Source organism: Psammomys obesus, unplaced genomic scaffold (genome assembly GCF_907164565.1).
Source record: "Psammomys obesus unplaced genomic scaffold, mPsaObe1.curated_primary_1811, whole genome shotgun sequence".
NCBI classification, from domain to species: Eukaryota; Metazoa; Chordata; class Mammalia; order Rodentia; family Muridae; genus Psammomys; species Psammomys obesus.
The window spans coordinates 12,928,504-12,998,516 of NW_026596240.1; the positions used below are offsets into that span (position 1 = coordinate 12,928,504).

General features: G+C 47.7%; 4 protein-coding genes across 6 annotated transcripts in view; 2 read left to right on the forward strand and 2 right to left on the reverse strand.

The window, feature by feature from the left end:
- Positions 1-1,883: 1,883 nt before the first annotated feature.
- Positions 1,884-9,676, forward strand: Ankrd53 (ankyrin repeat domain 53). Its single transcript, XM_055596385.1, has 6 exons — positions 1,884-1,907; positions 3,712-4,086; positions 4,360-4,559; positions 6,569-6,733; positions 7,099-7,219; positions 8,968-9,676. The coding sequence occupies exons 1-6, from the start codon at positions 1,884-1,886 to the stop codon at positions 9,661-9,663; spliced, it is 1,581 nt and encodes a 526-aa protein (XP_055452360.1). The 3' UTR covers positions 9,664-9,676.
- Positions 9,677-11,730: 2,054 nt separating this feature from the next.
- Tex261 (testis expressed 261) lies at positions 11,731-18,076 on the reverse strand. The gene is made up of 6 exons (XM_055596377.1): positions 17,933-18,076; positions 17,299-17,378; positions 16,006-16,159; positions 13,407-13,474; positions 12,777-12,879; positions 11,731-12,636 (listed from the first exon to the last, which is right to left on the reverse strand). The coding sequence occupies exons 1-6, from the start codon at positions 18,000-18,002 to the stop codon at positions 12,521-12,523; spliced, it is 591 nt and encodes a 196-aa protein (XP_055452352.1). The 5' UTR covers positions 18,003-18,076; the 3' UTR covers positions 11,731-12,520.
- Positions 18,077-32,210: 14,134 nt separating this feature from the next.
- On the forward strand, positions 32,211-39,762 carry Nagk (N-acetylglucosamine kinase). Of its 2 annotated transcripts, none has more exons than XM_055596353.1 (10): positions 32,211-32,324; positions 33,783-33,867; positions 34,019-34,117; positions 34,791-34,932; positions 35,658-35,768; positions 36,404-36,516; positions 37,363-37,459; positions 38,231-38,328; positions 38,622-38,700; positions 39,457-39,762. In XM_055596353.1, the coding sequence occupies exons 1-10, from the start codon at positions 32,296-32,298 to the stop codon at positions 39,642-39,644; spliced, it is 1,041 nt and encodes a 346-aa protein (XP_055452328.1). In that variant the 5' UTR covers positions 32,211-32,295; the 3' UTR covers positions 39,645-39,762. The 2 variants fall into 2 exon arrangements, with proteins under 2 accessions (XP_055452328.1, XP_055452329.1); XM_055596354.1 differs by having other exon boundaries at positions 32,213-32,324; positions 37,363-37,450.
- A 5,769-nt stretch (positions 39,763-45,531) lies between these two features.
- Paip2b (poly(A) binding protein interacting protein 2B) overlaps positions 45,532-70,013 on the reverse strand; it is a 29,557-nt gene continuing 5,075 nt past the window's right edge. Inside the window, exons 2-5 of one of the 2 annotated variants that reach the window (XM_055596355.1) lie at positions 68,529-68,647; positions 51,734-51,881; positions 47,049-47,225; positions 45,532-45,759 (exon numbers count right to left, since the gene is read on the reverse strand). In XM_055596355.1, coding sequence (XP_055452330.1) covers positions 45,703-45,759; positions 47,049-47,225; positions 51,734-51,881; positions 68,529-68,566 — 420 coding nt within the window. In that variant the 5' untranslated portion in view covers positions 68,567-68,647 and the 3' untranslated portion in view covers positions 45,532-45,702. The remainder of the gene's footprint in view (positions 45,760-47,048; positions 47,226-51,733; positions 51,882-68,528; positions 68,648-70,013) is intronic. The other variant, XM_055596356.1, reaches the window with a different exon arrangement.

Sequence of the window (70,013 nt, forward strand, 5' to 3'; positions counted from 1 at the left end):
CTGAGGAGAGGACGCCCCATTTTCCCAGCGGCACACACCCATTTTGGAGCTTCTGCAGTTGCGCTGACATAGGGGTGAGGCTCGGAATGGGACATGGCTCAGAGCCCTTCTGTTTTACTAACATTTCAATTTTTGTGACTGTGTCCTCATTTCTCTACGGCTTAGCGCAGTGCTTTCTGTTTTCTTTTTTGTTTGTTTTTAACTTTTAGTTTTGCGGGATTTTCACTGTGTAGCTTTGGAACTCACTGGATAGGTCAGGCTGTCATTCTGCTCTGCCCCTGGAATGGTGAAATGGAGGGACTCCAAGCATGCACTGCCGTGCCTGGCTCATCCACTATAATTTTCATGTGTTATGGCTGTTTCTGAGGATGGTGTCTTCAGCTCCTGCACCTCCACTTCAGAAGTGAGGGCGAGAACAGAGATTTGATCTATGCTTACTCTGCACATTGGGCACCTAGAACACGTCGGAATCAGTCGTGTGTGTGTGTGTGTGTGTGTGTGTGTGTTTGAATGTATGTATGTGTAGGAGTGTGTGTACCAGTGTGTGTATGTAGATCAGTGTGTGTATACGTGTGTGTGTGTGGTGTGTATAAGTGTGTGTGGTGGGGTATGAGGCATACACACAGGCATCCTCCTGTCTCCACCTTCTTGGTGCTCAGTTGCGGGCGTGTCGCCATGCCCGACTTTTCATATGGGTTCTGGTGACCTGAACTCAGATCCTCACGTTAGGGTGGTAAGCACTTTACTGAGCCATCTCCCCAGGCCCTGCAGCATCTCACGCTTGCTCATCTTAGCCTCCTGCCATCACTGTGGGCCGTTGCGGTACTTAGAGGATGGTTGATAAGCTAGCTCCTGGATCGGCCAGCCACAAGGGACTGGCCTATCAGTAAACACCAGCAGAGGGGACTAGATCTCTGCTCATCAGGCCTCTCCTCCCGCGCCTTGGGCGCTGCGCTGAGGCTCCTGTGAAGGAACTGCTCAGATGTGGTAATGGAGTGCTGGGGGGGGGCACCTGGGAGGAGGCCGCAGAGCTTTGTGGGACATGTGCTTTCTGCAGTGTTCAGCCCTGGGCTTCCAGCACCCCAAACAGCTGTCTTCCTCCAGTGTGATGCCATGGGTGGATGTTCCCTGCCCTACCTGCTAGGACTTGGCCGTTCAAATTCCGCTTCTCTCCCAAATGCAGACGCCCTCTCCAAGACAAGATTAGCTCTCCTGGCACCCAGGATGCTCACCTGGAAGCCCTATTTCCTACCCAGTGCCAGCACAGCCAGATCCCAGGCCCCAAGAGAGCACACTGACTGCTGGGAGCCAACTCAGTCCCTGCTTCTGCTCTGATATCATCCCTATAATATCCCTATAAAAGCACAGGGTGAAAATGAGGGCTAATGCCCAGGCCTAGCCCCATGCGGATATGTCCCTACTCAGACAAGACAGCCTTCAGTCCAAGGGCGATTCCTTACTCTAATTTACTTGCTGGTCCCCAACCGTGCAAAGATGGCTCTCGATGTCCCTTGGGTGTCACAGAGGCCTAGCCCACACAGCTCATTCCAAGGAACATCACACCAATCCTAATCATTGTACCCCATGGAGGATTTAGCTTTAGAGCTTTCTACTAATTAGGCTTTCCTGAAAGTGACAGAAATCCATTCCAAACTAGCTTAGGTTTCAGATGGACCTTGAGATTATAGGATGGTGGGAGACAGCAAGCCTTGAATTCCGGGGACAGTACCTGTGCCCTTTCCAAGAACTGCTTCCTCACCCAGCCTTCTGTTTCCCTTGCCAATCACTCTGGGGCCAAGCTATTACCATTACTCTCCAAGAAGAATTCTGATATTTCGCTTGGTCAACTGTCTGTTGTTTTTCCAGGACCTCTGTCCGCATGCATGGATCTGGCTAAAGGGTCCTCGGTAAGAGCACACATCTCTTTTGAGGCTTCTGCCCAGCTTCCCTATCTTCTTGCCAAATTCTGCTGGCCCTCCGTCCTCAGGAGTCCTCTTTCCACCTCCAAGAATATGAAGGCACTACCTGAAAGTAGTTCCTAACCCTGGGTGCGTGGGAGAATCACGGAAAGGATTTTGCCAAATACCCATGACTGGGACCCCACCACACCAATTACTCTGAACCTGTTGCTCTAAGTATCTTGTATGGTCTCCTCACCTCAGGATGATTATGACAAGGCATGAAGACTATAAAATGTGAGGTAGAAGCAGTGGGGTCTGGAGCCCTGGTTACAAAGCAAGTTCAAGGCAAGCATGGCCTATATAAGACCCCACTAAAAAAAAAAAAGCCAAATAAAAAATTAAGTAAAAAGAGGCCTGTAAAATATCCCAGGTGCCTGATGATAGTGTCAGCAGGCGGCACCCCAGAAGCAGCAGGTGCCCCAGACTGGCCCCAGTCACCAGGAAACCTCAGCATTTGACCTTATTTTATTCTAATGTAAAGTCAGTTGCTCAACCCCACCTGCAACAGCAGAAGCTGGGATTTGCTAGTTTTAAAGGTGCCTGGCAGGAGTACAAATTCGTGCTCTTTATAATCCAGAAAAATGGGGCTTAATAGCCATACTTTCCGTTTCCAGCATGAAAGTTTATTCAGTATACAGCAAACAAAAGCAAAAGAACTAGCAAATGGCAGACAGACAAAAAGAGAAACATCCATCCAGTCAGGCATTCCAAACATGGAGTAGCCTCAGACACCAGGCAGAAGCTGTGGAGATGCTCAGCTGGAGTTCCTGGATGAGCTTCCCCTGGCTGACATTTTTTTACACCGTGGGATAGAAACATCTGTTGGAAATGGTTCACCTCCTAGCTGGGACACACCGTTTTACTCACCGTGCAGCGTCTCCAGCCCTGACTCAGAGTTATGGGCTCATACTGCTCCAAGAAAAGCTGTCTTGGAGAACATTTTATTTTATTATTAGTTTTTAGATTTAAATAAAATCATGTTGGGTTCTGGCAACCGAACCTTAGTCCCCTCTGAAAGATCAGCAAGTGCTCTTAACTCCTGAACCATCCCTCCAGGCCCTAAATAAAATCTTTATTTTGTACCTCTGCAGATCTTAGGACACCCTTCTTCCTTTAGGTTTCCCAGGGCACAAATCCTCCAAAAGCACACACCGCGGACCCACTTCCCCAGCTGGGCCTTGCCTCCTAGTAATGCTAGCTCTGTAATGCAGAATTACAGGCTTCCATCATCACTCCTGGCACCTTTTGTCTGTGTTTCTGTTTTTGAGACAGTATCTGAGTAGCTGAGGCTATTCTGGAACTCTCTCTCTGCGTCCTCCCGTTTCCCAGGAAAAGAAGCGAGGTCGAGTTGTTCTGCCTTGGGCAGCCCGCCCGAGTGACGCAGCAGTTGTCCATTATGCTGCTGTTCTGAGGAGGACGTCATAATTTAATATATGGAAGAGCGGAGGGTGTGCACGTGGCCCACGGCCCGGCCTTCTCTGGGCAGAGCTGGAGACACTCCTTTTCCCAACTGCACCTTCTATTTCATCGCTATGTAACTCCTGTAGAGGCTAAGTGTCTAGGGAGCCCGGAGTGCAGTTTCCACGGTCGCAGACTCCGTTCCTCCCGAAGTCCTGGCTGGTGCCAAGGGCGGTGGAGGCCCCGCCCGGGAAGCGGGGGAGGGGGCGGGGGTGAAGGAGGGGGCGAGTCGCACGTTGTTCTCCTCGTGGCACCCCCGTAGTGCCAATGCCGGAGCGCCCTCCCCCCGTAGTGCCAAAGCCGGAGCGTCCTCCGTGAGCCTCACCCCCGGGAAGCGCAGATCTGGACGGGACCTGGGCAAAAAAGGGTTGCCCCGCCCCGTTGCACCGGGCTGCAAGCTGCAGGCGGAACACAAGTGGCTGAAGGCTCCCGACGGCGAGCCGCGGCCGCCCAGGTGGGCGGGAGCCCGGCTGGGGGCGGTGTGGAAGCGGGGGAGGCGCCCAGCCCCGTGCTCACCCGGCTCCGCCACAGCAGCCCGGAGTCTTGGAACTACAACGTGGTCTCAAAGGGGTCGGAGATGTTCGCAGCCTCGGTGGGCAATGTGGACTGGCTTCGGTTCTGTCTGAATCGGGGGCGGGAGCGCAAGGAGATCGCAGTCGACAGCAAGGTAAAGCTTGCAGCGCGGAGGCGAGACTGAAATCTCCCCAAACCCGACCCCGCGCTCCAGGTAGAGAGGCCACCTCGGGACTGCCGCTGGGGAGCTCCGAGGTGACCGTTTCTATGCTGCGGTCCTATTTATCCACTCGTAGAAGGCCCGCTTGGAAGCAGGAGGTAGGGGGTAAAAGACACCGGGAACAAGGAGAGTAACCCCAAGACGGAGGCAGGGTTGTGGGCTTCGCCCCCATCCTGCTGTGCCTTTCCTGTGCTCTCCACGCCTCAGGGCTTCTCAGCCATCCACTTTGCAGCCCAGCGAAACAAGCTTCCCAGCCTCCAAGTCTTGGTAGATGAGTACAAGTTTCCCGTGGATCAGCCCACCAACAGCGGCCAGACGGCCCTGCACCTAGTCATCCAGAAAAACAAAAGGTCGGACATCCTCCCCTGCGTTGACTACCTGCTCAGGAAAGGGGCAGACATCAACCTGTGAGTCCAGCCTGCTGTGGGAGGGGCCCTTGGCACTCTGTATCCCTAGGCAGGTGGAGCCTGGCAGGACCCGATGCTGGGCTGTGGGAGGGACCAGGATTCCCGCCTGGAGAAAGCAGTTCGGGAGTCCACTTAATGTCCTGGTTCTTAAGAGACTGGGCACACAGAGACGGCAGACCCAATTCACAGGATCTTAGCTCGGGCAAACTCTGAGTCCGTGGGCAAGTCCCTCAACCTCTGAGCCTCAGCGGTTGGTTCCCACACTCAGGCGCCCACAGTGGGGCCTCACGGATAACACTGTGGGCTTTGGAAGGTTGACAGTCTCCAGGTGTTTCTAGATTGAGGCTAAGTTTAGGGTTCGGCTGTCTTCCATTTGAGGTTGGGAAGATGAATGTGCCTGTCCAATACGTGATAAAAAAAAAGTTGGAGTTGGGGCAGTTGTGCGCTAGGAGCCAAATCTCAGGTCCTCTGCGAGATCCCTACATTCTCTTAACTGCTGAGCCATCTTTGCAGCCCTACTTTTGTGAAAAGGAAAAAGCATGGCATGCTAGAGACTGCCCTGTTCACCCAGAATCCTTCACCCTACACAAGCTAGGAGCACAGCAACAACCACAGGGAACCCACCCCTGCCCTCACAGAGCTGACTCTCCAGTGACTAGACAGTTTGCTAGTTGCAAATATATGAATGAATGAATGAATGAATGAATGAATGAATGAATGATCAGAATTCTGTGAGCTTGGTTATGAAGAGAACAATGGGGTTATGGGATGGACGCACTGGAGAAGGATATATTTAAAAGAATCAATGATCTCTAAGAGGATGGCTTTTCCTTCTTCATTATTTTTTGAAGTGTCTCATGTAATCCAGGCTACCCTCAAACTGGCTATGATAGCCAAAGAGGATCTTGAACTTCTGATTCTCACACCTCCGACTGCCAATTGGTCCAAGTGCTAGGATCACAGGTCTGCATCACCACACCACACCACACCACACCACACCACACCACACCTCACCACAACACAACACTGTGCTAGGGATTGAACCCAGGGCTTCAAGGATGGTAGGCAAGCACTCTATCAAATTAAGTGTATCCCCAGCCCCAGGAGGTGACATTTAATTGCAAGCTATAGGGACTGGGGAGATAGCTCAGTGGGTAAAGCCCACATCGTGCAAGTGTGAGGACCTGAGTTCATATCCTCGGCATCCATGCAAATGCCAGTTGGGTATGGCGACCCTCCTGAAATCCCAGCCCACGGGAAGCAAAGATAGGAAATCCCCAAGGAAGATGGCTAGTAGACTACCTGGTTTGGGGTGCTCTGGGCTCAAGTGAAATACCCTGCCTCTACTAAGAGGTGGAGGATGGTGGAGGACGACACTGCCAACCTCTGACCTCCACACGGTTGCATATATATTTATATCCACTTGTACGCAAGTGTGCATGCACACGCACTCGCGAGCGCGTGCACACGCATGTGCGCGCGCACACACACACACACACACACACACACACGAGGACATGACTACATACATATGCACAAGACACATGAACATAACTTCACCCTGAGGACCAAGTGAGCTAAAGAGCTAACCTTGCCGAGCCAAGGAGGGGCCAGGCTTGGTAGTACCTGTCTCTCTGTACACTCAGCACTCGGGAGATGGACACATGGAGATCACAAGTTCAAGATCATCTTCAGAGCAAATTCAAGATCAGCCTGTACTACACGAGCCCTTGTCTCAAAATCAGACATAGGTCGATGAGATTGGTGGCTCTGAAGCCGCTCAGGGCACTGAACAGTTCCTAGCTATCGGACTCAAACATATCCTCTACTTAGGTTGGTGCTGCTCAGATAGCCCACCCCTCCTAGAGAAGAGAAACATGAGGCCTGAAGAGGAGCAGGGCTATGGGCAGGGCCCCCGTGATGGTGGCAGGGTGGGCCCTGGAAGCCTGCTTGCCCGCCTGAGGCTAACGCCCTTACCCCTCCCTCTGCCCTCTTCCCTTGTCTCACAGGCAGGCAGACCATGGCTGCACTCCCCTGCACCTGGCTGCCCAAAATGGCCAGCTGGGATGCATGAAGACTCTGGTCAAGAGTGGGGCTAATGTGCATGCCCAAGATGCCTTGGGCTACAAGCCCATCGACTACTGCAAGCTATGGAACCACCGTGATTGTGCCCGGTGAGTCGGTGGCAACTAGACCAGTGGCTGCTTCTTCTGGCAAGGCCCTTCTCTGGGCTGAGCTTCTAAGGGGAGGGTTGAGGAAGCCAGGTGGCAGTTAGGTAAGTCTGGGAAGGAGTCCCCAAGCAGGATATTGTCCACATGAGTTTTGCCTGACCTCACCCCTTCAGACTGGACACTGCCTTACTTTACTTTTTCCCTCCTCAGCTCTTCAGTAAGGATACAAAGGGCCCCTAGGCAGTGGGACTGGGGTGCCTTGCTCTTCTCTGCTCTGGCAATTCACCCATCCGCCTTGGCCCTCAGTGCCCCACCCACTGAGAAAAGCCCAGTTACTGTAATATGACACAGCCTCACCTTGGTGCCAGGTTCTTGAAGGATGCCATGTGGAAACAGGATAAGAAGAACTTTGCCCAAGAGATGGGGAAACTAAAGACCCTGAAGAGGAAGCTGGCCATTTTGGAGCGCCGATACCTGATTGAATTTCAAGTAAGGGGGGGGTTTCCCCAGGGCTGAGCCCTGCTGGGGAACTCAGGCAGAGACCTTCTTGCCATGGTGAAAGGAGCAGCTGGAACACTCCCTCTCAGAAGGAATCCCTTTCTCCCTGCCCACCCCCCCAAGTCCTCCCTTATAAGCCACTCCTTTTGGCCAAAGGTCTTGTCCTGTGACAGAAAGCAAACGCAGCCTGAATTAGCAGGCATTCAGAGTCCTCGATAGGCACTGACCCTTGACACTTCCTAACACTGGAATGCCACTCTTAAAACCCCTCCCCTCAGCTGATGTCCTACCTTCACTGTACGCTAGGCCCTGTTAGGCTCTGCAGGTCCCAAAGGCAAAGCAAGATGTGGTCCCCATTCAAGGAGCTTAGGTGCTAGCAAGAGATATGTTTTCCTCCTGGGTGCTGGGGCCAGGAGGGTGCCTGAAGAGATGGCGAGGAGGGAGGTATCTTTGAAGATGGACAGGCATCTATCCATATGGAGTAAGGGAGGACTGACCCGCAGACAGAATCACTGTGTGGAATACATGGGGCACATGGGAGCATTATGGAGGCAGAAAACAGCCAGTTTTGGGATCGGGGATGAGTTGGGTGGACTAGAGGTTTGGCAAGGGTCCAGACCAGTGAAGCACTGGGGTTGGTGAAAGCGGCAGAGGAAGTGTTCAAGCAGATATAAACACAGAGCATAAAACACTAAAACAACGGGAAACTCAGAGCTTGGATCCTGTTTGTTTTTGAGTTTTTGAGACAGGGTTTCTCTGTGTAGCCCTGGCTGTCCTCAAACTCAGAGATCCACCTACTTCAGCCTCCCAAGTGCTGGCAGCATGCACCACCACAGCCCAGCTCAGGCGCTTGGATGCTTAAGTGACTCCTACAATGGCTCAGGGCCCTGCTGCTGTTGAACTCTTCAGCTGTCTCAGCTGGGCCTCTCTCCATGGAGCCACCCTTGTGTATGTCACCAAGCCCTTACAGCTATGGGGTTTTCTGTTGACCCTAACCTTATTCAGCAACCCCCTGCAGACCTCCACTGAGGATCCTCTTGTTGGCCTCATGGGTTCATATGACCACTGCTCTTCCAATGGCTGGAACACAAAGCAAGCCAGATGCCGCCTGACTTAGGACTGGGCAAGGCTGAAGGAATTAGGACGACTGGCTTAGCCTAATCAGAGCCAGCCCCTGGAGCTGGGTCAATCTCCAAAGCGCCTGATGACTTAGCAACCTTGTGGGAGTGAGACATAGAGAGAATAGGGGCGGGGCCATTACCACAAACGTGGGCGGTTCAGTGCCAGTGGCGGCAAAGACAGAGCCATGGCTGAGTCCCTCTCCACCACCAAGTCTGGCAGCCAGCAACTCCGTCCTCCATGTCAGTTTCCCAGAAGCCTGTCCAACTTCATTACTTTCCTCCAATGCCAGACTTCCCAGCCCTTCCTCCTTTCTCTTTCTGGAGTCAAACCAGAGCCATCTGAGGGCAGGATTGTGTCATGGAGGCTGGGGCTACCTCTGGAGGAAACCTGAACTCCCTAGACAGGGATTATGTGTTTGTCCTCAAGCTGGAGGTTTCCCATGAAAGTCTGTCTTCTGCACAGCCTGGGACCTCCGTCAGAACAAGGGATGCCTCCTCCATCAGAACAAGGCCCACATAAGGCAGCATCTGACCAACTAGACCTGAGGTTCCCCAGGGCACTAGCCACAGGGTCTTCTGCCCAGAAGTGCCACTGCTCTGTGCCCTTCATTGTTGCAGAAAAAACAACGAAATCTGAGAGATGCTCATTTCAGAACATGGCTCCAAGGCAAGCTGCCGGCCCAGACCCCGGCCTCTGTTGGCCCCAAGCAAGCGGGTGGTATCCGGCCTTGGTCAGCATTCATCTTCAAGACTCTGGGACCCCAGCTGAGCAAAACTTTGTATGCGTACCCTTCAGTGGAGGTTCAGCTGCAAAGTCTGCCCTCACCCGCGGCGTCCCCCAAGCCCGTCTACAAGCAGACCACTGTCCGTCGGCCCAAGGTGTGGGATCTCAGTACTAACCCTGACATGCCCCCAGCCACAAAGATTGGCCACCCACAGGGCATACGCCTAGGTGTGCACCCAGACCCCTGTAAGGAGCATGACTTCTGCAGGTTCCTGAAGGTGTCTCCCAATTCCCTCGGGGGTGCCTGCCTGCGTACAGTGGATGATCATGAGGTGACGCCTGTACCCCACCTGCCTTTTGAGGTGATGGTCCAAACACTGTACCCAGGGCTTAAATCCTACAGGATGAAAGTGCCCCAGGGCTTTTGCCCAGTTGATATCCTCAGAGTGCCCCAGAAACGGCATTTGGGAGACACCTGTACCCGAGAAATGGCCATGAGCCTTCGTGAGACATTTGATGAACCCTTCCTGGCTACCTTGGAAGCTTGCCGGACTCCAGTGGTCCCACTCGCCAAGGAATTTCTCAGATAAAGTAATTTTGGAAATCTCCTAGTTGAAGGCTTCCGTGTTAAGACTGTGGTAGGAAGGACTGGGGGTGGGGTGGGGGAGTACCTATGAGGTTCCCATTCCCAAGCCCAAGGATAGGAGCCACCCCTAACTATTCCTCCTCCCGCAAACACACAAACTAGGCCTCCCTTTTCTCTATAGATAAATTGCCTGGCTCCCTGGGATGCAGACATGTGGAACACAGCACAAGGTTCTGAGTAGAGGGGCAGTTATGTCGTGTAAAAGTAACCAACCCTCTGGTCCTCACTGCTCTACCTTGGGCAGCACACCAGGAACAAGGCTTCTAGGCCAGGGTATCCCTAGGAATTGTGCTACCTTTCCTTCCTGTCTGCTGAAGACCCTGACTGGGAATGGGGAGCAGCTATCGGGACACCCAGCACAGGCCTCTCTGCCCCGTGCTCCCGGCCGCCCTGAGGCGTGTAAAGCTGTAGTTCCAGGAGGCTGGGCGGCACCTTCTGCCAAGAGAGGGAGTGCTGCAGCTTTGATTAGAGACCTGTCCAGGAAGCTGCCCCGGACCCCGATGTCTGTCCATCACACACTGCAGCTCGCTCTTTAAACAAAACATTTATTGAGTGCTTTGCATGGGCCAGGCACCAAAATCAGGTAGTTGATAATACAAAAATCCAAGGGCTTTCCCTGCCCTCAAGGAGCTTCCAGTCTAGTGGAGAGGCAGACCACACCACAGGCCAGTGAGCCTAGAGGGATCTGTGTGGCAGCTGGGGCTAGGGGAGGCACGGAGACACTCAAGGCTCCTTGGAGGAAATAAAATCTAAGTGGAAAAGCGTCAAACTACCAAAGTGAGAAGGAAGGGTATCAAAGCAGCAAGAGAAAGAGAGCCTGGTCTCTACATGCAGGAGGCTGGGACCCCGAGCACAAGTCAGGGACCAGGACACCAGGAGCCTCACACACTATGCCAAAAAGTCTGGTCTTTATCCCGAGGGCAGGGGGGAGCTAGGCAAAGTTTGGGGTCAAAAAAGACTTGGCCAGCTGTATTTTAGAACACAAAGCAAAACTCCAGCTGGCCATAGGCTAAAGAAACACAGAAAACTGCCAAAGCAAAAGAGGTAAAAGAGACGACAGTAGGAGTGGCTCAAACAGATGCTAAGAATAGATTGGATGTGGGACAGAAAGAGAAAGCAATGTCCTGCCTGGCTCCTGAGCCACCGTAAGACCAGGGCAAGCACTAGAAAGAGCAGGTGAACAGAGCAGAGATTTCAGCTCAAATTGTCTGTGCCCACAAGGCAGCAGAACTGTGGCTAAGTTTGGAAGAAGCTAGGGCTGAAGGTTGGCCCTGGCTTCCTCCACAGCGTCCCGAAGCCACCAGCATAGCTGGGCTTCCTCAGGCAATCTACAATACAGCCAAAGAGCCCCTGGTGTAAACAGATCAAGAAAGAAGTCTATATAGAAACTGAAAGGACAGGGAGGTAAACAGCCAGCCACACAAGGGCCAGGAAAGAGTGAATCAAGGAGCAGGCCATCAACTCTGTCAAGCTACCCCAAGACCCAGGAAGTGATGACTCCAGAGGGGTAGCCTGGGAAAGGCCCTGTCCAAGCACTGACCAGCAGGCAGGATGAACAAAGACAAAGTAGACAGCAAGGCAAGTAGGGTCAGCCTCAGCCCGCTGGTGACAGCAGCCTCATGCCCTATACCTTCGCCCACCCAACTGGCAGAAATAGGTCTGGTGATCTTATCTGTAGCTGCAAAACAAAGTTCATGGAACGGCAGGCTAGGACTCAATAGAAATGCAAGAGTCAATGCCGGGTCCATGTGTGCACCTGGCAGACTCACTGTGAGGGAAGGGATTCGGCCAGCGGGGCCTTCATGCCATGTACTGTTGAGCCCTTGCAAGGCACTGTGGTTGGAGTGCAAGGCCAACAGACGCTGGTCTGTGCCCGGGGTGGGGCCCACCTTCTTAGAAGGCAGAGCTAGCATCCCTCCAGGGGCCGGAAGTGCGTGAGTGCGAGGCCTGTGTGCTCTGCGTGGCAGCCTTCCCCAACCCCGTTTCTCAAGAAAGAGGCCACAGCCTAGGCTGCCTAGAAGCCAGTGTTTATTTATTATTTTGTTGTTGAGCCTGAGAGAATTCATCAAGAAACCTCTCCTTTTTCTCAAAGGAAGGCATAAATAGGATATTGGAGACTGTCTTCTGCAGCTCTAGCCCAGCCATAAACTGTTTGTTTCCCCCATCTGGACTATCAAAGTCTGGGGAAGGAAGACATGGAAAGAGGGAGGAGCCTCACAAAAACTACCTTTGCCCACTCCTCCTCACCTCTGTCCCCTCCCACTTAGGGTCACAAGAATCCTTTCAGAAGGGCAAGTGCCAGAAGAGGAATCCCTAGAGCAGGCTAGCCCAGTCTAGGCAGAAGGTTAGAGGGCAGAGAAGAACTCCGTGGGTGTTAAGGCAAACCGTGCCACCTAGCATCTTTATTCAAAGGGGAATCAGCACTGGACAAAACCCGCAGTTTGACAGCAAAATGCACTTTGTTGCAAGTGCCAACCCTCGCTCTTCCCTATGGTCACTTGCCTGAGAACCTGCTGTCTGTCCCAGCTTCATAGACCCTCCCTGTCTGCCCCATCTGACCAGACCCAACTCTGGGGAGGAGGGCTGGAGACACAGCCTCCTGGCACAGCAGGCTCTGCTACCCTCTCTGGTGTCCCTGGCAGATTCAAGCTCCCTGAGGAGGGGGGGATGGTGCTTCAGAACAAAGGGGAGGGAGACCCGGGATGGCAGAAGACACCCTCCAGGCTCCCAGGCACTAGTAGCCTAGAATCCCAGGGACCTGGCTCTACGGGTCTTGCCCCCCACATGCCCTCCCCAAAGAGTCAGTATATCTTCTGCCGACTGGGTAGGATGGCCTCTTTGATGAAGGAGAAGACAACCAGGATGCCTAAGCGCTTGCCTCGCTTGCCTTTGGTGAAGTAATTGGAGACCACGTCATCTGTGGAGACACAGGCAGGGAGATGAGTGTGCGTGTGCATGCATGTGTGTGTGTGTGCAGCTCTCATCACCCAGAGCCCCGAAGCGTTCTCTGAGGGCTGGCGCCGGTCCCCCCACTTGATGTAAGAAGTCCTTCCTCACCGCCTGGCTGCATGGTAGAGGGCAGGACATTCTCCCCAGCCGAAAGCGACACGAAGAAAGCGAACGGGATTATCCACAGGCAGAATGTGAAGTAGGCCAGGACCTGGTGACAGGAGAGACTGAGGAGGGAGAGCCCCAGGGGTGCCCGCAAAGACCCACCCTACCCCTGCAGGAGCTGGCACCCAGGAAGCAGAAACCGACACTGAGACCGTTGGGGGAGGGGAAGTACAGCTGTGACTGAGTGACACTGTTCTTCTGTGGGGCTTCAAGTGGGAGGAACCCTGGGCAGGTGCTGATGGAGCTAGGGCTAGGAGGTTGCTACCCAATCCTGCCTTGTGAAGACTGGGTCACACAGGCCAGCCTGGTGGCCCTTCTGGACTTGAGGATGAGCCTACTGGGGCGCCCAAAGGACTCAATGAGGGAGAGCAGTGTCCTCCCAACCCAGCCACAGGGAGCCCTTCTGTTCCTCAGATACCCTGCCTTCCAAACCATCATTACATCTTTTCTTTATGAAGAACATGGTTCCTGAACGGAGCCAGTTTGGGATCACAGCTACACTCACAAAATAGATCCTCTCAGTCCCTTTCCTCGCCCGTTCCCGCTACTACAAATATGTGCTAGACATCTTACCTCAGAGAAGGGATAATATTCTTCCGCAAAAAACTGAAATGCCAGGTAATGGTTCACCACCACTAGCCCTGTGGGGATGGAGAGTCTGGTCACTGTGTGCTTGCCAAACCCAGAAGGCCCCAAAACTGGAGCCCCAGGTCTCAGTCTTGACCCTACACCAACTCAAAGCACAGCTCTGGGCCAAGTGCACTGTCTAAAACTCAGTCCCTACCTGTTAAGATCAGGTGCTCAGCCCCAACCTTCCAACTGCGGAAGGCAGCAGGGATAGAATCAGAAGGTAGACTGGAACACTTTTATAACTGGCATGTTATGAAAGCAGGTTTGTGTCAGTGTGCGTGTATGTGTTACATAATTCATGATCACACCACTGCTCTCCCAGGGCAGCAGATGAGGAAAGGTCATGGGCAGGCAGAACACACAGCCCAGCAGACTCCGCTCCACACTGCACAGCAGGCCAGAGTTGTCTTCTAGCTCCCCCTTCTTTCATAAGATCTCTGCACTCTGCCCAAAGTTTGGCTATAAGTCTCAGCATCTGCTTTGATACCCTGCTGGGTAAAGTCTTACAGAGGGCCTCTGGGGTAGGCTCCTGTTCTGCTCCTCGTTTTCTCTCTCTTCCAATCAATGTCTGTCCCGTTTGCGTTTCTGAGTGAGGATTGATCATCTTACCCAGTGTCGTCGTCCTTGCTTAACTTCTTTAGGTGTACAGATTTTAGTATGCTTATCCTGTATTATATGTCTAACATCCACTTATAAGTGAGTATATATCGTGTATGTCTCTCTGCTTCTGGGATACCTCACTCAGGATGATCTTTTCTAGATCCCACCATTTGCCTGCAAATTTCATGATTTCCTTGTTTTTAATTGCTGAGTAGTATTCCACTGTGTAAATGTACTACAATTTCTGTATCCATTCCTCCACTGAGGGACATCTGGGTTGTTTCCAGATTCTGGCTATTAAGAATAAAGCTTCTACAAACACAGTTGAGCAAATGCCCTTGTTGTATATTTGGAGATAGAAAGACCTGGAAGAGACAGGAGCTCCACAAGGAGAGCAACAGAACCAAAAAATCTGGGCCCAGGGGTCTTTTCTGAGACTGATACTCCAAAGGACCATTCATGGAGATAACCTAGAACCCCTGCACAGATGTAGCCCATGGCAGCTCAGTGTCCAGATGGGCTCCCTAGTAGGGGAACAGGGACTGTCTCTGACATGAACTCAGTGGCTGGCTGTTTGATCACCTCCCCCTGGGGTTGGGGGGGCAGCCTTACCAGGCCACAGAGGAAGAAATGCTGCCAGTCCTGATGACAGCTGATAAACTAGGGTCAGGTGGAAGGGGAGGAGGACCGCCCCTATCAGTGGACTGGGCAAGGGGCATGGGAGGAGAAGAGGGAGGAGGGGCTACAGTTGGGATACAAAGTGAATAAATTGTAATAAATTAAAAAAATAATAAAGTTTTCCTCAGAGAGGGGGTACTGTCAGGGTTTACTGGAAATCTAGAACGGGGCAAGACACAACAACCTATACTGATATGCTCTGGCTCCGTGCACTCCTAGTGTGCACACGGTCATGGGAAAGCAAACATAAGGGGATAGCTACTGGGAGGCACAAACTCTACCTGCTTCCACGGCACGGTGAAAGGCAGGCACCAGAAAGACCACGTCCCCCACAGCTACAACTACATGTCTCGTTTCTGCCCTTTACCATGAAGACAGCACTGTGCTTTACCACACAGCGAAGCTAAGGGACACTAAGGCATAGGAGGCACCTTGTGCTCACAAGGTCCCTCAGAAAACTCTCCCAGGAATCCAAAGGGCAGGCCAAGGGAGTGACATAAGGAGTCAGAGGAGCCTTCTGGGGGCCAGAGCTGCTCTCTGGGAGACACACAAGGAGCCTGGTGCTGAACAAACTCTGCTGAACAAATTCTGAGATACAAATCACACCTAGCATTGAGAGAAGATGCCTCAGCTCTAACAATCTGCCCTTCTATGGATAATACTGAGCTCCCCAGACACAGAAACCTAACTCTAAAGCCTACTCCACACCACACGCCATCTTGCTCTAGGAGAAACAGCAGTGCCTGTGACCAAGCACTTTCTAGAACCTTTCTCATGAACATTTGTGCACAGCCGTGACCACTGCATAAACCAACTGGGTCTAGCAGAGTAGCTCACGGATGGAAAATTACTTTCCAGGGACAGGAAGTAGTAATGAGGCCAAGGCATGAAGGCAGGACCCAAGCATGAGGCAGTGCAAACTTCCATGGATGTCAGCTCCAAGTTGTTGTCTCTGTGACTTTGGGAGAGGAGATGTCTACCTGCCAAGTTGGTCCCATGCTTTTCAAAGAGACCAAGTGGTTCTTAAAGGTGAGAATCACTCAGCCTTGGAATGTGCCTTCTTTCTTTCCCAAGTCCTCCTCCTAACTTGTCTCTTTGGCAAGGTCCTCCTAGCTGGAGCCCCTCCCCTGATGAGGGCTGAGACAGGCCCTGGCGTCATGAGGAATGAGAAGTCATTTTCCCCGAGCAGCCTGGGTCCCTGTCAGTGCCTGGAACAGAGTGCCCACATCCATCACATAAAGTCCTCCCTGCTGTCCCCTCTCACCGCATGACAGGATGAAGTTAGGTGATGTCAGCATGATGAAAGGGAAGGTCTGGAGAAGGCCAAAGTAGACGAGGTTGGTGAAAAGGCCCACGCCAATCATGCTGGTGGGGAAGTGCTCAAAGACGTAGAGGCCGATCAGCACAGCTGTGGAGAACTGAAATAGGCACAGGCGCTGGATGCAGGGAACCTTCAGGCCACCTACTCTGCCCGCCCCTGCCTGCCCTGGCCAGTGCTACAAATACGCTTTGGGTTTCTTGGTTCACAGTCACCTCCGTGGCCACACTCAGCTCTCAAAGGTGGCATCTTTGAAGGTCACCTCTAAGATTTTTGGCAGTGATACAAAGTAAGAAAAAACATTTTACACAGTATCCCACCAAACACACATCCACATGGTGACGGAGCTCACTCTCAACTGCTCTGTTCTAGCCTTCACCGTTGTTACGGTTCTTAGAGCTGGGGAGCTAACCAAAGACCACATGCATGCCCACTCCCTCCACCCCGTTCCCTATTTTCCTTGAGTGCTAAGCATGATCTCCTGAATCAATTTCATAACTCAGTAATGAATCAAGACGGCAGTCTGAGAAAGGCTTGAGTTGTCAGTGACGAAAGGACTAACTGCCATACCAGCCACACCCCAGACTGGGCCAATGCCTTGCCTTCACCACAAACTGCAACCCCAGGCTATGCTCGCAATGAAAGTTGCTGCAGACAGCAGGTGAGTGAAAGGTAAACTTTCCTATCCAAAGACTTGCCATAGCAACCTCAGCCTTCCTCACAGCTGCCAGAGAAAACCTTTTCACAGCCTCGCTAGCAGCGGCAGGGCAGGGACCAAGTCTTCCCTTGAGGCAAGAGAAAGGACCAGGCATGCTCCCTTAGGACAAATCATGCTGATTAGAAAGAGCAACAAATAAGTACTAAAAACTGTCCTTAATGTCCCTCTAAGTTCTAAGCCTGAACTGGGGTTGGGGATCTGGGGCTGGAGACAGTGAACACAGTGGGAGATAACCACATGGAAAGCAAAGCCATGAGTACCTGTCACTGAAATATTTCACTGTCACCTTAAGGAATGGCAATAGCTTGGGAAACATGAGGCTGGAGTGCCAGGAGTGATCTGGACACAGGAGTGCAGAGAGCACCTAAAGGCAGAGTGCAGGGCAGGGAGGAAAGAGGACACACCCTCAGAGCCTTGGTTCTCAGCACCAAAAACAGTCCCAGACCAAATGGTCCCCACTTCCTGCTTCTGAGGCAGGGCGAGCAAGCCTTGGGTGACCCCAGGGAAAAGCTGTCACTTACCCAAATCATGTATTTAATGATTCTGCTGGTTGCCACCGTATACTCTTCTATCAGCTCTGCCAGGTAGTACAGTCCAGCCGCTGTGTTTGGGGATGGGGTGTCCCAGGAGGGGACAAACAGGAAGAGATCAGCCAGGACCACCCCCACCAGCCTGCTCATCCCTTGGCTCCCACCGACCCTCCCCAGACTCCAGGAAGTCGGGAACATGCCAAAGCACCCCTTGGGATTCCCTTCTCATCTGCACAAGTAGAACTTTGCCAGGACACCTGCAGAAAGACTGGATTTGACTGCACAGCCTAAGGTTAACCTCTGCCCTGGGAACCTTAAACTCCACTCAGTCACTCAATCGCCAGCTGCAGAACACTTAGTTTACAGGCCGGGTGTTGTTCGCTAGCACACAGCCGGGTGAGACAGACAGGGGCCTTCCCCTGCCCTAGCTGGAGGGGACAGGCAGAGGGGGCAGCCCAGGGTCCCGAGAGCAAGAATGCGTCTCGGGGACCTCGTATCCCCTCCGGAAGGTTCGGCCGAGGTCCAGTGGGGCCAGCTCCGGGTCGCCCGCGCCTAGCTGCAAAGCGCAGCAGCGGTTGGCGCCTCGGGGCACTGGGGCGTGCGCGGCCCGGGTCAGCGCTCTCACCGACGGCCAGGGTGATGAATGCGACCTGGACGAACAGCGACAGCCAGCTCAGCACATACATGAACCACATGGCGCCCCCCGGGCCGCCGGGACGGGCCTGCGCGGTCCGGCTCCCGCGACACCGAGCGGCCGCCGCCGTGCTGTCCCCGCCCCGCGTACGCCGAGAGGAGCCGGCCGGAGCGCCGCTGCCCGTGCGCAACGCCCCCCTGCCCCGCCAGGCCCGCGAGCGCCGCCAACCGGCTCGGAGGATCGAGCTCGCGCTGCGCCCTGCACCGAGCGCCCACACAGAGAGCGCAGGTTAACAGGGACCAAGCCCGGCTCAAGCCTGCTACGCACCGCCACGGATCCGACTTTTCTGGGAGAGGGAGGTTACCGCATCTTAGGTCACACACTAGGAAGCCGCACAGTCCGGAATTCCGGCTGCCTTTAACAGCCCTAACTCTCTCTCTAGGCCGAGTTCTTTTGCAATACGAGTCTGCACCTTTGCGTGGGGACTAGGGCTACCGCTAAGCACTGACTGCCGGTAGGCAGTCATCCGAGAGAGCACCACCTAGTGGCCGACACAGCAAGCTCTGAATGCCGGGGTGCCTCTACCTCAGACTTTACAGCTCTGGCTGGGCTCTCAGTTAGATGTATGCTGCCATACTAGGGCAAAGCAAAACTTTTTTTTTCGAAACAGGGTCTCTATGAAGTCCTGGAACCTGCTCTATAGATCAGGTTAACCTCAGCCTCACAGAGATCAGCATGCCTCTGTCTACCAAGTCCTGGGATTAAAGGGGTAGAGCCACCATGCCCAGCTTTTTTTCTTTTTTGAAACAGTCTTACGTGTTCCAGGCTGGCCTTGCAACTATGTAGCCTAAAATGACCTTGTGCTCCTGATCCTCTTGCCTCTACGACTGAGTGCTGGAATCATGGGCGTGTGCCACCATATCACACACAGAATCCTTTCCTGATTCATAAAGTAAGTGCACATTCATAAACAAAGCCAGAAAGGAACAGGGCACGAGATGGTCCAGTGGCTAAGAGCATATACTCTTGCAGGAGACCCAAGTTCAGTTCCCAGCACACATGTGAGGTATCACAACCACCTGTAAACCCAGGTCCAGGTGCAGGCGATGCCTCTGGCCTCACTGGACACCTGTTGAGTGCACATACCCTACACAGACAGACGCACGAGCACATAATTTAAAGCAAATTGGCCACACATGGTGGGGCATGCTGTTAGTCCCAGTACGTAGGAGACAGAGGCAGGCGCATCTCTGTGACTTTGAGGCCCGTGTATTGTGACAAAAAAGTTCCAGAGTAGCCAGGGCTACACAGTGAGACCCTGTCTCAAAACAAACAATAAAAATAAAATAAGATAATGTAAGTGAGTAAAAATGCTTCATGGCGGGAGGAAATATAAAGGTGTCCCCTGATGTCTCTTTAGAACTAGAGATAGAGGAGCCCAAGGCCCCCGACAGCCGGTGCTCCTGCATTTCACTGTGCTGCTAGACCTGGTGCACCAGCTGGGCGCTGCCACTTGCCCCTCTCTAGAGCCCTAACTGCCTGGGCAGTTGGGGCTGGAGACCTGAATTTTCTCTCACAGCAAGAAAGGCAAACAGGAAGAAATGAAAGCCAGTCTCTTCTTCTGCCCATCCAGTCCAACTCCACACCCCGGAGCTCTGGAGCCCTGGAGGCCAAGCGGAGCAGGAGTCCCGGTGAGGAGGGCCAAACCCAAATCTCCGTTTGAGAGGCTGACTTAGTCACGTGCAGAGCTACTCGGCATTTGTTTGCCTTCCCAGGGAGCAAGGCCCCTTTCAGCTTCACTCGTCACACATCTGTGACTGAATGTGTGGTGGGAGGAGAGTAAGATCACTAGCTGCACACAGGTCTCCTCCTTGGGAATCACTGCTGAATAGTTTCTTTAGCTTTTTGCCTGATCCCAAGGTCAGAAGACACTAAATTCCGGCAATTCCCACGCTCTCACTCTGTGCCAGACACGGCCTTAAGTAACTCAGATGAGCTGCCCCAGGCAGCATCTAGCGCAGGAGACGGCACCATCGCTGTCTCACAGACGGCGCTCCCATCCAAATCCACACAGCTAGAGGAGCCAGGGTTTGAATGTGGGCAGCCTGGCTCCTGTCCAGCTCCTGCCTCAGCTCCAGGCTTCCTCTTTCTTCTTTAGCTTTATCTGGCAGGGACACTGAGAACTCACAGTTCCTTCCTTGGCCACCTCCGTTCCCCTACACTGTACTTTTAACAACTCGCCTTCCAACATTCTCAGACTCACACATCCCCTGGATCGAAGACGAGGGACATTAACGTGGAGCTGTGGTGTCAGTAGTCCGCCCTGCCTGTCCACTAGATCGTCTTAGGAAAGCTGAGGGTGTTGAGTCGCCCTGATGGCAAAAATCCCTTAGTTGGCGTTGTTGACTTCTGCCCTCTAGTGGTGATCAGAGGAGCAGCAGAGAATAGCCAGGAGTGATTTCATGGCTTCTTGAACGGAGTTTTGCGGGACAGATTTTCCTGCCAGCTTGCAGAGAGGGCCAGCCAGGGAGGCGTGCCAGTGCTCACCACACATACATTGCACACGCTTGTGGACAGGGTTCATTTCATCACTGAGCCTCTGCTTCCCTCTCTTGCCAGGCCTCAGCAATGGTAGTGAGCGAGAGACAGACAGCAAGGTACTCAGAGGTCAGACACCAGCAGAAAGAACTAGGCCTCACATGCCTGACCTCCTTTCCCGGTCAGCCCTCCAGGCCTCCCAGAAATGGCCTGGGGTGGTGGGAGTCTTTAGCAGATGTATCCCCATCCACTCTACTCCATGACAAACATATAACATACCTCAGATAGATGTTTCCTTGGGCAGTGCCCACCTCCTGGGGGGCCAGTTTTCCCGGCGATGGTTCATGAGGTGAGAAAGCTTGTTTGGTATCCTGTAGCAAATTAACCAGATAATGAGCAAACTAGGAAAGCTCCGACCTCTGCATGACACACACATTCATCCAAACCTTTGGGTGTGCCAGGCCCCACTCCTGCCCCGTCACATGTTGGGGCTGTGAGCTGAAGGGCTTTCTAGCGAAATGTCCTCAACGGTTCTAGATCATTGTTAAAGCGCTGTCTTCTGACGTGCCAGGCCCATTACATGCAGGTGTGCTGTGGTGGCCTAAAAAGAAAGGCCTCACAGGCTTCTGCATTTGAATGTGGGGTCCCCTAGTTGGAATTACTGAGGGAGAATTAGGAGGAGTGGCCTGTTGGAGGAGGTGCGTCAGTGGGGGTGGGGTTTGTGTTGTCAAAAGCCCATGCCATTCCCAGTTAGCTCTTTCTCTCTGCCTCAAGATGTAAGCTCTCGGCTACTGTTCAGAGCCAGGCCTGACTGCCTGCCGCCATGCTCCCTGCCATGATGGACGTGGACTTGCCCTCCATGTAGGCCCCATTAAACTCTTCCTTATATAACTTTCCTCAGGGTGTCTTATCACAGAAGAAGGAAGTGACCACAGAGTGCACAGGATTTGAGGGGAGTTACATGAAGCCAGTGGGACAGGACCAGACCCTGCCATGTTAAAGGAAAGCTCTAAAGCCGGAGAGTTCTTTGAAATAAAAGGGTTTATGAGACTATTACAGCCAAAAGACAGGAAGACGGGCCCAGTCTTGAAACATGCTCTCTTGGCCACCAGCTGCAGAACCAGGTGTCTGCCTGTGTTCTCAGAGCAGTCAGTGGCACAGCCTGTGTTCTTCTGGCCTCTCTAACAAGCCCGACTCGACCACCGCCCTCAATATGCCAACCAAAGAGACAAGTGGTGGTGAAAAGCCAGGGAAAGAGACTTCTTCACTGTGGGAAGGAGAACAAAATGGTGAGGTCCATCTTCAGGGAACAGACGGGAAGTTTAAGTTTCAATGGAGAGCTGAGCAGCTCTGGTGAAGGTGTGGTCCTCCCGTCGTTGACCCTCCATCACCTCAGCTCCAGTCTCTCCTGCAGGTGGTCCGGCAGGCTGTCAGAAGTTGTGACAGCTCCCGCTCTGGCTGTCATTGGTTTCAGGCCACGTCCTTCTCCGAGTGTGAGACTCCTTTGGGACAGCCAGTTTCTCAGAGACCATTGTCTCCACACTGTGATGGCTGAAGTAACGGCCAGAAGCATGTCTTGAGAGCAGCTCTCTTGCTAGGATGACTACCCCAGATAATTGACCATGAAAATCGGGGTGCTGGTAAGCTGGTTCAGTGGGTAAAGGCACTTGCCCCCAAGACCAAGGACCTGAGTTTGAACCCTGGGATCCACAGGGTGGAAGGAAGGGACAAATTCACACACTTTGGAAACCTGATTGCCAGGCAGCGGGGATGACAAGAGGAAGGAGCTGCTCATTGAAGCCAAAGCACCCAGTTAGGATGTCCCCACATTAGATTTGTCTTGTCTTAGCTAGGGTTACTGTTGCTTAGATAAAACAAGCGAGCTGGAGAGGAAAGGGTTTATTTGGCTTCCACTTCCATATTGTAGTCCATCACTGAAGGAAGTCAAGACAGGAACTCAAGAAGTCAGGACAGGAACTCAAGCAGGGCAGGGACCCGGAGGCAGGAGCTGATGCGCAGGCCATGGAGGAGTGCTGCTTACTGGCTTGCTCCTCATGGCCTGCTCAGTCTGCTTTCTTATAGAACCCAGGACCAGCAGCCCAGGGATGGCACCAACCCACCATGGACTGAGCCCTCCCACATCTATCACTAATTAATAAAATGTCTTACAGACAGATCTCATGCAGGCATTTTCTCAACTGAAGTTTCCTCATTTCAGTTAACTCTAGCTTGTGTCAAGTTGACATAAAACTAGCCAGCACACCCATCTTGTCTTGGTACTTTCTTTCCAACCAGTGTTGGGCCTTCTTATTCCAGCTGCCACCCACCTTTAACTCTTCCAGGAAGGACAATGTTTCTATCTCTCCTAGAGCCACCTTAGGACAAATGCTAGGGCTCAGCTGCTGGTAGGGAAGTTAGGCTCATGCGCTGCAGACTCTTACCGACTCCTGGCCCTCCCAGATGGACCCCATCGTGAGCAGATTTTCAGATCCTCATTTCCACAGTTTCCACGAGGCACCTGGGAAGGAGCTACTGCCTTGGGAACAAGGGCACAGAGTGCTCCGGCCACAGGAGTCCTCCTTTGTCTGCTCCACAGTTGTGTTAGTTTGTGGTGGAGGGGCCTGCATGCGGCCAGGACCTCCTCACTAGTCCAGCCTGTCTCTTGCAAAAGTAGCCAAGCTGTAGCTTCCCAGACCGACATTCTCCTGCAACGTGCCTGTCATGGCAATACCTCCAGCCAAGCTGGCAACAAAGTTTCTTTCTGGCTTCCGGTGTGTACCACAGCCCACCATCCTCATTGGTCCATCTTGGCCCCTGGCTCTAAAGCGACTTTCCAGGAGTGTCTACGCTATGTGGGAGGCCCTATGTCTGCTCGCCCACAGCTTGGCCATCCCCCACATTGCAGTCTGTACTGTGCCTACAAAAACACAGCTCTCGCCTTAAAGGGAATGATGGATTTTATCCCGAGCCAAATATGAGTGACCACAGCTCAGGAACACAGGTTCAGGTTCCCCCCAAACACCATAGCCCAATGTGGAGACAGTTTCATGAAGTTGTTATGGTATCACAAAATTGAGAAACTAAAAACAAAAAAAAAAACCCCACATTGGTAGAAATCAGGATGGCAATCACAGAGAAGCAGCAAAATCTATGTTACAGACAGATGCTGTCTGATGGTACTCTCAGACTTTGGGTTTGCAGAAGCTAAGGGTCTGTTTTGTGATCTAGAAAGGACTTTACCTGATACTTACAGGATGTCAGGTCACACAGCGAAGTGGCCAATATATGGCTACTAAGGAGGCTAAAGATAGCCCAAGATAACATTCTGCAACATTCTGACTCCCCACAATTGCAGACATTCTACTGCTCAAGTAGCCATATAGAATCTTTGACACAAGTGTTTCTTTTGTTTTGGCCCCCACCCCAAAATTCAGTTTACACTGCTCTGGAAGGTGTCACTTTCCTCTTCTCACCTCACTCATCACTAACCTCCTTGCATCCCACGGTGGGGGACCAAAGGGATATGAATCTGTAGCCAAAGCCAGAGGTCAGTAAGAGGCCAGATCTACAACAGTGGCCACGTATATAGCTGCATGTGCACGAGAGAGACAGAGAGGGAGAGCAAGGGAGAAGGGACAGAGAGAGGGAGCTGATACATATACTCTCTCTATCCAGGCTCTCTATATAGACTAGACAGATTTAAACTCTGTCTCGCCCATGCACATGTAGCTGGATGGGAGAGAGAGACGCAAACCTGCGAACTTACCGCACAGAGCAGCGCCTTGGGAGAGCGCCTTGCATCTATTTGCTGTGCCCATCTGTGGCCCAGCTGAAGGTGGCAGCATCCTCCTTGAGAGCCTCCGGGTCAGCTGGGGAAGAGGGTGTTACAGACTTCGGAGGCTGACAGCCCAATGACAAATCTGGAGACACTCACTTGTTTATTCTCCCAGGAAAGCTCAGACATAGAGAGTCCCTCCCTGACAGCAGGCAGGGCCTGGAACAAGCAGTGTGCCTGGGTAGGTGGACGGTGGGACATGCTCACATTCAGAGGGTAGCAGAATGGCTCCAGTTTGGCCTGAATCAAACATAAACGTGTGGGCCCACCCACAGACACATCTAACATCCTAAGGACATCCAAGCCATCCTTCCTGTTGCAGCAATATTCTCTGAGTTGAAACATTCTGCCCTGGGTGGAAGCCCCTGAGACTTAAGAGCTCTAACGGGCCTTAAAACTCAAGAACTAATCGACCTGTGAGTCTCAGGGCTCCCCTGAAACTGACCAGATGCAGAGGCCTCTACTGCAAGGTTGTATAAAGCAGTAAGGCTTCCCCAGGAGGTTCCCTGACCTGCAGAGCTGCCTGGAAGGCACACAGAGTTCTAAGTTTCCATTTTGTGAGTTGTCAGCCACACTGGAGTAGCTTTCAGCCATTCATCTGCCTTGAGTCAATCATATTCCTGAATTAACCCTTCACCCATATACATGTAACACCTCTAAGGCCATTAGTTCAAAGTTGGACTTCGGTGGTTTCAGAACTTCAGTCACTTTTGCTTTCTGTCTGGGGTAAGTGGATATTTGCTCACATCTCCCCAGGAATAGTGTCACACATTCCTTCAGTTGAAAAGAGGAGAACTCAACTGGTTCCACATGGTCACAAGTTTTCCACAATGCCACTTTGCTTTCTTTGTCATTATCCAACTTTCCTCGAGGGCATCTGGATGAGCCAGCCTAGCTCTCTCTATTTGGCTCTTTGTCTGGGACTATGGGTCTTGGGAGATGGGGTTCAAGGTTAAAGCCATCTTTCCATGACATGCTGGAGCTCAGAGCCCTGAACACAGAAGGGGGTAGGTGGTGGAAGTCCAGGCTGAGAGAGCCCTACCCTGTATCCATTCTGCCAATGGGTACTCTTCATCTCAGTCCCCATGGTCAACCTTGCCTCTGACCCCAAGGAGGCCACTTCAAGGCCAGCCTTAGGCTGGGGCTTCTGTGTCTCACCAGGTTTTGAGGGCTCTGATTCCTTACCCTGGGCCCCCTGGGTGCCAAGTGCACATATCCAGGTTTGTATAACCAAGCATACCCACCATAGACAGTGCCAGGTGCTGTCTGTATAAGTCGAGAGGGCCCTGTGTGCTCAGCTGCGTGGCTGGGCTGAGGGAAAAGGCCAAAGCTGGACCTCAGATTAGGGCTGGAAAAGTAGGTTCAGCTCCCTGGCACTCCAGCTATATTTCCCATCCTTTGCCTCCCATCTGGCTCCTCTCAACTCCGGCCCTGTTCACTGCCCTGATGGCCACCCCCTCCTCCAAATTAACTGACTGCCACCCATCTCTTCCTCAGAAAGGCCCACCCTGAGGATACCAGCTGAGGAGCAAGCTTCACCCTGCCTCCACATCTGCCTTTTCTTATAGGACCTATTGCTATAGAACCCAGCAGAAGTCTATTCATTTCCCACCCGTCCTGCTGGACTTCCAGCTCCACAGGATAGGGACTGTGGACTGCCTAGCCCCGGGCTTCCAGGTGCGCATAGCAGCCGCATACTGGATGTGCCAACTGGACATACAGAGGCATGGCCAGGCCGCAACCATACAGATCCTCAGTGACAAGCATGTGCACAAACACATATCCAGCAACATGCCTGCACATGAATTTGTGAGTGGAGGCATGCCTGTTCACAGGTCTCCCTGGCTTGGCCCCCCAGAGCCCAGTGGGAGTGTTGTCACCCACGGCCCTCCATCCAGGCAGCTGGCCTCCACTCAGCCTCCTGGTGCTAACTCGGCCTGACACTCTAGCTGCACATGGGGGCCTCCTGTGGAAACTGTGGCAAGCCTGCCACTGCCGTGGTGACTGCTAATTGGCTCTGTGTTGGGCTCTGGGTCACAGCTCGGTCAGCCATGGCTGATACTTTCTTCCCACTTGTCTCAGGAAAGGCGCTGCTGTCCCTTCTGCTTAGGCCTCAGCCGGCCACTGAACCGCACATGCCTGGCCGCATGGGACAGACTGAGCAATCCAGTCTTTGATGGTTGTGCCCCCACCCTACCCCTGCCACACACACTCCATCTTGAGAGGCAGAAGAGAAAGCTCAGCCCACAGTACTTGCTCTGTATGGGCACTGCCATCTCTTTGGGAAGGGCCCAAGCCCGGTGCCCATGCATACGCAGACCCAGGACCTGGAAAGCCACCATTAGAAGGATAATTCTCGTGAGTTCTGGCTTCTCTTCAGTGCTTTTCTAAAGAGTACATCCTGCCCAGGGAGCAGGAAGAGAGGGCAGGGACTTGGTGTATCAGAAGAGGAAACGTAAGTCCATCCCTGCTTAGATTCAGTAGCCAGGTCTCCAGGCCTGATGCTATGATGTCTGCTGGTCCCTGGGTCCAGAGACTTTCAGTGGAGTGCCTTCCGAGTAGAAGCAGCAGGGTCCCATCTCCTCCCAGCCCTGAGATCTTAGAGCTCCAGGGAGAGGGAAGCGGCTTTTCCTCAGCCAGGGCTGGGGTCCTCTGTAGCTGCTGACTAGCTCACTTTGAGGTGCACACTGCCTAGGCATTAGGAGATAACAAGGCCTGGAGGGACCGTGTGGGGAGGCTCCCCACTCCCACTTTTCAAACCCTAAGAGCCCAATGTATACCCTTGCAGAGTTTTTCAGAGCCCAATCTGTTTTTCTTTTTTATGTTTTGTTTTGTGGGGTGTCTTTATGGTTGTTATTTATTTGTATTGGGGCAGGCCCTCGTTATGTAGTCCTGGCTGGTCTGGAACACACAGAGAGCTGCCTGACCCTGCCTCTTTTGTGTTGGGACTAAAAGGCCTGTGATAACATCCCTGCCTCCTTTATGGGTTTTTTTTTGAACCCAGGTCTCACCTCAAACCCTCCATACTTCTGCCTCTCTCCCTGGAAGGCTGAAATTACAGACATACACACCCATGACAACCAGAGTCCAAACCTTTTAAGGGTGTGAATCTCTTTCTAGTTTGGAATTAGAATAAATAGCACTCAGTCTCAAAGACAGCCCCAAATCCTGCCTCCTCCAGGAAGTCTTCAGTGCTGTCCTTGCCTATCTTGCAGCCTATGTTGTTCCTACCACATCTGCTCTCACCAGGAGCCTGTAAAGTCAGGGCTGCTGTGGACTACAGCGTGCTTCTCCCACCCTTCTTTCCCCAGCGTCCTAGGCGGGAATATGGGTGAGTGGGTCTCAAGAGCAAACATGCACACAGACAGAAACAAGCCACAGTGGGCCAGCAACAGCCCCAGTGACTCCCAGACAGAAACAAGCCACAGTGGGCCAGCAACAGCCCCAGTGACGCCCCTTTGTATTTTCTGGGAACATACACAAGAAGTGGTCTAAGGCGGGGGCTGTCGCTCAACTGGTAGAGCGCTTGCCTCGAGTGCACGGATCTCTGGGTGCCCAGCACCACATGAACAAGGTACAGTCACAGACCTTGGAATCCCAGCACTCGGGGAGACAGGAGGGTCGGGAGTTAAAGGTCATGCTCAGCTACAGAACAAGTTGGAGGTCATCCTAGAAGATAGGAGGCCCTGTCCCCCAAATAATGATAATAAAAGAGTTCAGGTCATGCCTCTCTGGGTCTGGTCATGCTCAGTGTCCTAATTGCTGGAAGCTACTATGGGGACTATAGGCTGTGGCAGGCCGGAGTCTTTCCTGAACAGAACCTAGAGGCAGGCGTGGAAGGGTGCTCTCCTCATAGCCCCTGTGCAGGCCCACCTTTGCCCAATTTCCTCAGGTCTTGGAGGAACAGGTCTTGGATTGTTGTTTCCTCCAACAACAATCATCTTCTTGTCCAGGATGGCTCCCTGTCAGCTGAAGGTTCAGCCCAAACCAAACCAAAAGAAGTAAACAAAAAGGCCCTGGCCTGGGGCCTTAGTGTGAGGTATCTGGGTAGCTGAAAAGTGCACTGCCTCTGGTTCTTTTTCATAACAGTGATGCAGTGCGATCAGCTGCCTTGCACACCAGCCCACCCCATGAGGCACTGTACTCTTGAACTGTGAGCCAAGATAGGCCTGTTCTTATGTGTTCCAGTCTTCGTCCTCTGCGGATCAGAACTGCCTTCCTTTATCTCCAGTTACCAGGTAGAGCTGTACAGCCAGGGTGGAAACCTCTTTGACTATGGTAATGGCAGGGCCGTTCAGGCCTTTTTCCCCATATTCCCAACAACAGAGGGACAGCATGATCTCTTTCTGTGGCTCTTCTCTGCTCCTCCTCATAATCTCCTTGCTTATCTTCTGTCTTCTAAGTGTCTGCCTGCTTCAAGCTCCTCCCTCCCATTTATCCTCCTGTATGGAACCTGCCAGATTTTCTAAAGTACGGAGCTGGAATCACATTTATACTGGAAACTTTCACAGTGAGATCCTAGTGAGACTTGATGGGCCCCGTGTCCAGCTCTGCTTCCTCAGTTCACAGGTTTGCCTGTTTTCCCCATACTTCATTAGTGTGTGTTGAAAACCATTTTTGCCGTGGAGCTCACTTGCTCCCTCTCTTAGCATTTACTCTTGTCATGGCACTATCTCACAGTCTCCTGGTGCTTTCACAGTGATTACGGTAGTGAGGTCAACACTGGAAAGAGCACTGCGTAACAACAGACATGGCTGTGCCATATGGACTAAATCAGTAATCTGCTAAGGAAGGACCTTGGGCCAGGGATCCTCTGCTTCCTTGTTGTGAGTGAATTTGGCATGAGAGGTATCTTCCATCATCCCTCTTCCCACCCTCATCCTGCCTCTTCTGCAGTGAAGGCCTCTCTGGGGTCACGGGGACAGAAGAGGGAAGACAGCAGCCGTGGTTTGCAGATTCCTTCTAGAACATTACCAATCTTGTGAGCACCATGGGAACAGCTGTGGGGATGTTGCAAGCTGGAGGCCAAAAGGGCACAGACCTTGATGAAGCCACTTAAAGGCAAACAAACACCTTGCACTGCGCCATCTTTATTGCCCCAGCCTTGTAACCACATCCTTAACAAGCATTTATCGTTTGTGTGAGCAGATTTCACACAAATCTGTTTGTGTGCTTGGATTTCACCACTCAAGTTCCCCCTTTGTAACATGGTTAGAATCACTTGTGATTTCTTAGTTTTTAGCATGATAAGCAGATGGGTAAAAGAAGCATTAAAGAATTGCGAGCACAGGGTGGGAATGTAGCTTAGTGGTGCAGCCCCGGCCTAGCACATGTCAAGGCCTAGGTTCAAGCCCCAGTACCACCAACTAAAACAAAACACACCCCTAGAAGAATCATGTGCAATGGGCATGATATCAATGCTCTTATCAACCTTTCACTCACTGCACTGTTTTAATATGACTAGTGTGTTTCATAAAGATGGACAATTCAGTGACTTTGAAATAATCTGGTTAGCATGGACAGAAGACAAGACCCAGAACAGCTACTGGAACGTAATGCAAACCACAACCATGAGCCACATGTGTGATTTACATTTTTCTAATTTAAAAGCTAAGAAGACCAGCAAAATCAATGTGAATGATACAAAAAATTAACTCACTATATCCCAAATGTTATCCTTCCACTATGGAATCCATGTAAAAGTTAATATTTAGTTTGTGATTTTATTACCAAGCCCATGTGTATTTTCAAGCGCTTACTTACTGTACATGTGGATATAAATAAAATTAGCCCGGGGGTAGTTCAGTTGTTGGTAGGTTGTCTACAGTGCGCAAAACCCCGGGATCAATTACTAGCACTACATAACCAGGCATGGTGGTGATTACCTGTAATCCCAGCACTTGGGAAGTTGAGGCAGGAGGATATGAAGTTCATAGTCATTCTTGTCTACATAGGGAGTTTGAGGTGAGCCTGGGCTACATGAGAGCTATTTGATTGGGTCTCTGGAGGTTTATAGTCTATTTTTTTGTTTGTTTGTTTGATTTTATTTGTTTTTCAAGACAGGGTTTCTCTGTGTAGCCCTGGCTGTCCTGGAACTCACTGTGTAGACCAGGCTGGCCTCGAACTTATATAGATCCACCTGCCTCTGCTTCCCAAGTGCTGGGATTAAAGGCATGTGCCATCACCACCTGGCTGGATTTATTATTATTATTGAATTGTGTGTGTGCATCAGTGCAGTGCCCAAAGAGGCCAGAAGACAGAGCTGAGTTCCTTCGGGCTGGAGTCCCAGGACTTGTGAGGCCCTGGGAACTCACTTCCAGTGTTCTGCAAGAGTGGCAGGCGGCCCGAGGGTTATCATCTTCATTCTGAAAGTGAGAACTGGCAGTGATTATATGTAATTCTCATCCAAAATCAAATTCAGAATCCAATCCTGTCTTCAAACCAAACTTTCTCTCTTTTATTCTTTTCTAAACAAGCACCATAAAGCTGGGAGGGCAGTGTAGTCCTTTAGTCCTGGCATTTTGGGGATGTAGAGGCAGGAAGATTCGGGTTCAAAGACAACCTCAGGAACCTCAGGAGTATAGGGCCAGCATTAGTGACTTGAGACCTCATTAAAAAAAAAAAAATCCAAACAATAATACTAAAGCACACTTGAGTGCTGTCACAAATGTCCCAAGACTCATTACGCTAGTGCAAAGAAGGAAAATTTCCTTCAAAAATTCACCTACTACTTAATGTTTCTGCCAAAGCATCTGTTCAGTTAGAATCCTGTGGAATTAGCTTTTATTCTAAAAATGCTGTTGAATAAAGTATTTTCCAGCTTTGATGTACTGTGAATGAATGTCTCAAGTGGGCATTAAGACCTTCTTCTAGTTTCTCTATCAGGCAGTAACATTGTTTTTATTCTTGAGTTATTTGGTGCTTTACTGACTCAAGTAAAGCATGCCTACACCAAAAACATCCTAGCACTTGGGAGGTGGGGCAGGAGAATCACGAGTTTAAGGTCATTCTCAGCCAGAATGTGAGGTACGTTTAAGATATGAGGCCAAATTGTTCACATCAAAACACAACTGGCCCCAATTCGCTATCAGGGAGAGAAGATCCCAGTTCAAGATTTCTCCAGGGGAGGCAGGCTAGCCCTGTAGAGGCTCCACCTGAACTGTCAAAGAAATGTCAGGAGCTAGACTGCCCTCCTGGCGATCGAAGCTGCTTCTAATGGGCCTGGGACCACCTGGAGGAGGCACGTAGGAGCCACTCTTCTGCCAGACCCAGCACTATCTTCCTCCTTCACTTCCACTGCACATGTTTGATTAAGGGAACAGGTGGTGGCCAGAAGGTGCAATATGGCCTCTGAATGCCAACGTTTAGCAGACTGAGCCAGCACTACAGTCTAGCCAGTCTGGGTTATACATAAGAGTCACTGTCCAAAAAGAACAGAACTGGGCTCTTGCAGAGCGCTTGACTGACAAGCAAGCAACCACGGGTTCTAGCCCTATCACCACGTAGACCCGTAGACCCGAGGCGACAACAGCCTGGGGCTTTTCAACGTAGCGTAGACTCTAGGCCGGGGTCCTGAGCAAGGGCAGGGGTGTTTGGGCCCTTTGGCTCTGGCCGGGGCCCTGAGGTGTTTCCGCCAGACTCCGGGAGTGCCGCGGCAGGCGTCTGCGAGTGCGCATCCCACAGTCACCCGCGAAGCTGCCGGCTGTTCCGGCCGGGGCAGCTCGCAGTTCTCTGGTCGAAACCCCCCCAGGCTGCTCAGCTGGGGCTCGGCCCCGGCGTGGAAGCTCGGCGCTCAAGGGCGGTTTGGAAGGGGCGCGAGAGTACGGCCAGGCCGGCCAGCCTGGGCGAGACGGGACGGAGCTTCGCGTCCCGCGCATGCGCACCCGCTCACGTGACGCGGGCGGTGCGGCGGCGCGCGCGGAAACGAAGCCGGAGCTGCGGGCGAACTTGCAACGGCGGGCCCTGTGGGAACGGCTGCAGCATGGCCGCGCTCTATGGCGGCGTGGAAGGGTGAGCGCTGGATCGGCGGGAGGCTGTTTGTCCTGACCCGCGGCGCCCACTCCACGCCGGTGCCTTTGTGCGCCACGGCGCGGCCACGCCCCTCTCGCCCACCCCTTTCCGCCCCGGGGCTCTTGTGCCTTACTTATCAACCTGGAAAGAGTTGTGCAGAGATGGGGTCGGGTGGGAAGTTGCGGGTCACGGTGGACGTGCGAAAGAGGCGGAAGTTCAGACTGAGATTTATGCCCAAGTGAACCCGGGAGTTGAGCAGCTGTCACCAGAGCACTGTCTTGTTCTGGTGCCTGGGACCCTTCACTGCTGTCGGCCTCGAAGGTCCTGGGTTCCTACCTTCTAGCTGGTCTGTTGGCTTTGAGAAGGAGCTCTGCTGAGCGTGGTTTTTGGTGAGACGTCTGCCTTTTCTGGGCTTCTGTTGCCACATGTGTAAAGCAAGGACGAGGTCGAGCAAGATGGTGGTTTACCCTGTCCCCTGAGCAAGACAGGCATTTTGTGGATCTGGGTGTGTCAAATCAGGACCTGTGAGGAGGATTTAGTTTCCTAGCAGCTCACTGCTGCCTTACCCGTAAGTCTGTTCCCATGATTGCTAAACTGGGTGTCCTCTGACTTGTGACACCTTAAAAACAAGGAAAAACCCTGAGCACAGTGTAGGAGTTTGCCCTTAGCCTTGTTATATTCATATGGCAGGTAGAAATTATTTCCCCCAGTTTGTCAGAAGTTATTTTTAGTCTGCGGTCTCATGAGTTAATGTCCCCTCTGAACTTGATATTCTCCTTGAGTTGGATCATGGAGTCTTCATTGTCTATTGCATTCCATGAAGTACTGATCACTAGGACATCACTCCACCACACATCAGTCTTCTTCTAAACTACCCTTACCCAGGGTTTTAACTCAGGAGGGTTTAGTTACTGAAGTCAGTATAAATTTCTCCCTGTCTAGTGATCATCTCTCACAGGTGTCCTAAAGACCTTGGTGGCAGGGAGATGGTTATTGAAACAGCCCTGAGCTGTTGTGAGAGGAGTAAAGAGGTCTGCTTTTCTCCTCCATTGTATTTGCCATAAGTTGCTTCCGCCAGGCTCTGAGCAAGTTAGCTTTGGAGCTTCACTCCGTGGAGCTCGTGAGAGGCAGACACGAAACAACTGAATGCACTCTTGGTTCGGAGCAGTCTTAGTCAACCAGTGGCTTTACTGATGTGTGGAGAAGCCCTCCATCAGACAGATTGTAAGGTCCAGGTGATGAGCAAGTGGGACCTTGCAGGAGAGGTAGACCTACCATCGAAAAATGAGCGAAGCCCTACTTCCCTTTCCAGAGTGTAGCAGACACTAAACAGGCAGGTTTGGGAGTATGGTTGGGTTTGCTGAAGCTTCTCTACCCTAGATTATAATGGACTAGTTTGCAAGCTTGGCTCTCTGTCTACAATTCTATCAGGACTGAGTGCCCTCTTGTGTTTTGTAGGGGAGGCACAGGGTCCAAAGTCCTTTTACTTTCTGAGGATGGGAAGATCCTGGCAGAAGCAGATGGACTGAGCACAAACCACTGGGTAAAAAGCCATCCTGAGGGGACCAGAGGGCTTGGCTCTCATGTAATGTATAGTAACTGCTATTGAGGTGGTGGCTGGGTCTCTTAGCAGCTGGTAGGGGCAGCACAGGTCCTGCAGGCTGTTTTAACATCTCTTTCACTGTTGGGACCAGCTGATTGGCACAGACAAGTGTGTGGAGAGGATCAACGAGATGGTGGACAGGGCCAAACAGAAGGCTGGAGTGGATCCTCTGGTACCCCTTCGAAGTCTGGTGAGTCAGCTGGAGCCTGGGCTATCAGCAGGGCTGAGGCAGGCAGCCAGTAGGACTAGATGAACTTGATGACTAGAGGCCAGGGCCCTAGATCTTGTTCGTTCTTGTGGTTTCAGTGATCATCTATAAGCTGAGAATGTATTTTAAGAGCATGGGGCTCCAGAGACCCATTTATTCCTTGATTAGAATCTCAGCTTTACCATTCAACATAATGGCCCTTAAGTGAGTTACCTTCTCTAAGCCTCGGTTTCCTCATTTTGCAAATAAGAGTTATAGGGAAAGTAAGATAATGTGATGCATTCCAAAATGGTCAGCACCATCAACCTGATGGCTCTTTAAATGTTAGCTCTTCTTCCTCCCACGTTGCTGTGGCTATGGCTATTTCCCATATATACACGGGAGATAGATATGCAGGCATAGCCAGAACCCATATATGTCAAACCAAGTTGCTTTCTCCATATCCCCTCACCTTGCTCCTTTCCTCCACCCTTTCCTAAGCCAGGCTGTTCCTGCAGGCATGGCCTTCTAAGGGTTTGTTGTGGGTGAAGGGGCTACATTGAATGAACTGAGTTTGGCCAGATTGCTGTCAGGAGGAGAGGGGTTGGGAATGGAGCTGCTCTAGGGCTGTTCCCTCTTTTCCTTTGCTTAGCTTGTTCCTCTCCTTGTGGCCTAGGGCCTGTCCCTGAGTGGTGGGGAGCAGGAGGATGCAGTGAGGCTCCTGATAAAGGAGTTGAGGAGCCGATTTCCTTGCCTGAGTGAAAATTACTTAATCACCACTGATGCAGCAGGTTCCATTGCCACAGCTACACCGGAGGGTGAGGATGCGAAGGGAGGAATGGGACTGAGAATACGCTTTCTTATGGGGAAAGCCCCTTACCTATAGCTGCCAAAACTTGTCTTACGGATATCTGGAAGGCAGCCATTGTTACTCTCTCCCAGGTGTCCTTTCCTGGGCACAATAATATCCTTGCTAGAGCAGGAATGAGGGAACGGAGGAAGGAGGAGGGCAGGAAAAGTGATAGTGTGGGAAGCAAGGAGTGGAATCTGCTGGGGCAGACGCTGGGGCTGCCGAGTAGAAAGAGTAGGACTCTGCTATCCCAGTGTGCTGGTGTCTCAACTGAGTCTCAGCAGACATGTCAGCACATCCATTGAACTCTCGGTCTTTAACTTGCAGGCAGACAGATTACTGTCCTAGGCCAGCCACAGCTACCTTATGAGACCATCTCTGTTTTGACAGCTCTCCCATCTTTGAGAAGTTGTGGAAGTGGGGGTCGCTGTCTGTATGACTTAGGGTGCTGATGGTTACTGTAAAAACAGGGTCTACAATAGTCTCTGGCACTCAAGAAAGCCAAGATTATTAGAACTCTGCCTGGCAGGGAGCCATGTTCCCTGGACAGGAAGCGAGTGGGCTGTTTGTTCTGGGAGTTTGGGTGGTGATCCCTCCACTGGGAGGCTGGTTTCTGCCCGAATTTTTTGCAGTGGGAAACTTCTGCTCTGCGTGGGCTCTTGGCCACACTGAGCCCCCATACCCTCTCCCCAGGTGGGATTGTGCTCATCTCTGGAACAGGCTCCAACTGTAGGCTTATCAACCCTGATGGCTCTGAGAGTGGCTGCGGTGGCTGGGGCCACATGATGGGAGACGAGGGCTCAGGTGAGCTCACATAGGGCCTGAACATACCCCTTTCTATGGCTTCTCTCCCTTTTCCTGTCCTCTTGGTAACTAAATCTAAACAGGTGTCCCTAAATATCTCCTAAACCTGTTTTGGTGTACGGGATAGTATTGGGAGAATCACAGTTACCATCTTGCTTCTTAGTAGCCTCTCATGCCCAGGATCTACTTCATGGCATGGTGGTATAGCCCACATCTGTTGACTTTTGGAGACCCAAGGGAAGGATTGAAACCGAAGGGTAAGGCCATTACTGTCCAGAGACTTCCTGTCAGTGGGAAAGGTGTCTGGAAACACTTTCCCCACTGACACTGCTTTTTAGGCAGTGTGTATACATTTCTTTGGTGGCTTTTGAGTCCAGCCCATGCTGGGACTGCAGCTGTGTGACAGTTTACCAGCCTTGTCTTTGAATGGGAGCTGGTGACAAGTTCACTTACTCGGTCTTCCCACCAGCCTTCCCTTGTCTGGGTCTGTCACACAGTTTGGTTAAAAGCCTCGTTCCACTACCACGAACCACTGACTGATCACTGACTTCTAACTGGTCTTGAGCTGAGAGCCCTTCTTGGTGAGGAGACTGGCTCTGTGATTGGCTGTCTTCTTTGTCCTCTGCTCTCCGCAGCTTACTGGATTTCACACCAAGCTGTGAAGATTGTGTTTGACTCTATCGACAACCTGGAGGCAGCTCCTCATGATATTGGCTATGTCAAACAGGCCATGTTCAACTATTTCCAGGTAATGCCTACCCTACAGTCATGTACACCGAGTGTAGGACACTGGGGACTGCAGTGGAGAGGCTGCAGGAGATGGGGGATAAGGGTCTTCAGGTGGGTCAGAACAGCAAGGTGGAGAAGTGGTTGGTAAGGGCAGGATCCAGAGTAGTGTTGGCAGGGTGTTCAGACCAGTGACTTGTTTCCTCTGAGGAATGTTAGCCATTTTTAGAAACATTTAAGCAAAGCCACGTGAGACAAGTGTATAAGACACTTAGTAATGTTTCTGTAGATGCTCACACTTACCCTATCCCCACTACAATGTACTCAGAAAAGGCTCTGCATTCTTGGGGACTCAGAAGGGTCACATGCGTTAGATTGTTGGTGGTGAAGACAGTCTGGGAGATGAATCCATCTCTTGATTGCAGTACTTTTCAGAGCCTTTGGTCTGCCACTGTGAGCAGGGACTGTAGGAGAGTGCTGCTCTAATTGAAGCAATTGTTTCAAGAGTTCTTTAATGCATTTGATCTTGAGGAAAAAGAAAAAAAACTATTCAACTTAGAAATCTCAAATTTCCGTAATTGTTAAAGCTTCAAAAAAGAGAAAAAGGAAAAGCCTGGTGGTGGCCACACATGCCTTTAATCCCAGCACTCAGGAGGAAGGAGCAGGCGGATTTCTGTGAGTTGAGGCCAGCCTGGTCCACAGTTTGAGTTCCGGAACAGCCAAGGTTACGCAGAGAAACCCTGTTGAAGAAAGAAAAAAGCCCTGAAATATTTTGGTCATTTCAATAGACACACTAGGAAGGTCACTGTAGGTGACCGACCAGCAGTTTTCTGTGTCTCTTGACTGCTTGTGTCTCTGTGTTCCTCAGGTGCCAGATCGGCTGGGAATTCTCACCCACTTGTATAGGGATTTTGATAAATCCAAGTTTGCTGGGTTTTGCCGGAAGATTGCAGAAGGTGCTGTAGGTGCCAGCTTATATGTAGTTTGGTCCCCAAAGCATGTCTGGTGGGAGTGTGGTGCACGGCTTGCTGGTGGGCGTCCCACAAGGAGCTTGGAGTGCGCAGCTCAGCTTAGTGTGCTGGGCAGGGCGAAGAGAAGACAGCACTGGGCTGCCTGTGTTTCTCTCCCTGGTGGCTGTGTGGCGGATGCAGTCTACAAGCCTGGCTCTGAGAACTTGAAGTGATGTCCTTTGGACAAGTTCACAGAAAAAAGGGTTGGAAAGCTAACGCAGTTGTGTTAGTTTTGGGTGGAGCGTGCATGTTTACATACTGTTTTCTGAGTGAGGCTTGCTTCTCTTTAACTTGGATGTGTGTTTATTTCTGGACTGAGGCTTAAAAAAAAACTAGCCCTAAAACAAAACAAAACAAAAAACAAAACACTAGGCCTGATGAGGTTAGCTAGCAGCACAGTGCTGGGAGTGCTGGTCACTAACAAGAAAATCAGCAGTCTTCATGGATGGGGTCCCTTGTTCACAGGGCTGATAAGACTCATGGGGACAGACACAGTAGTGATTTAGTAGTTCACTGGAACCCAGTCCTACTACTCTGGTAAGCATAGTGAGCTACTTCCAGCAGGGCACTGGAAAGGGAGGTCCCTGGAATGATGGGAGGAGGCTTGCTTACCAACGTGGGCGTCCATCTTAACAATAACTTGCCCTGAGCTTGCTGCCTTAACTCAGGGAGAGTGGCTAGTGTGCTTTCTGTATACGTGAGCCCCTTTCCCTTCACCTTCCCCAGGTGCACAGCAGGGAGACCCTCTTTGCCAGCACATCTTCAAGAAGGCTGGTGAGATGCTGGGCAGACATATTGTAGCAGTGTTACCAAAGATTGACCCGGTGAGTTGAGGCGAACACAAAGGAGGGTGAGGTCTGGCCCTTGGCCTAGGGTGGTGACATTGTCCCATCAAACTCTATGTGCTCCTGTGTATGTAGACTGGCTTCATGTGGCGCTATCTTCATCCTCTTATTTGACCATTCCTGTCTTCTTCTCTGCCTTGCTTTCATGACTCCTGTTTTCCTCTTTGCCTTTTTTTTTTTTTTTTTAACCCCCTTGTCCATCTTCTGTTTCGCATTGTCAAGGTGTAGGGTTTGTCAGCCTGGCAGTGTCCGATTTTCTGTCCTTTTGCCAGGTTTTGTTCCAAGGGAAGCTTGGCCTCCCCATTCTGTGTGTGGGCTCAGTGTGGAAGAGCTGGGAGCTGCTGAAGGAAGGTGAGTCTGGGTGGGCAGATGTGGTTGAAGACAAAGGACACAGCTGAAGAAGGGTGAAGTGGCCCCCTTTCTTGTTTATCTAACCCCTGTGAGCTCCTCTTGGGGTGTGTGCTTGTTAAGCCTGTGCTCTACTGAAAAGCTGTGCAGCTCCAGCTCTTGAGCCCCTGAAAAGATGTTCTATTGTAAATGATGTATTAATCCCTTTTTAACATTTATTTACTTTTATGTTATGTGGGTGTTTTTGCCAGCAGTTATGTCTGTGTGTGTGGGCAGGCAGTGCCCAAGGAGGGCAGGAAACAGTGTCAGATCCTCTGGAGCTGGAGTTACAGGTGATTGTGAGCCACCATGTGGGTGCTGGGTACTGCACCCAGGTCCTCCAAAGAGCAGCAAATACCCTTAATCATGAAGCCATCTCTCCACCCCCTTAGAGCTCAGACCAGTGTGTGATAACCCGTGGTGGCACCCTTCTTTAGTCACCATTCTGGCCAGAAGGGATTTAGCATGTCAGCCTCAGTTCAGCCAGTTGTAGGATTTCCATTAGATTCTCTGAAACAGTGCAAGGGTCCCCCCCTAGATTTTGGCACCAAGAAATTGTGGGTATTGTGTGCTCTGGAGTTGAGTTGTGTGGGTTCTTTTGGGATGCTAGTTCCAGGATCCACATCATCCTGGTGTCTCTGCTGGATGCTTGGCATGGGGCCTCTAGCATCTGCACTGAAACCCCAGCTGCTGGTCTCCTCTCTGCATTCTTCCCTCCAGGCTTTCTCCTGGCGCTGACCCAGGGCCGAGATCTGCAGGCACAGAACGCCTTCTCCAGCTTCACCCTGATGAAGCTCCGGCATTCTTCTGCCCTGGGGGGTGCCAGCCTCGGTGCCAGGCATGTTGGACACCACCTTCCCATGGACTACAGCATCAATGCCATTGCCTTCTATTCCTACACATTCTAGGGTCTGCCCACCTCCCCATTCCACGACAGTGAACGTTAGAAGGGAGAGTTTTCCTTTTTAAAAATACATGTGGAAGAAATAAATGCACTTTACCCCCTCCCTCCGGGTGGTATCCTCAGCACACTGCTGTGCATGTCTTCAGCACCTCCAGCAGGTTAGCCTGGCAGGCTTAGGTTTAAAGATCCACGCCAGGTGCGTGCTGTGTTTGCGTGCACCCCCGGGCTTCTAGGCACACCATGGCCCTACACTTAGTGTCTCTACACTACATGCTTTGGCTGCCAGGAACTGGGACCCAAGTTTCTACTTGGCAGAGTTATCATTCCTCATGATGGAACTAAGTTGTGTCCATGCCCACCTCTGGGGGGAATAACCCAAGATTTGTAACAACCTCTCCCAAGGTTCCCAGTAGGACTTGGGGCACAGTACAACCATAGTCTCAATTTTGACTTAACTGCATTTGGTAGCTGTAGGTATATAGGACATTTTATTGTTTCTTGAGTGAATGAATCCCCAAGAGCCAAGGAGGCACTGACTGCTGCTCACCTGGCTTGGTTACCCTTGTCTCTCAGGCCTTGTTGGCGGCTACTGCCAGCCCTGGGAGAAGGGTCTTTCCTCTAGAACTATTCCTTCCAGGAAGTAGTCTCTACTTGCCCAGAGGCAGGTTCTTCTTCATTCCCAGATCCAGATTAACCAGATGTGCAACAATGCTACTGTTTTAACCTCTGTGTGGTTTTTCCTCTCTCCATCTCCTGCATAGCACACATGTCCAAAAGGCTTAGCCAGAAGGGGCCACCTCAGCAAGTGTGTTTACTCTCACTTACTGACTTCTTCAACAGCCACCACTTGATGTTGGTAGAACAAAATTTTAAGTAACGTTTTTTTTTCAGTTTTGGTGTTTTTAGGGAGACTATTTTTAGGGCTTTTTTTTTTTTTTTTAATTTTATGTTTGGGTGTTTTGCCTGCATGTATACACAGTGTATATTCAGTACCTGCAGGGACCAGAAAGAAAGATTATCTGTCTGGGACTAGAGTTTCAGATGGTTTTAAGCCTCGATGCAGGTACTGGGAATTGAACCAGGAACATATTGAAGAGCAGACAGTGTTCTTAATTGCCGAACCATCTCTCCAGCCTTTTGTTTTTTGTTCCTTTTTCTTCTTTAGATTTTAAAAGCTGTATTCCTGGAGCAACAAGCTTTTAAATACAATAGAGACAAGGGTCCAGAATCTGGACCTGGAGGTGCCAGGCAGCTACTGGGCTCCACTGGCTCCTCCATTTCCACTTTGGCTCTCCTTTCTCCTGTGAACATCACCACCACCTCTTTCCCTCACCTGCCTAGCACAGTCTGTACAACTCTCGTTACCCATGGGCATGACTAGAAAGTTCAGCAGTTTCAGCACTGTTTCTGGGTAAAAGAACAGTGCAGTTTCATACCCTGTCCAGTTGTGCTCCTTACTAAATGGGCCTCATGTACTTCAAAACTGCTGGCCTGCACTAGAAAGCACAGAGGTTCTTGATAAGTTGAGAATCATAAGAACCTGCAGTGGCTGAGGCTCCTCAGAAGCACAGCAGCTCCCAGGTCCTGTTTGCAGAGGATTTGCCAAAGTGGAGTTGGAGAGCCAAGCTTAAGGGGCTGACAGAATGCAGTATACTCAACAGGAAACGGCTCAACAAGTAAAGAGCGCCTCAATGTCAGATTAAGAGACCAGTGTGTTTTAATTCCACTGACATGAAATGTCCAGGAGAGGTGCACTGGCCATACTGGGGCCAATTGGGGGCCACTTTTCTAGTTTATTAACTTACTATTTACTGGCAGGGTCTTACTACGTAGACCTGGCTGGTCTGAACTCCCTGTTGGCCGAAATTTGTTGACCTTCCTGTCTCTGGGATTCAGGGTGTGTACCACCAACATGTAGCTGTTAACTATTTTTGATGGCTCACAACTGGCAGGACAGAATTCTGTGTTTATAAAGTGAGACAAGTACTACTTTATAGGAAATACATTTTACAGTTAAGGGATGCAGTTTGCTGTCGGGGAACCTTCTCAGCAATGCATGGAATTGTCCACTTAACACCCAGCACTGAAAACAACTTAGTAACAGTACAATATGATGATAGTTAGAACAGCCTGATAGTCTACACCTACAGTGTCAGCACTGGAGAGGCTGAGGCAGGAGGACCAGAGGTTCAAGTCTAGACTGGACCACAGAGCAAGATGACTCAAATTTTTTTTTTTTTTTTTTTTTAGTATCATTACTCAGGGACAAGAATAAGGGGTAAGCTCATTGGTAGAATGCTTGCCTAGTTGTGTGAGTTCCCGAGTTTGATCCTAAGAACTACCAATTTTTTTCTTGTTACCAATAACCTAGACTGTTTCTTCATTTTAAACAAAAGTAGTAAGGTAATTTGGGGAGGAGAGCTCGGCAAATCTTCCATTTAAATTATAAGCAACAAAACAAAAGTTTATGTATATTACACCTGTTGGTTAAATTCCCCAAGAACAGGAAGTGTGGCTCCTTAGCTTGATACCCTGAAGAAAGCAGTGTGATTAAAATCCTAGTCCCTTACTCCCAGGAAGTGGAAACCTCTGGGATCCAAGAGTGGGTTAGGTGATGTGGACAGAGGCCAAGTAATATGCAGTCAACTTTATTGTTTCCTGCTCTGTTCCCATCACCACCAGTAGCTTCTGGATGTGAGATTAAACATGGAAAAGGAAGGTCCCCAAGTGCATGACAGGACCCGCCTCCTTCCAGATTGTGACTATCTAATCTGGTCCTCAGGGTAGCAGGATGGGCTTTGGTAGATGCTCACACCCGCTGCACTGAGCCATCCCGGAACTGACCATTCACGGAGACAACGAGTCTCATGGCAGGTGTGGATAGGTCAGTCAGGGTCCCTGCTTCACAAGGCAGCACCCTTTTTACTCTTCCCCGCTTGGAAGTGTTATGTCCCCTGCCCCTATGCTCCCAGGGGAGAGTGGCTGGGATAATCTACCAGGTGGGTAATACTAGTCAAATCTGTCAGACCTCTGATTTCCTGTCTTTGGCATCCTGTAAACAAAGACTAATAGCAAGTAATACCAAGACCCTTACTGAACAGGCCTGTCCCCTCTAGCAATAGGGGACAAACCCAGGAAGTCAGGCAGTCACATGCTTATCTACCACAGCTCTAAGAGGTCTACTCTGGCTGTCTCCCCTTCCCAGATCCTCATTGAGGTGCTAACTCACAGAGCTGTTTACCTGCATCTAAAGTCAAAATGAACCCTTGATATTAACAATAACCTGGAAAATGCTTAGCAGTTCACTAAAAACATTTATTTTTAAGCCACAGTTAGCCTTACATGAAGCAATCGCAGGTCTTATGACTTTGGAAATAGGGGTGCTACCAAGACCCAGTCTTTCACAGGCCTGGAATACAGCTTGGTGTAGTGCTTGCATAGCACATGTGAGGTCCTGGGTTCAATAAAAAAACACCCAATCTTCTCTTTAGAATATTTTCTGCCTTGCTTATATGATAACCAAAAGTCAGGTACACTATAGATATAAACTGGTCCCCAACCCTGAGCTACAGTACCCATGCTTTGGCTACCTCAGATTTCTGATGCAGTCCAAACTGCCCAAAGAGGCGTTTCTTTACTCCCTCCCCAAAAAGTTATAGGGTCAAATAATCATAATTAGAACTCAGTCACTAATAAATGAATACTGGGACCAGCCAGACCAGCAACCATTAAGAATGTTTTCTATTGGAGTATAAATTCTCGGGTGGGGTGGGGGAGGCCCCAAACTCTTGCTAAGTTGGCAAACTAACTGGGGCTGAATCTGTAGTCTGGAGTACAGCTGTGCTACCTCACAACGTTGGATGGTAGAAGAGCTGGGCCACAGAGCGAGTCACCACACACGTTACCAAGGGCCGCCTCACCGGCTCCATCCCCCAAGCCTGGAGTCGGCACCCTGCCTCTGAGGTGGACCCAGCACACCAGCCCTTGGTTTCCAGGCACACCCAACAGTGTTCTATCTAGCAGTAGTAGCAACCAGATGTACCCCTGAAACCAGCACACCAGGAGGGGAGGCAGGCCTCTTGGACCACTCCTAGCAGCTTGGCTTCCAACGAGCAAAACTTAAGAACAAAACCTCTCAGGCTTACATAGGACTCCCAGCTAGGTCCTCAGAGGAGGGTGTACTACATGCTGATGGAAATTCTCAGGGATCTTCCTGCTATCTTGATACATTCTGAACTCCAACAGCCTCTTGGAGACTGCAGCAGAGAATCTTTTTATGCCCTACCCATACCTTCCCTCTCCTTATTAAAAGTAGCAGGAGTAAAGTCCTCCCAGAAGTTCCTAGTTTCATTCTCTTGAGGGAGAGGCTTTGGGAATTACTGTGTCTGGCCATATAAGTTCCCTGAGCTACTCTGTATGATGTGACCTGATGGGGAGGCCACTTTCACAAGAGGCCATCCTATGAGACTCAAGGGAAGAGAGGAAAGTTGTATTTAACTGCTGGGGCTGTCTACAAGTCAAGGGAGTGTTGAGGACAGCTCAACGGTAGGGCTAGCTTGGCACAAGTGAGACCCTGGGTTCTATCCTTGCACCAAGACAAAATGGAAAGTCAGCCAACCAGCTCATGAAAAAGGGAAAATCCTTCAGCTTTTCTGACCCAGTCCTTTTCTTCCAGTCTCTGCCCACATCCACATGCTGAACTGACAGACTGTAGGAAGCTACAAGATCTTTCCAGACCTGTCACAGCACAGTGACAGCATCACAGAAGCCACAGCACTCCCAGGCCTCCCAAGTCCCTTGTCCTGGAATATGTCAGGTCAGGACACTTACTCTTTCACCCATCAGACACTAACACCTTCATCTCTACTCATAACACCAGGTCCGGGTGGAATTCAGTTCCACAGAGTATTAACAAAACCCTAGTAAGTTGCAGGTAGAACTAAGAGTGCACCTTGACAGGACCATGAGGAAATTTAAAAAGCTGGTTTATGGGAGCAGTCATACCCAATAACAGCTTCATGTACATGGAAAGCCAAGAGTTGTGTTATGAACTTGGGCGGGACCCCTCAGTAGCTTAGTTTCTGGGAATCACTCTGTAAGGCAGGTGAAACACCGAAACTGAACTGAGCAGCTTTCTAGTGCCTGGAAAAAAATGTATTTCCTTGAAAAAATACAGAAGTCTTTGAGGGAATTAAGACACAGTAAGACTCAAATATTAAGTGACTTAGAAAAACAAAACTGCCTAAAAATATTCAAGATATATCTAACACTAAAGGCCCATCTCAGACTTTGGCTAACAGTGTCTTAGAGCTGTGGGGGGAAAGCCAGGAGTAGCCCCCATGAGGTTCAAGAAGACAAAGCAACCCTCTGTAACCTTTCACCTGTAAATGGTGAGTGGCAGCAGCTATACACCAACGACAGGACAGCAGTAGCTAAAAGACAGTCACCATCAAGTCGAGGTCTTCGGGTGTGTACCTTACATCCATCCAACATTACACTCATCCAAGAACTGTCAAATCTGTTTTCCTTGAGTAGAATTCAGGACAGAAGACAAAAGCTTTGTGGGCCACTGGCACCTTAGTTCATCACAGAAATGTCAGGGGATGGGGAACTGAATGTTGCATCTGGTTTGCTGCTTCTGTTTCTTTCTCTTACCACCTAGCTCCAAACTCCTTAAGCTCTCCAGGTGCCCTGCTCCTGGTAGGCACACAGCAGGAAAAATTATTTAAATATTGTCCCCTTGGTCAGCTTATTTTGCCTAAATGCAAATAACATTCCTTACAAAGGGAAAATAACTGCAGTTGCTTAACTCCAAAGAGCTCACCAAAAATAAAATAAAATGGAAGCTGCTCTGAACAAGTCAGCAGAACAGAAGAGCCAGGCTCAGAGGCTTAGAGAGTAGTACCTCAAACATTAGTTGCTCAGAGTCACAGTGTCCAGTTAAACCACCTTCCCGACCCAACCCGCCTTGGCTGCACACCCCCACTTCAGCTTGGCCTTTTTGCGCATTGCTGGCCCCAGGTATGGGGACAAGACAAGTCCTTCTGGAAGCTTCCAACAGCTCAGTACTTCACTCCTGGAATAAACTCCTTGGCATCTGGATTCAGGTTACTTTTGCTCTGAAATAAGAACCAAGAAAAAACATCTCAAAGCAAGCTATAATTTTATTATTATTTTTCAGGATTAAAAAAAATTAGTGAACATACAAAATAATGTTTCATTATAACATAATATTCATAGGCATTACACTGACCCTAACCCTGTCTCTCATTCCTTCCCATACCAATGGTCATCTTTCTGCTTTCATGTCATATTGCACTTTAAAACTTATTTCCAGGCTAGGGATACAGCTTACTGGTAGAGTATTTGCCTAGCATATGCAAGGTTCAAATCCCCAGCCCTGCGGAGAGATGAAAGCACATGGAGAAAGAGGAAGAGAAGAAGAAGGGAGAAAAAAAAAAACATTTAAACTTTATTTTTGCAGTGATTAGGAATGAACCCAGAGTCTGATACATGCTAAGTATGTGTTCCACAACTGAGCTACACCATAGCACCCTTCTGGGTAAGACTTAGGGAAAGAAGGACATTTTTTTTTTTTTTTTTTTTTAGACAGATTTCTCTGTTTTAGTTCTAGCTGTCCTGGAACTCACTCTTTATAACAGGCCGGCCTTGAACTCAGAGATCTACATGCCTCTGCCTCTGGAGTGCTGAGATTAAAGGTATGCACCACCAACAACCAGCTAGAAGGCTGTATTGTTCTCAGAGGCTCCTCCTTCCTGCTTCCCACTTCATTATAGGATAGTCCCCTGAATGTATAAATGATACTCATTCCAAACAGCATTTCATGCCACTGAACAAATTAGCATGGTGAAAAACAATATTCCTTAAAACTAGCTTGGATACCAAATCCTCTATTTTTCTCATCTTTCCGTGACCCTTGTTGTTCTTGTGAATACCCTGAGTCTTGGCTCACTACAGGGCATAGCCACTCACAAGCTATGGATCACTCACAGAATTCCAGCCACGTCAAAACAGAAGGCAAGGAACTCACTTCCCTGATTTAACTGAAGTGCAAACTAGCCTGTTGGGAGTGTGCTCTTCTAACGGGAAGTTTTCCTAGCACGAGGGAATGTTAAATACAAACAGTGAAAGAGAAAGACAGTATCAAGTGGTGTTCTGAAGCCCAACTCAGATTTCTTTCCTTTATCCCAGTGCAGAGCATCAAAGTAAATGAAAGCTGATTATTATAATTTCACAGGGCTGGGGGCCATTTAAGGGGTGAAGACATAGTAGCTCAGGGGCTCTGGAGACTTCATGTAGGGTATAGGGCCACACAGAGCATCTATGACTCCAACTCCCTTTTCAATTCTTTTCGGATGTCACACGTGGAACTAGTTAAGGCTCTTACCAAAATGTCTTCAGATTCATGAGTGTCGCTGACTGACAGTCCATTTAACTGCTGCTGTAAATGTCCCACAGCCTGAGGGAGGTCTCGTGCTGGAATGAACCAGTCCTGGTCTTCTTCATCTAGCATCTCCTGGAAGCAGCGGTCCAAGAAGTCTTGCTCCTGCAGCTCTTCTTCTACCTGCCAACAAAGAGGAAATCTCAGAGGTACTATCCCAGAGGATGACCTGTCCCAGGTTCCCAGCCCTTCCCTTTAGGAGTCCTCAGTCTGCAACTCAGAAGAGCTTGGAGAGCTCTTGGGCAGGAGAGCTAATGTGCTTCTGATAACTATTGTGGTTGAGATGAGAATGTTCCCAGTTGGCTCAGGTTTCTGAATACTTGCTCTCTAGTTAGTGATGCTGTTTAGTTACGGACAGCACAGAACCTTTGTGTTGTGGAGCCTTGAAGGAAAAAGGATGTCACTGAGGGCAGGCTCTAAGATTTCCAGCCCTAGCCCATTTCTCGTTCTTTCTGCTTCCAATTTGCAGATAACATGTGATCAGCCAGCCTCTTGCTCCTGCTTCAAATGCTTGTTTGTCGCCGTGTCTTCTCAAACATGATGTACTGACTGTAATTCCCCAGAACTGTAAGCTAACATAGCAGCTTTTGGTTATGGTATTTTCTCACAGGAACAGAAAATTAATAACCATAAAGAAAGAGTTTAGTTAACCAAAATGGCAGGTCTTTATGGGACACACTATTATTATTACTTTTAGTTTTGATTATCTTGCTTTTATTTTTTATCCTCCACTTTTATGGTGGTATGGAAGATCATTTTAGCTTGGATTCTTTCTTTGATCTTGTCAAAAGCATTGTTTCTAGTCAGATGTGGTGGCATACAGTTATTCCAGCACTCAGGAAGCAGAGACAGGTGGATCTCTATAAATACAAGACCAGCTTGGTCTATGTACTAGATACCCTGATTCAAAAAACACAACAAAATTCTTAATTTTCCCATTTACAGGGAATATGCAAAAGACATAGGAAGTATGTAATTGGTCTGCAACTTGGATTCTGAAAATTAAATCAAAACCAATATTAGCTCCTGACCCACTTTTCTGATAATAAGAACCCCAAAGAAAAACACAGAAAAACACCTTCAGAACCTTAGAGGGATACAAAGGACACTTTCTGGTGCATCACCAAAAATGCATGTCACAATACAAAAGTGACATTGTGCAAGAACACTGGATATTTAAACTACTCTGTACTTCTTAAACACTGTCACAAACTGAATTAAAGAGATGTAGGACTTCCCAATTCCTTTGCAGACAGTGTTTACTCTGTAGATTTCAGTCACTTCGATGGGCCACTCCGTGCTGGCAAATCTCTTTCCCACCTCCTGCTGGGTAATAGGATCATAGCTCATTGCCTCCACAAACAAAATATATCAAACAACAACAACAAAAATCACCTCAACCGTGCCTCATAGGTTCAGAAAAATCACCGATATCAAGTTTTTTATTCTTTCTGTTGTTCTGTTTTTAGACAGAGTTTCATATATCCCAGGCTGGTCTTGAACTCTCTGTATACCTGAGGCTGGCCTTGAACTTCTGAACCTCCAAAGTGCTGAGATTACAGGCATGTTCTATTACCCAGCTTAAGAAAAGCAAATTAAATTTATAATTGTCCAAATATTTTAAATCTCATAAATTATATAGTTATGAAGCTCTTAAATAACAATAAAGCATTTCTAAGCCATAAATGTATAGCTTTGTGTTTTGAAATGTCTGGTATTTATTTTCTCTATCCATACTCTATTTTCCTCAATCTGTGCCAGAGCTGGACTAACTATGTATACAGCTTAGGCTGGCTGTGAATGTTCATCAACCACCCTGTCTCAGCATACCAAGTGTTAGGACCACAGGTATAAGCCACCACATTTCTGCTCTCCATTCTCATACATACTCCCTTGCTCAAGTACTTTACCATTGCTGTTTCTTTTAGGACCTTGCCTAAAAGTATCTATCTCTCTTATAATAGCAGTGTTCCATTTTCTTTGCATAAGAGTTGAGAAGTTAGCACTAACAACATTAAAAAAGAGAGAGGAAAAAGAAAAAAAAAGAAAGAAAGAAAAACAAACAAAAGACCCTGAGTCTCAACTCTGAGGCATGAATGAACATCATGCCTACTCTGACTTTAGTTATTAGACATTCATGGGGAAATGATTGGAGCTTACAGGAAAAAAAATCCTCTGGTTAGAGAATATGAATCTAGAGGACCCCTAAGACCCAACGGAGCAGCTCTTTGATAGACATTCCATGTCATGTCTTGCCAGTGGCAATAGCCTACAAGTTGTAGAGAATTGGTGTTTGCCCTCCCACATACCCAAATGTCTTCTCTCTACATAATTCTCTATAATTTTAATATTAAATTATTACTATTAAAATTATCTGAGTGAGAATATAAATCATTCACAAATGTAACTTAATTGTGTTTCTTAAAAGAATTCTTCATTTTCCTGAGTTATCCTTCTTTTAAGACATTTTATTTTCAATGGAGGGTAAGGGCACATGAGTGCAGGTAAATAAAAAGGCCAGAAAAGCACCAGATCCACTGGACTGGAGTTACAGGAGGTGTGGGCTACCATTGTAGGTGCTGGAAACCAAACTCCTGTTTCCTACAAGAACAGCAAGCAGTCTTATCTGTAGAGTTATCTTTTCAGCCCCTTAAGCTGTACTTCCTGAGATCACATCTGTTATCTGTCTGGGTCAGGCTCTCTGTATCTGTTCTTGCTGACTCTACTTCTGCAGTGCTGGGATAACAAATACGTACTATCATATATCACTATTTGCTGAGATCCCAAACAAATGATATTTCCTTATTGAAAACTTAGTCTCCTCTTCAGATGACATTTCAATCTGGTTCTAAAAGCTTCATATCGTTCAACATTTTTTTTTTTTTTTTTTTGAGACAGAGCCTTGAACTCCTGATCCCCTTACGTCTAACTTGCAAGTGTTGGGATTATCGGCATGCACCACCATGACCATCTATCAGGGAACAATTCCACCACAAAAGACCCATGAAAGGACTGGGGACCACTCAGCAGATAAAGTGCTTGTGTACAAACATGAGGGCCTGAGTTTGGATCCCCAGCACCCAGGTTAAAAGCGAGGTGTGGTGGTGTGCCCCTTTAAACCCAGTGTCTAGAGGCAGAGACAGAGGAAATCTGGGGACTACTGGCCAGGCCGTCCAGCCGCTCACCAGCTACTGACTCACTGAGAGTTCCTCTTTAATAACTAAAGTGGAGACTGATAGGAAAAAAGCACACAATATTCACACTTGGCCTCCACATGCACAGGGGTGTGTACCTTCCGCCCAAACCAATGACATACTAGTGTTAGGGATTACAGCTTCAAAAGGTTTTAGTATGTTTGTTTATTGTTGGAGGGAGAAGCCCATGTGCCACTGCATGCATGTGGATGTCATGGACATCTTGTGGGAGGGAGCTTGTTCTCTTTCTACCATGTGGGTCCTGGGGATTGGACTCAGGAGATAAGGCATAATAGCAATTGCCTTTATCAACTGAGCCATCTCATAGGACCCATGAAATGTTTTTCATACCATGGATTTTGAGGTGAATCTTATGGTAATGAAACTGTGGCCTGGAAACCTTGATAAAGTATCTTCTTGTCTTACCAATTTTAATATGACATTCCAGAATGAGATATGCAAGAGCAGCAAGGGCATGTCTGCCAAGTGCTGTAGTAGGCTCCACCACTAACAATGGTAGCAGCAGTGTCAGTGGGGGCAAGAGGGCAGGGAAGAACTCTGTACAACCAGCAAAAAGGATGGTTGGTGGAAGTATAGGGAAGACAGAGACCCACGGAGGGCAGAAGGGAAGAGGGAAGGGGAGACTACAGGTCCTTGAGAATTTAGGAAGAGTTAGAAAGTCAAGCTTTTGGCTTAGAACGCAGAGCTATAGATTCTTAGAACGCAGAGCTATAGATTCTAACTTGAGCTATCAGCCTCTGGATGCTAAGGCCATTCTCATTCTCTGAGTATGCTGAGCCTTTATTAACACCAGAAGAACCATCCTGTTCTGTTAATTACTGGTCCCCAAGATCTTGTCCCTGCTCAGATGAGCACATTCTCAAGTATACCTGTCATGTAAACCTTGCTCCACCTAATTTAAAGCTGATTTGTTAACTGAAAATGCTGAAGCTTGGGATTTGGCAGAAGAAAGAGAGGTGGGGTTTGGGGTTCGCAGGCTGAGATTGAGGAACCACAAGGAGAGGAGAAGGAGAAGACAGGATCAGAGGAGAAGGAAATGGCTGGTGCCGTGGATTAGCATGGGAAAGGAGCACATGGCCAGATCATCATGGATGGAGGAGACAGAGGACATTAGTAAGTATTTTGGGGCCATGGATGGGAGGTAACTCAAGATTGGGGCAGGGAGGTGAAGTTAGTTTAGAGGGTTAATATTTGCAGTGCTAATGAAGGTAAATGCTATTTTATAAGCTATAACACGTGTCTGTGTCTTTATTGGATTGATAGTGGGGTTAGATAATACCACTGTAATAATTACAGTGTAATACTAAACATTTATTAGGCTGTATCATTTAAATTCACCACAACACTGTTCCTACAAGTACAGCAAAAGATTACAGTAGCTCACTGGGATAGTGACTACCTTCTACCTTTGCCTACCTGTCTATTGAAATCCTCTTCATTCTCCATCCACATGTATTCTGCAAATGGGTTTTCCTTTTCCTCATGTCCATTTAACCCTTGGTCCTCTTTGCATTTCACATTGGGTGACGTGCTTGCTGTACTGGATCCATTCATTATGGAGATTCTAAATAGATAAAAGGAGACAAAAAATAAAGGACTGAGGAAATACGAATCTAAGATATCCATATCCTTCCAAGTTGTAGGCCAATGACTTTAATGAAAATGAACACAACTGTTAGTCTGTAGCTGCTATGACATCAATCACATCTATATAATGACTAAATATAAAGATGTATAGTTATTTAAGAATTGAGAGGCGTGGGGCATGGTGGTTCACACCTGTCATCTCAGTACTCAGAGGTTGAAGCAGGAAGACTGCTCAAGTTTCAGGCTAACCTAGACTATTGTGAAACCTGTCCTAAACACAATTCATGGGAGGTGAGGTTGAAGGGTTTACAAATAAATTCACTGTATTGCTAAGCAAAAATGGAAAAAGAAGTCCACCAGCTGCTCAACCATCTACAGTTAAGAACAATGAACATGGTGCACACAGCCTTCCTACCTCTAAAGTCCTGATGTGTGAGGTACATACATATATTCTCCAGTATCCCTTCTTACTAGTAAGATGACAGGATCACCTGACATGATGTTCTGTGTCAACATGCAAACCTGTCTCAGGAAGTGAGTCCAGTGTTTCTATGTGACACAGTATGGGAGAGCCTCTGTCCATCTTACTCTTTTCTTTAGACTATCTTCCAGAAACACAGACACTGAATAATTGGTTATATTCACTTTTTTGAAGTTCTTGATTTGTTGCACTCTGGTGAGATGATTCAGAGGGTAAAAGCACTTGCTGCCAAGCCTGATGACTAAGTTTTACTTCCGGGTCCCACAAGGTGGCAGGAAGAGGAATGGTTTCACAAAGATGTTTTCTGAACACACACACACACACACACATACACAGAGAAGTGAAAAACAATTCTCACCAGCAGTGCTTATTTCCTTACTTTCATGAGCATTTTAAAAAACTTCCTAGTTTCATAATTTATTTACAGTTTTCTGTTTATATTTATTTTTTGAGGACACTGGCCATTTTTCTACAGACACACATACCTGAACCATATTGTTTAATACTATCTAAAATTATTTTGCTAGCTTTTGGCAGCACTTTTACTAACCTTAATTTTGTCTGTATCCCATGGATGCTTCATTTACTAAAAATATCTGACAATTTTCCATACCTATATAGATCTTAAATTTTTAAAAAATATTTTATTTATATTTTATGTTCCCTGGTGTTTTGCCTGCATGTATGTCTGTGTAAGGCTGTTAGATCCCTGGAACTGGAGTTTCATATATTAACTGCCATGCTGGGAATTGAACCCGAGTCCTCTGGAAGAGCAGCCAGTGCTCCTGACCACTAGACCATCTCTCCAGCCTAGTTTTTACATTTTTAAACTTTATTTTGTGTGTGTGTGTGTGCGTACGCACACAGTATGGTGCACATGTGAAAGCCAAGGGCAATCTGTAGAAGTCAGGGCTTCTACTGTGTGGGTCTTGAGGGTGGGACTCAGGTCATCAAGATTGGGAGCACTGCTTTACCCACCGAGCCACCTCACTAGCTCTTGTCTGTAGCTTTTAAAGTCACACATGGGCTGAGTTTCGAGTGTAGTGGTTCATCTCTAGCATGGCAAAATTAACAAGTGAACTAAAGTGCATATGTCTATAACTGTTTTCTTTGGCTTCTATATTAGTTACTTTACATACTACTGGGACCAAAGGCAGCTTAGGGAAGGAAGGGGTTGTTTTGGTTCAGTTTCCAGGTACAGTCCATCACAAGGAAAGCAGGGTGATAAATATGTGAGGAGCTTTCACATTGCACTACAGTCAGGAAGCAGACAGTAAAGAATGCTGATGCTCGCCTTTTTCCTTTTTATTATTCAGTCCTGAATCCTAAGCCCACAAATAGTGCTGTGCACTTCTAATCTAGAGACTCCCTCACTGACACGCACAAAGGTTAGTCTCGATGATTCTAGCTAGATCTCAATCACTATGAACTGCCACAGCCTTAAATTCAATTTGGTATTTTTGATATCATACGTCTTTTTTCTATAGTCATCACTCCTCCCTTCCTCCTTCAAGATGCTGTGCCTGAGAGGCACTGTTAATGGTACTCCTTGGTCCAGTTCATATGCATACATTTTCCTCCAATTAGGTTCTCCCCGTTTGAGAAACAAGGTGGTTGGGGCTGGAGACATGGCTCAGCAGTTAAGAGCACTTGCTGCTCTTTCAGAAGACCTAGGTTCAATATCCAGCACCCACACAATGGCTTACAATCACCTGTTAACTCAAGTTCTAAGGGTTCTGGCACCCTCTTCTGGTCTCTGTGGGTACCAACCACATCAGTGGTGCAGACACAGATGCTGGCAAAACACCCATATACATAAAAATATATATTACAAAAAGAAAACAAAGACAAGGTCTACACATGCTGCCATTCATATGCCAACTAGCCAGCTTTTTTAAATCTTTTTTTTCATAATTTTATTTTAAACAGATGTTTAAGTAGGGTACCAAGTAAGCAACACATTTGTTTAGCATATTGTAGACAGAAGTCCAAGATAGGCTCAGAGGGAAGGTACCTTCCTTCCCCCAGGAGAGGGAATCCAGCTTACTGTTGCTGACCGTTCCATATGCCATGTGTGAGGACAGAAGCCTGCTCTGAACGCCAATGCACCTGTAAGAAAATCTCTGTGCATTCCTATACACAGAGACCCCTTGGGGACTAGGCCTTGCTGTGCAGTAGATTGTGCAGGGCCGCCATTCCCAAGGCCTTGCTGGTAGCTGTTTATAAGAGACAGTTACTTCTGCCCACGAATGCAGAAACCATCCAGTGAAACAGAATTGTTTTCTAAAAATCTACCTTTGTCTAAAATAAATAAAATCCCTGTACGCATAATTGTAAAGATAAAAAAAAGACAGCAAAAAGAATAACTATCTGCCGCAGAGCAAGACAGAACATGGTAAACTGCAGGACACACTTGTTCATGAGAAATCAAGCACAACATGGGTGTGCTGGCTTCTGATTTTATGACAGGCCCATCTTAGTTTGTTTCATCCATGGTTTCTGGCTCATAGAACCACAGCCTTTTGGTTCAGTTTGGCTTCAGAACAATAAGGGCCCATGCAAGACAGTCCTTTAACCTCCTCTTTCTCCATAGTTGGGAATAGAACCCAGGACCCTGCACATGAAATCAAGCACTTAGCCACTGAGCTGCATCCCAGCCCTGGACAGTCTCTTGTAATGCTGAGGTGCTTTAGGTGTCAGGAACCACAGTCTTCCTCTGCCCTTTTCTCCTCCCAGAAGGCCCTAGAAACTAAAATGTCTTTTCCCCTAGGCAAGTAATCGAAACAAAGGTATTTCTGAGCCTCCCATATCTTTCTGTCTCAGGCTGGCCATAAACGAATTCTCCGATCTTGTAGATTGTTCATAAAACCCATTTCAATGGAGGCCCTGTCCCATAGTTGGGAGGACAGATTGCTGCAGAGGCCAAGAATCTGGATAGACAGGCCCTGCTGGGTTTTCCTATGCAGTCTTCTAGTATTAGGCCACACCCTTTCTGGTCATACTGTTACAGGATCATCCTGTTTTAATCATGCTTTTATAAGGAAGCCTTCATAAAGAACCCATAACTTCATAAAGAGGTGGGGTTCAGAGCATTTCTGTACAGCTCAACATGTAGAAGCTTGTATGAAATTGAATAAGAACTCATTCACAAGCTGGGAGGGGTGGCTCCAGCCCCACAGGGGTGGGAATCCCTGGGCCCAGAAGATTTCCAAACCTCATCCTACCAATTTCTGTCTAGCTACCTGTTCCCTGTTGTTGTCATCTTTCTTTACTATTGTATTAGGGGTCTCATTATGTATCCCTGGTTGGTCTGAAACTGCTAATGCAGTCCAGTCTGACTTCTAAACTCACTGTAATCCTTTGCTTCTGTCTCCCAGACGCTAGGATCACAGGCATGTAGCACCAAACCCAGTGGTATTTGTCTCCTACAAAACAGCCTTTAAACTAAACTAGTAAACACCAGTAATTCCCTGAGTTGTGGCTGACCTGTAAGCTAAACCCAAGGGTGGGGGAATGACAACTGACAGCCAGGTGGTAATACGTTTCAGAGGTCTACACATTTCAACTGGTGTCTGAATTGAGGAAGCTCTATGTTGGGACTGAGCTCTCCATCTGCAATGTCAGAATTAAATAGCCCAGCTAGTTTCTGCTTTCCAGAGGGAGACAGGCACACACATTTTGAGATCATAGAAGTGATCTGCAAGAAGCTGGTTTTGTTTTCCTTTAGTATCATAGAACTATAGAACTGAATATAAATCTTAGAAAAAGGAAAAAACAAAAAGTTCTTGCAGTAATGTTCACACACTACTGATATGTATTTTATATTCAAACTGCAGCTTCCATTAAGTGCAAAGTTGGTTTTTCCAAACAACAGCGATCTATGTAACTGTATAACACAACCATATAACTATACAGGATTTTAAAACAAACTACTATCACATCTCTATTCTGACTGACCAGACATAATTCATCCAACCATATTTAATTTTTTTTTTTCCAGAGCTGGAGACTAAACCCAGGGCCTTGTATATGCTGGGTATGTCTCTTACCACAGAGCTACCACCCTAGCCCTCGACTACAATTTAAGAGATTTCACAAGGTGAAATAACCACCAGGGAGGGCACCAGACTGAGAGTTAATTCACTTCTCTGTGTTACAGGTTAGTTTAAGAATCATGCTCTTGGGTGAGTGTGAACTGACTGTTTTTAGTAGCTGGCTGGGAGCAGGTGTCTGCTGGAGACTGCAGCTCCCTGGGAAGCACGCAGACGCCGCACTGTGGGGAAGGCGTGTGGCGGTGTGGCTACCCTTAAAATCACTGTCTTCTGAGTTTCAAGCAGCGCTCTGTCCACAGCTCTTCCCCAGCTTACCACCCAAATGCTTCAACAGTGAGCTGCTTCTGGTCATTCCACTGTCAGTTTACACTGTTTAACATGGCCTTCAATCACACCAAGGCACACTCTTATCAAAGTCTAATGTAGTGGGGATGAAGAAAATATGCCCAGAGCTGTCAGAGACATAGAAAATGTTAAGTTTCATAAACCACAGCTCTGTCACAGCGCTGTCCTGTGACAGGAAAGTGAGCCGCTAGTATGTAAACTTGGAAGAGCATCTTCCCACAATCAAGCTTTGCCAAGCTGACAAGCCTGCCTGCAACTTCATGACAGACTCTCAAGCACAGGCACAGGGCTAGGCCACTCCCAGATTTCTCATCCACAGAGTAAGTATCTGCTGTTTTAGTTCCAAGTAGCTATGTGGTAACACTCAGTGTGAAGCAGGATAGTGCTTGAGGAGTGCTTCAAGATTAGACCATACATGAGCGAGATTTCAGGTGTAATGTTGATGAATAACATCCAGCCTTGGTCTACACTGTATTACAGAAATCCAGAAACAATATAAAGTTATTCTTTCAGTTTTTTTATGTAGCAACAAAATATTTGACAAACATCTTAAATGAGGAAAGGTTTATTTTGGCTCATGATTTCAACCCATTGCCAGTTGGCTCCACTGTGTTTATGCCTGTACCATATAGAAACATCACAGGAGAAAGGCACAGGGGAAGAAAGCTGCTCACCACATGACATCCAGGAAATGAGGAGTGGGGTGGGGAGAACATGGACTAAGACAAACCCTTCAAAGGCGTACTTCTAGTGACTGACCTCCTCTACGGCCGATAGCCCAACGATAAAGAAACTCAACAAGTGCTGATCTAATTACCTCAATAGTGATACTAGTTGGAGAACAATTCTTCAACACACGAGCTTCTGGGAAGATACTTTACATTTAAACCATCAACAAGAAACATGCTGAAAATAGCAAGTCATTATGCTAAAACTAGAGAAGACAGTAAGTCCAGGGTGTGCAACCCTGTCCACAGAAGGCAGGAGCATAGAGGTTGTACAAGATCTGACTGACCACAGTCAAGGGTTTAAAATAGCGGTCTCAGCTCCCAGCTATAATGTGCTTCAGGATTCTTTTTCCCCCTTTTCTTTTCTTTCTTTCTTTCTTTCTTTTTTTTTTTTTTTTTAAAGACAGGGTTTCTCTATATATCCTTGGCTGTCCTGGACTCACTTTGTAGACCAGGGTGGCCTCGAACTCACAGAGATCTGCCTGCCTCTGCCTTCCCAAGTGCTGGGATTACAGGCATGGGGCATTGCACCAGCTTTTTTCTTCAGGACTCTTAATATAGGTAGGACAGTTTAAAAATACATGCTTTATCAGTTCAACCTCTGAACTTAAACAACTCCCAGAGCAGCATATTCACACCCAAACCTGGCCATTCTCTGAACCAAACTGAGTGTATGTATACACATACATATCTATGATCAAACCCAGAGTCTCTTGCATGCCAGGCAAATGCTCTACTAACTGAGCAGCATCCCTTGCTTTTCAGAAGCTATAATCTGCATTGGACCCATAGTTACAATTTCTCCATGAAGAATATTTAGAATTTTTGAATGAATTACTATTTAAAAAGTTTACTGAAGAGTTAATTAAAGCAATTATATTTTTTAAAACAAATTCCTGGCTTTAATACCTGGCATCACATAAAACAAAACTAGGTGTAGTGGTATATATTGTAAATTCAGCGTTCAGGAGTTCAACATAATCTTTGGCTACTTGAGAAATCTGAAGCAAGCTTGGGCTGCATGTGAGCCTATATCAAAGTGAATGCATGTGCACAGGCCGGCACACACACGCACATTATTCTATTTTCTAGTTTCGTTATTCCATTCAGGCTGGCTAGCCAAATTTTATTTTGAGTTGGCACAGTGCTGCATGTCTTTAATCTCAGCACAGGGATGGGGAAGGGACAGAAAAGGCAGATCTCTACAAGTTCAAGACCAGCCTGTTCTCATATCAAATTCTAGGCCAGCCAGACACACACAGTGAAACCTTGTCTCTCTCTCTTTTTTCTTTTTAAAATTGATTCCAAACATATCCTTTTTGAATTATAGCTTAGCAACTCAGGTTATTAGCTTAATCTATTCATTCATTAAAATCTAAGTCTAAACTGGATGTGGTGGTGCACGCCTGTAATCCCAGTACTCAGGAGGCAGAGGTAGGTGGATAGCTGTTAGTTTGAGGTCAGCCTGGTCCACAAATCGGGTCCAGGATAGACAAGGCTACACAGAGAAATCCTGTTTTGAATAATGACCGTTCCCCCCCCCCAAAAAAAAAAAATCTAAGTCTATTTAGGCTACTTACTGTCTTGGTAATATACACAGTCCCTGCTTGCCCTGGTGGTACTTACATTCTCAAGAGAGAAATGAGCAATAGTTAAGAGTAATTATAAGTCAGGTGTGGTAGCATATGCCTGTAATTCCAGCACCTAGGAGGCAGAGAGAGGAAAATCATGACTTCCAGGCCAGCCTGTAGCAAAACTCTGCCTAAAAAGAAGAATTATTTTAGTTTGTGAGATAAAAGAAGAAATAAAAGGACTATTTGAACACTCAAGATGGGGATAATCTAATTTAGGAGTGGGCAATTTTATTCATACCTAAGAATGTAAGTTAGTTAGCAATACGTAGAAGTAGGGAAAAGCATGTTCAAAGACTCATCAGGACAGAACTTTGGGGAACTCAAAAAATAGGTGTGCACACTGGAGGAACATGAGAAGAAAGAGGTGAGATAGAAAGGTGAACATGGCCAGAACTTACAAGATCTGAGACCACAAGAAATATTTGGAGCTTTATCTTAAAACCCAAAGAAGCCATTATAAGGCATTTTCGGCCACTAAGTAAAATGGTTCAAATTTTGTTTTACTGTGTGGAAACTGGATTCGAGCTGAGAGCATAGGACGAGGAGCATAGGACGAGACCCATGTAACTGCTAACGCTCTAACCCTGGTGCTGCTTAGGTTATAATGGTGGTAGTGAAGAAGCAGAAGACTTCAAACTATCTGAGGAGGGTTTTATGCTGGGTATGGGAAGTCAGGGTGAAGGAACTGCCAAAGACCCAGGTGGACGGTAGTCACTCACTGGCTACAGAACTCTGAGAAGAGTAAATCTTTCTTGGGTGGTGATGAGGGGCAGCTAAGAAATGTCATAAGCTCAATGTTAAACATGCGATGCCTCCAAACTACTGAAGTGCTGATGTTAAATGGCTTGGCTATATGTAGCAAGAACAAAAGTCTGGCTAAACACAGACAGTTGGGGTAATCATTTATATAAACTGTAATTAAAGACATTACCTAGAAAGAAAGAGCAAGATAGAAAGAGGACTCAGCTCTGATGTGTGCCAACACCTGAAGGAATCAGGCAGAGGAAGGCAACATGAAAATGAGTCTGAGAAGCAGCTGAGAGCTGAGAACAGACAATTCCAATACAATGAGGTAAGTGAAAGGCCCCCACCAAAGATAAGTCCACATACTAATCTAGAATCTGTATATACTATCTTATTTAGAAAAAGGGATTTTGTAGATATAATTAAAATTTCCCAAGTGAACACTGATAAGTGTTCCTATAAAAGAAACACAAAGAGGGGCTACTTTCAGACAGAAGGAATGTAATGTGAACTGGGAGGCAGAGGCCAGGGTGATATTCCCTTCACAGAGGGCAGATACCCAGCAAAAGCTGGAAGAGGCAAGGAAAGAGCCTTCCCTGAGCTACTGAGCGACTGCAGGCCCCAATACATTGGTTTTGAGGATTACAGGCCTCTAGAACTGTGAATCCACTAATACATGCCCAATGAAATGTCTATGGATGTTGAAGACTGCTGAAAAGTCAAAAAAGTAGCTGAATGGGTGATGATGGTACACATTTTTAATCCCAGTGCTTGGGAGGCAGAGGCAGGCCGATCTTTCTGAGTTCCAGGCCAGTGTGGTCTGCAGAGCTAGTTTCAGGACAAAGTTACATAGTGAAACCCTGTCTCAGAAAACAAACAAACACACAAACAGCTGACAAGTGTCTACTTGGGACATGGAAGTTGTTTAAGACCTGAATGAAAGCTGTCTCCATGAAGAGAAAGGAGGGGGAAGGCCAATAGTGGTGAGACAAACTGCAGGTGACATTGAGAGACAACTTCCAAATGAAGCAGCAGGACTTGGTGGGATCTAGAAAGGAAAGAGGTCAGCAGGAAGTTCTATCTTTATGCTGCTAAGGTCACACTGCATGTTTAAGTGATGGTGAGAGGCTCTAGTGGAGAAAGAAAGGATAGTCTAGGTCTTAGGAAGGCAGGAGGATATGTTGTTGCTGCTCCTCCTCCTATTATTATTATTATTATTATTATTATTATTATTATTATTATTATTATTATTCAGGGTCTCACTGTGGCTCTTACTGGCTAGGAAATCACCATGTACGCCAGGCTGGCCTTGAAATCACAGAGGTCTACCTGTCTATGCTAGGATTAAAGGGGTGTTTGTGAACCACCATGCTTGGCCCAACTGTTAGTTTTGGATAGCTACCATATTCCCATGATCTAAAATCCAAATGCCTGGGATTCATACTGGTAACAGACAGTGGCACGGTTAGAATGAAATCAGACAAGAGGAAGAGCATATAAAGGGAGATCATCTACTACAGAGCCACACAAGATACTCCAACCTTTGGCAGTACTGCTGATGTACAGCTGCCAGAAGACCCTATCAGACTCCAGCTCCCTGGCTACCTTTTGATTTCTAATTATTTGTGGGGTCATTTCCATACACATGCCTGCATGGGCACACACACACTTTTTTAAGACAGGGTCTTACTATGTAGCTCAAGATGGCCTTCACCTGCTTCATCTTCTCAGGTGGTGGAAGCAGACACATACTATATAAGGTTCAATCTGTACTACTAGAAGAAAGAAAAAAACACATTTATAGCCTGGTATGAAGGCTTACAAAATTATCTCAGCACTGTAGAGGCATGAGGAACATTGGGTATGAAGCAGTCTCAAAAAAAACAATGACATACAATTTTACAAGTCTTTTATGTAGAACTTGTTTCATGTGAAATATTTTACTTCACACTATGTGTATTTCTCTTTCCATATTTTAGTCCTTCCTTCTTAAGCATACAAACTCATCATCTGGTGGGGGCCCAGGAAAGACAAGAGCAGGGGGAGTGGCTCATTTTCTATAGGGTGGGCAGGATCAACAGGATATACGTACAGAGACTGAAATACCAAGTCCCAGGTACTCTAATTAGAATGATCTTATCTTCTACATTTCCATTTTTATAAGTGGTTTCATAGACCTTAGCAGAACACAAGAACGAATTACCCTGTTAGGCTTTCCTATTCTGACTACAAGACACAAATACTCCATTGGTTGCCCTGCCCCAATGCACTTACAAAAACAGCAGTTACAAACACACTGTTAATGTGCTTGTCAAAAACACAGGAAACTTAACTGTCCTGTAATTACAAGTTGACAAAGCCAGGTCTGTGGTACTGGCCTATAATCCCAGCTACTCAGATTAAAAACTCAAAGCCTGCCTGGACTAGAGTTGACATTAAAATCAGACTGAGTAACTTTGTGACACACTGTTTCAAAAAAAAAAAAAAAAGTATAAAGAGGACTGGGTATAGTAGTAATAGACCCTTGTCTATCATGTGGAAGGCTGGGTTCAATGTGTAGTATTAAAAGAAACAAACCAAAACAAAAACAACAAAATACAACGACTTCAAAAACTTACTGGTTAAGATATCTGTGGTAGCTGGGGTGGTGGCGCACGCCTGCAATCGCAGCACTTGGGCAGGCAGAAGCAGACAGATTATTACGTGTTCAAGGCCAGCCTGGTCTGTAAGTGAGTCCAGGACAGTCCTACACAGAGAACCCTACCTGTGGTAGTACATGAATGTGACCCTACCACCAGAGAAGATGAAGTAAAGGGATAGCAAATTTCAGGTTATCTTGCTCTACACAGCAATACCCCGTCTGCTCCCCTGAAAAATCAAGACAAATCAAAACAAAATCACATCCCCAAATAATTACTAGTGGATAAGAAAGTCAAGAAACTAATAGAAATCACTTACGTGATTCCTAAGAGTAAAAGTTAACAAAACACAAAGACAAATTACAGAGGCAGCTTTTAAAGTGAAGACTCCCAAATTAGAAAGACAATCAAAGTAAACGGAACACAACCTCTTTGTTGATGTTGCAATGCATCCTATTAAAGATCTGTAATGAGCCTTGTATTGACAGGCTGATGCAGACCCTCTGGGAAAAATCATCACCTTAAGCTTTAAGGTAGGTCCCTGGACCAAAGCCAAGAACACAAAACATACAGAATTTTAAAAGCATTTAACAAGCATCAAAAAAACATATTCTAATCCAGGCTTCTCAGTTAGGAACGTATCAGTTAGAAGCATTAACACACACAAAGAGCAACCCCTCCCAATTCTGCTTTGTTAAGAGTAAGCCAACTTTTTTTTCTTCTTCTTTTTTTTTTTTTTTTTGCTTGTTAATTTGCTACAGATTATTCCATGGAATAGAAATTCTAGTTACTCTAATTTCTACAACAGTTCCCAAATTGGTGTTCTTCAATACCAATCTAAGAAAAGCTTTGAAAATAAACAAAACTCCATAGCTCAGTGGGTACATGCTCTGTAAACACACAGACAAAAAAACTGAATTCAATCTCTACCGTCTACGTTAAAAACAAAAAACAGATGCAGCCTGCTTTTCTTTACAAGTTCTGTGTTTTCCTCTAAGTCAGAAGTAAAAGGTAGCAGGCCTTTAGTCCCAGCTCTGGGAAGGCAGAAGCAGGATCTCTGTGAATTCGAGGCCGGCCTGTCCTGTAGAGTGAGTCCAAGACAAGCTGTTACCCAGAGGAACCCTGTCTTGAAAAACCAAAAAAAAAAAAAAAAAAAAAAAAAAAGAGGGGGAAATGGGGGCGTGAGGGTAGGACTGGGAGGTGAGGAGAGAAGGGCTGGAATCAGGTTATAAAGTGAGTAAATAAATGAATAAAAATAAGGTGGAGCGCAATAGAGAAAGACACCGAACGTTGCCTCTGGCCTCTGCATGTGTACACATGTGCTTGTGTAAGTCTATATGTACACACAGTCATGGGTTTTCACAGCTAAGAAGTCTGATTCAATTTACCAAATACTTCCTAATTTTATTAATTTAGTCATTTATTTTATTACATTTACTAGTTTATTATTTCTATGATGTATCTCATCTAAAATTCAGGTACTGACTTAACTAACATGACAATAGTAAGAAAGAGCATCATCTTGAGGAGGAGATGAGGCCTGGGAGTGGGACTACAGGGCTTCGCACAGTATCTGGTTTTCTCATCCTTCTGCCTTCCCCTTTTAAGGACAGCAGAGAGGATGAAATGTGCTATCCTGCAAGCAGAACAGCCTCACCAGAAAAGCAAACCTGTGACTGCCTTGATCCTAACATCCAGAGGTACAAGGAAATAAAACTTCTGCTCTTTGTAAAGACCTAGTCAAAGGCATTTTATTACAGCTGCACAATCAGACTCAGGCGCCTACCTACCTACCTACCTACCTACCTACCTACCTACCTACCTACCTACCTACGTCTCACTATATAGCCCTGGCTGTCCTGGAACACACTCTATAGACCAGGCTGGCTTGGAACTCACAGAGCTCCACCTGACTCGGCCTCTGCAGTGTGGTATTAAAAGGCGTGCACAACCACAACTGGCTATCAATTTTATTTTTAACCTAATGCCTACTGACAGACCATAGACTTTTATAAACAATGTCCCAAGATAATCTGTGAAATTATCCTATTGAATATGTACAAAAATCACAATAGGCTCCTTAATGCACTTAAAAGTACCTCGAAAGGCAGAAGAGATTTACAAAATATTTAATGACAAAATTGTACACAGATCCACCTTCAAGTTTCCCCTAGTTGAAGGCAGTCAATCATCTTTCCAGGAAAACATCAAAAAGGGGTCAGCAGAGGGACTCTGACCTCTCTAGCTTAGCTCCAAAAAGAAATATACCATGTATAAAACAATGTCTTTTTAACAAAGGCTAATAGAAAACATTAATGAGGGCAATTATTACATGTAAAATATGTGTCACTTTTCTCACCAAGTCTCTCATGTTGTCAACTGATAACAAAAGCAGAATTATCAGAAATGGCACAACAGAAGTCTGAACACATCTCTGCTAGGAATCTTCCCCACTCTAGAAGTCAGAATACAATTCTGCCAAGATCTCCTCTGTAATCATCCCCATTTGAGATCTGACCATACGTTAAGAAAACAGGACTCAAGTTATCTGTATCAGGAACAGTCTACATGTACACTGAAGGTTTTCTGAGAATGAATTTCTAGCATGAGTCTGTGCAACCCACCTCCTGGTCCTCAATAAGTGATTTTGCTGACTGTCATTTTTAGAATGTTACTAGTAAAATGAATTTGTATTTGATACAATTTTAAGAAAAAAAATTGTCATAGCTAAGAGGGGGAGAAAAGAGCCTGAATACATAATAATAAGACAGAAACACAGCAGATACAAATGCACAAAAGTTCCCCAGAAAGAAAGCAAGTGTGACAAACTTTCAAAGTTAACTACTGTTAAAATCTTGTCCAGGAGGCCATGGTCAGGGCAGAATTGCTCTCTGAGAAGACAAGATCAGTCAGGAATGGGCAGGTTTTAGAGAGGGAAAGGCTTCAGTGGCAGAATCTGGTGTAGAATCTGGGCCAGCTCGGGACTTTGGAAAAACTGCTTAGCAGCCTTGGAATGTATAAACTGTAAGAACAGAAGTAAAGTCATCATGAAGTGAGAGCATTTAAGCCAAGTTCCCCGAGACCAAAGGTTCTCAGCCTGTGGGTCTGACCCCTCTGGGAGTCACCTATCAGACACCTGCATATCAGATATTTACATGACGATTCATAACAGTAGCAAAATTAGCCATAAAGTAGCAACAGAATAACTTTATAGATGGGGGTCACCATAGTACGAGGAGCTGTATTAAAGGGCGACAGCATTAGGAAGGCGGAAAACCACTGCACTAGACCTTTTAGAAAAAGATAAACTCTCTACAGGTAACTTGTGTAGAAAAACATGTGAACCACTGGAAATCAAGGGGCCAAGAACAAGAATAAAGTCGCAGTTCCTCTAAGTACTCGATGGCTGTTCTCCTTTCACGGGCTCTTCTGGAGAACTCTTGCCTGTCCATAAAGCCACTGAAGGGTGAATGTGGCCTGAGGTGTTGATGCACCTGTTGCAGAACCAGAGCCTGACTTGAGCTTACCTCTTTCTCTTTCTCTCCTGAAGCCCATGCTGGAGGCAAGTGCTGCACTACTGAGCTACACTGCTGCTCCTTTCATTTTTACTTTTTTTTTTAATCCCAAGACAGAGTCTCACTGTCATCCTGGCTGACCCGGCCATCACTTATGTTGGCTGGCCTTGAATGAGATCTGCCTGCCTTTGCCTCCCAAGTACAGCAATTAAAAACATGCACCACCAGCCAGGCATGGTGGCACATGCCTTCAATCCCAGTACTTGGGGAGGCAGAGGCAGGTGGATCTCCGTGAGTTCGAGTCCAGGAGAGCCAAGGCTACACAAAGAAACCCTGTCTCAAAAAAAAAAAAAACAAAAAAAAACAAAACTCTCTATACCTGGCTTGTTTGGTTTTCTTTGGACAGGGTCTTACCAAGCTGTCTAGGTTGGCTGCAAACTTGCCGTATTCCTGCCTCAGCCTCCCAGGCATCTGGAATTAATTAGTTGCATGTATCACCTCACCTGATAAGACCATATTCTTAATCACTATCCATTTAGTTCTATAAGAGTGATGAAAACAAACTGACTTTTCTCAAATACTGCAAATGGCCATGGAGTAGGATAAAGAAAAATGATATCTGGTAAGAGGACTGAGGTAGGAACACACTCACACTAACCATTAGTATATTTAAATCACAATATGCCATATCTCTTACCATAGACAAAGCTGCATTCAATCTGAAGCTTGCTAATACTTTTAGAATGCCTATAATCTCTTGTAGGCAATTCTTTTTTTTTCTTTTTTATTAACTACAGTTTATTCACTTTGTATCCCCCCTGTAGCTCCCACCCTCCTTCCCCTTTTTTCCATCCATGCCCCTCCCCAAGTCCACTGATAGGGGAGGTCTTCCTCTCCTTCCATCTGATCCTAGTCTGTTAGGTCTCATCAGGAGTGGCTGCATTGTCTTCCTCTGTGGCCTGGTAAGGCTGCTCCCCCCTCAGGGAGAGGTGATCAAAGAGCAGGCCAATCAGTTCATGTCAGAGACAGTCCCTGTTCCCATTACTATGGAACCTACTTGGACATTGAACTGTCTTATAGGCAATTCTAACATCCCCAAAGCTATAAAAACTTATTTTTTCCCCTGTGTATTTCATGTCAGGACTTAGTTAGTAGTAGTAAAACTTGACCTCAACTAATGTGAGGTCTTTCTTACCCACCTGGCACAAACACTCCTGCTTGCTCAGAAGTATGAACATGTCTAACAATGATGTCCTAAAGCTTCAGAATAACACATACCACAAAGAGTGCATCTTTCTAGACCAAGTCTCAACCGGCCTTACAGGCTTGATGAGCCTCTACAGATTCACCTTCCAAAGGATCTCATCTCTGAGAGTGACCAGTCTGAGATACTCTACCATCTTTAGGAACTCATAAATCAGTAACATTTTGAAATATCTTTAGGAAAACAGGATTACAAGTTTTTTAAATTGCAAAATATAAAAATCTCCTTATTGATGTAATTTTATAAGACATATTTAGCACTGAAAAATGTAGGGAAGCCATAATTCAACACAAAGGACAATCTGATAAACCATATGAATTTAATTTTGGGAAAAATACCATATGGAGCTGGGCATGGTGACACATGCCTTTAATCCCAGCACTCAGGGAGGCAAAGGCAGACAGATCTCTATGAGTTCAAGGCCAGCCTGGTCTATACAGTGAGTCCAGGACACCCAGGACTACACAGGAAAACCATGTCTCAAAAAACAAACAAACAAACAAACAAACACACTATACGGTCCTAAGTTTTCTTATTCTACAGGCTGATGAAAATTCACAAGAGACCAGCACTAATCTGACTGAAGACTTAGTCCCAAGATGTTTATATAAAATTACTTTATGTCAATGAGTTGAAGAGATGGGTCTGTCAGCAAAGTACTTAAGTATGAGGACCTAAGTTTGAGCCCCGGAACTCATGTAAACACCAGAAACCCCAGGACTGTGATGGAAGAAACAGGAAGATCCCTGGAGGCTCACTATCCAGGTAGTCTAGTAGAATCAGTAACATAGAGGTATTGTGAGTTACCTGTCCCAAAAAGTAAAAGTGGATCCCTGTGAAATCCAGGTCAGCATGATCTACACGAAAAGTTCCAGGACAACACAGAGACTCCATCTCAATCAATAAATAAATGCACAAACAAACAATACAGTGGGGAGTGTGGAAGACATTCACCATTGACCTCTGGCCTACAAACAAATGCAGGCACAGGCGTGCATGCGCACATGCACGTGCACGTGCACACATACACACGGAACATTAGTTAAGTTTCTACACATGCAGGCTCTGAGGCCCCACCCAAAGAGATTGTAACTCAAGAGGGTTTAGAGAAAGCCCTTGAAACCTCAATTGTTTTTAGAAAATGCCTGGGTTGTTTCTGCTATGCTGCCAGATTTCTAACAGTGGCTAGTCTAGAATCTAATTCTCCCTTCCCTTTCCTCACCCAAATTTTTCTGTGGGGGAAGGGAACAAAACAAGCATGTGCTCTGTCAGGGAATGCACCTGACCAATGTGCACAGCAGTTGCTTCTCCAAACAGTCCATGTTGACCTAGCGGCTCAATCTGAAAAAGGAGATAGAGAGAAGAAAAGTAGACATTAGAGAGATGACAAGCCAGACAGTCACTGAAGCAAAACTCCTCTATAAAGAGATCCAACTTCCAAGGCTCCCCTTCTCACCCACACTTCCTACGTATGCTACCTCAGTTCAGACAGTACCATCTTCCCTAGCAAACAAGAAGAATCTGAAAATTATCTCTAGCTGGGGGTGCTGGAATGCACCTGCAATCCTAGTAACAATCCTAGTATGTTGGCTACACTGAGTTCCAGGCCCACCTGGCTACATGAGACTCAAAACAAACAAAACTTCAACATGTGCACAGTTTATATATATCTAAACATGACACAGTTAGGCAGCGTGCATACAAACACACCCACACAAGTGGTCCCTAGCCAATGTCTCCAGTTTTCAGCTTCCATGTCAGGCTATTTGTAAGTGTACCACGTGCACAACTGGTACCACAGAGGACAGAAGAGGGCACTGGGTCTCCTGGAACTGGAGTTACCGACATTTCTGAGATGCAAGGTCCTCTGACAGCCAGTTTTCTTAACCACTGAGCTATCTTTTCCATTTTTCAGTCTCCAAAGGATTTCAGGATTTATTGTTACCACTCAGTGCAATGACAAACCACTTAAAAACATGGTAAGTGGGCTCTAGCACTGATCTTAGCCCTCAAGCTTATTCCGAACTGTTTTCTAGATAGACAAAACCTAGTATTTCAGGGAGGTTAGCAGGTGCAGGAGGCACAGGTATGAAAAAATGATGACGTTTTCTGAACATGCCTGACAGACTGAAAAAAAAAATCACAATAAAAATAAAAAGTAAATAACGAAAAATTAGTCAAAAAAAGTTGCAAATGGCTTAGCCAGAAGGCATGGTATAAATGTGTACAGAAACTTAAAACAGATTCAAGTTTTGGGTGGAAAGCTAAAATATGTAAACTCTGGCTGGCGCTGAGGCACCGTAACTCTTTACTCACGCAGGTATTCAATTCTTCAGTCTTTTCACAGCGACGTCACTCACTCACCAGCTATGACTTGCCCATGCATCCTACATTATTTAACGCTGAAATATAGTGAGACTCGCTCTCATAGAGCTCACACAGCAGAGACAGACTAACAACTGACTTACCACAGTGAAGTACAAGAGACAGAGGAAAATGCAGTCTAACTTAGAGGAAAGGAGTGGCTACTGACAAGCACACTGCTGAGGGGAATTTTCTGAGATGTGCCCTTGGGCACAGAGTCACTGCATAGACATGCAAGGAGTGGGCCTACTTTACTTCAATTGGTATTTTCTTATTCTTTCTTTCTTCCCCCACTCCTTTCTGGCAGGGTTTCTCTGTGTATCCCCAGCTATCCTGAAATTTA

Coding starts and splice junctions, on each gene's coding strand:
- Ankrd53 (XM_055596385.1), top strand. CDS start 1,884: ATGGATCTGGCTAAAGGGTCCTCG. Junction 4,087..4,359: donor AGATCGCAGTCGACAGCAAG/GTAAAGCTTGCA, acceptor TCCACGCCTCAG/GGCTTCTCAGCCATCCACTT. Junction 7,220..8,967: donor GATACCTGATTGAATTTCAA/GTAAGGGGGGGG, acceptor TCATTGTTGCAG/AAAAAACAACGAAATCTGAG.
- Tex261 (XM_055596377.1), bottom strand. CDS start 18,002: ATGTGGTTCATGTATGTGCTGAGCTGGCTGTCGCTGTTCGTCCAGGTC. Junction 16,160..17,298: donor TCATTAAATACATGATTTGG/GTAAGTGACAGC, acceptor TGCCTATTTCAG/TTCTCCACAGCTGTGCTGAT. Junction 12,880..13,406: donor AATATTATCCCTTCTCTGAG/GTAAGATGTCTA, acceptor TCCTGTCACCAG/GTCCTGGCCTACTTCACATT.
- Nagk (XM_055596353.1), top strand. CDS start 32,296: ATGGCCGCGCTCTATGGCGGCGTGGAAGG. Junction 34,118..34,790: donor TGGTACCCCTTCGAAGTCTG/GTGAGTCAGCTG, acceptor CTTGTGGCCTAG/GGCCTGTCCCTGAGTGGTGG. Junction 37,460..38,230: donor GATTGCAGAAGGTGCTGTAG/GTGCCAGCTTAT, acceptor CACCTTCCCCAG/GTGCACAGCAGGGAGACCCT.